Below are 72,089 nucleotides of genomic sequence, written 5' to 3' on the forward strand. Positions count from 1 at the left end.
AGTCCACAAACAGCACAGGGTCTTCTATGCTTAGAAAGCTTGCCTGCTGCCATCGCCCTGCTTCCATACAATGTGGGAATTGGTTACGCAAGTGCTGCGTATGGTCTTGGAGGAGGCCCAAGCCCTAGCCAGGCTATTGCTGATGGGAGAGATGCAGCTAAGTTCACCATAAGGTATGGGCTTGACACAACCGACATGCTTGGCAGAACAATTTCATCATCGGTGGCCTTGTGGCACCGTGCCTGGTTGCAAATGCCTGGATTTTAAGAGCATGTCCAGGCTTTATTCATGGACATGCTCTTTGATGGCTCTTGCCTTTTAGAACAGAAGGCGGACTCAGCACTTGAGCACCTAAAGGACAGCAGAGCTATGGCCAGGTGCTTGGGTTTGTCTGTGGACCCTCGCCAACCCCAGTCCTCCTGCCCCTTTCGTTGCCACAGAAGGGGCCTACAACCACGTCCATTCTCTCTCAGCAACTAAAGCCAACAAGCTTTCCAACCTTTTGTGGCCAGTGGTGCGGATCCAATAGACAACATGGGACAGGCTGCCAACAGTTGGGTCAATCCACCACTGTTGTGAAGATCTCTTGGGCCTACGTTGGTCACCTCTGTTTTAGCTTTATTTTATATTTCATATTTTAGTTGTTTCAGTAAGGCTGCTTTTAGCAATGACTTTTTACATATTTTTAATAGTGTGCTTTCATTCCAGGGATATAAGGAACAAGCTGCTTGTTTAGTTAGCCTTTGCATGGCATGTGATCAGTATTTTCTGTTCAAGGTGAAGAACCTTTCAGGAGACAGCTTTTAACACCTAGCCACAGCGTTGCGTCACAACTGTACTTCCGACAAAGTATGGTTTATTATAAAAATGGTGCACTGACCCAGAAGGGACAGAGATCATTCCGGCCATGGCCATCCTGGGACACATGCTGTGTGACATGCAGCTTGCTAGCGCTAATCGCCCAGCCTTCTGAGAGGTGTGCCATCTACATCACAGACCGACTCCTCATACTGTCTTCTGGTATGGGGTTGAGACAAATCCCTTAGATCGGACCAGGCAGAAGGATACACCCGCTATGCTGTCAGTGTAGACTTAGGGTTAGGTAGGAACCTGCAGAAATTCTAGAAGATCTAGAAGCACATTTACCACTGTGGTTCTTTTTTATCTTGTTTGTAATGCTGATTACTTTGCTTTGTTTCATCTGCCTAATTATCGCAACTTACACTTTATATGCCAGATTACGATTGTTTCAATCAATGTGTTGAAAACTTATCTTGCATCTCCTTGTGTCTTGCCTTGGCATGCATGTGTAATACCACGAAAGGGTATGATCTATTTCCACAACTTCTGGTAAGTCAGAGTGTCATGGGAAGGTTGCCATAATCACCTTCCACCACTGCAGGGTTTGGGGGTTCAGGTGAGGCACTGTGGGCTAGCCAGGAATTGGCCCGCCAGATACTGATGGTGTGGATGGACACAGTCTCCCACATTCTAAAGTTCTGCTGTCCTAAATACGCACTCCTATTATCGGCATAGGAACCGTATAACACCACCCCCCTGTAGCTGCTACTACTAAACTTCTTCAGTTTACCCTCTGACCATTATGGGCAACCAGTAGGAGGCAGGATACACCATCATCCTCCCCACCGGTGGCCAGTAACATCAGACTGCTGGGTCCTACAGGTCGTCCCAAAGGGCTACTCCCTCACCTTTGCGACTACCCCACCACCCATGACACCCACTTATAATCGACTGTCAGAGGACTATCTCTCCTTGCTCTATCAAGAAGTGGATGCTCTCTTTACCAAGTGAGCCATAGAGAGGGTGCCCTCATCAGAAGTGTGCTGTATTTGTTCTTCCGGCTGCTTTCTGATGCCAAAGAAGGACAGAGGACTGCTTCCTGTCCTTGACCTGTGCCTTCTCAACCTTTTCGTGCAAAAGGAGAAGTTCGAAATGCTCACACTCGCCAAGGTTCTGTCTGCCCTAACCCCGAGAGAATGGATCACAGAGTTGGACTTGCATGATGCATTTTTCCACATCCCCGTCCTGCCTGCCCACAAATATTACCTGTCTTTCATGGAGGACCGAGAGCACTTTCAGTTTCCTGTGCTCACCTTTGGGTTTAGCAGCACCCCATAGGTGTTCACAAAAGAGATGGTGGTGGTTGCAGCACATCTGCAGAGGTCAGGGGTTCTAGCCATACCCTACCTCGATGATTGGCTGTTTAAGGTAGGCTCACTCTAGACAGTCGCCTCCCACCTTCAGACCATGGCGAACATCCTGCATTTGCTCGGGTTCACTATCAATGTGCCAAAGTCACATGGCTGTTGAAGGCTGGTTCACATCAGGGAAATCTCTCCAACAAATCGGAAGTTCTGATCCTTGGTAACGGCCCCCTCGCTCTCCCTCTTCCATCTCTCTCAGATGCCTTTAAATCTCTTCCTCCTCCTAAACTCCAAGTTAAGACTTTAGGTGTGATACTTGATCCCCGGCTCACTATGGATTCTCAAGCCAGTAAAATCTCTTCTACCTGTTTTGGCCTCTTGAGGATGTTTAGAAAGATCCTTACCCTTCTTCCTCCCACAGCCAGAAGAATCCTTATTCAATCCCTAATTCTCTCTCGCTTGGACTACGGAAACTCTCTGTTCCTTAGTTCCCCGCTCTATGTTTTAAAGAAGCTGCAAAGAGTACAAAATGCAGCGGCCAGACTTCTTACCCACTCTTCAAAATTTGCCTCCGCTAAACTGGCTATCTCCACCCTCCACTGGCTTCCTGTCAGAGAAAGGATCCAGTTCAAATCTCTCTGCATTGTTCATAGGGCCTTACAGGACAAAGGTCCCATCTCTCTGAGGAAACATATTTTCCTGCACATCCCTTCCAGGAGCCTTCGCTCCTCTTCTCTTAGGTATGCACATGTCTCTCGCTTCAAGAGAGCCTGGGGTAATAACTCCTTCTCTACTAGAGCCTCCCACCTTTGGAACACCCTTCCTACGGAGCTCCGTTTGGAACCTTCCGAGCACCTCTTTAGGAAAAAGCTTAAAACCTTTTTATTCTGTAACTAATACCGGCTCTCTCTCCTTCTTGTGTTTCGTTACTTTTAGCGCTGGGATGCCTCCGGGCCGCCATGCGCTTTACAAATTCTGAAAACTAAACTAAACTAAACTTGGTTCAGCTCTCAGAGGGAGCTGCAAAATATCTGCATTGGTGTTTAACCAACTGCAATTGAGTCAGTGGCAGTCCTCTCTCTCTTTCTCAATCAGATCTGACTGTAGTAAAAGACGTGTCACTCCTGGGCTGGGGCAGCAATCTGGGAGAGGTGGACATCGGAGGACTCTGGTCTCCAGTGGAGTCTGAGCTCCACATCAACCTGCTGGAGCTTTGGATGATTTGGTTGGCATTAAAAGACTATCTTCCTTTGATCAGGGGAAGACTGGTGGAGGTGTTCACTGAACAAATCCACAACCATGTGCTACTACAACAAACAGAGCAGGGTAGGGTTGTGGATCCCCTGTCAAGAGCCTTGCGTTTCTTGACATGGCTGGAACATTACCTTGGTATTTCAACACTCGTCAGGCTCTTTGAATGCCAGAGCGGACTAACTTAGCCAAAGATTCCTAGCAGTTCACGAAGGGTGTCTCCATTCAGAGGTGGTGCAAGGTCTCTTTCAGCAATGAGGAGAGCCTTGATTAGATCTGTTTGCCAACACTGAGAATGCACAATGTCAGCAGTTTTGTGCACTGGATTTTCCATGGTGTGCTTCCCATAACGTTGCAGCCTTTCTGCAAATTCATCCAAGGTTCTTTTGTTTGCTTTATCCTTGCCCAGCATGGGTCTGCTCTGGGCACAATTGAAGGTTATCTTGCTGCCTTTTCACATTTTTGTGATTCCTGGACCAACCTTCTCTGTTTAAGTCACCTTGTTGTGCCTAGGTTCTTTACAGGCCTGCAGCAAATGTTTTCCCCCATGATATTCATCGTGCCTCAGTGGGATCTCAACCTTGCCCTAACCTTTCTTATGTGTGCGCCATTTGAGCCACTGCACAATTGCCCTTCTAGGCTACTGACCATCCAAACTACCTTTTTAGTCACCATACCATCGGCCAGGAAAGTTAGCAATTGCAGGCACTTTCTGTGCACCCTCCTTATACCACATTGTACCCGAGCAAACTGGTTCTCCAGACACGTGCCTGCTTCCTTACAAAGGTTGTGACTCCTTTATATGTAGGACAGAGCATACCCTGTCTACCTTCTTTGTTCCGCATCATCCCTCCTAAAAGGAGGAGAGACTCTATGGTCTAGAACCAAAAAGAGCATTGTTGTTCTATCTTGACCACACAAAAGAGTGGACGATCAACTCTTTGTGGGCTATGTAGGAGCTAAAAAAGGGAAGGCTGAGAAGAAATGGGCCATCTCAAGATGTATCGTTCCATGCATTAAAATCTGCTAAGCATTGGCCAAGCGCAACCCACTACGTGCTTGCAGGATCACTGAGTGCTTGCAGGATCACTCCACAAGAGCCAAGGCTGCGACCACTGCATTAGCGGGTGGCGTCCCTCTCCTTGGCATCTGTCAGTTGGCAACATTGACATCCCTGTACACGTTCAGCAAGCACTACTGCCTGGACAGTCAGGTCCGTTGTGATGGGAATTCCACCTGTTTAATCCTGAAGGACTTTCTGATTTAATTGGCTTTGTAGACCCACGTCCTTGGAGGTACTGCTTGGGTATCTGTTCTAAGGTAAAGGATCTGCGACTAGAAGTTTTTATCAGATGAACAAAGTACTTACCTTCAGTAATGCCTTATCTGGCAAAGACTCTATCTAGCTGCAGATTCCTTACCAGCCCTCCCATCATCCCTACTCTGTGAACCGATTATGGTGTAAGATACACCCTTCTTAGGGCCTTAGCATATCACACCACTGGTCAGTTACCATCGTAGCTCTGCGGTCGTGTTGTGGAAAGTTGCAACAGCATGCAGAGTTGGCACCAAATAGGTACCATGCACATCACTTATGGCGTGGATGACGCAGATGGAGAGCAGAACAACACCACCTACTGACGCGCGGGGGTACTCATCAAAAATCTTCCGGATCCAGTCTGATGTTTGGGGAATATTCTAACATAAGGAATCTGCGGCTAGATGGAGTCTCTACCAGATAAGGCACTACCAAAGGTAAGTAACTTGTTCTTTAGCCTCTGGCAGTTGACCCTCTGCAAATAGTTCTGACTTCAGTGGACTGGGCTAGGAGCCAGACTAGCCACACCAGGGATATTCTGATGTAACTGAAATTAGATTTCCTCCTCTGCCCAGATGTCTGCAAACAGATGTGTAGTGTTGAAATTACTGATTTCCTTGGATTCGATGAGGCTTTTGACCCAGTGGCCCATTCTTGGAGGCTACTATGCTTAAATGTGAATCAATCCCTTTTATTTTTTATATTACTTCTTGTACATAATACTTTTGATGTAGACAGTATTCAATTACATTGAATAACATGTAAACATGGTCATGTTATCACAGATAAATATTAAACAGTTAATTGCATTAAATTCCAAAACCTAAGGCACTTTGGGGGTCATTCTGACCCTGGCAGTCTTGGACTGCCAGGGCAAGAATGACGGAAGCACCGCCAACAGGCTGGCGGTGCTTCATTTCCCATTCTGGCCGCGGCGGTAAAGCCGCGGTCGCACCGCCGGGGACGGCGGTGTCCCGCCGATTTTCCCCCAGCGGTGATAATCCACCAGGGCAGCGCTGCAAGCAGCGCTGCCCTGGGGATTATGACCCCCTTACCGCCAGCCTGTTTCTGGCGGTTTACACCGCCAGGAAGAGGCTGGCGGTAAGGGGTGTCCTGGGGCCCCCTGGCATGGGCAGTGCAGGGGCCCCCTAACAGGGCCCCGGCCTGCTTTTCACTGTCTGCATGGCAGACAGTGAAAAGCGCGACGGGTGCAACTGCACCCGTCGCACCGCCGCAACACCGCCGGCTCCATTAGGAGCCGGCTCCTGTGTTGCGGCCTCATTCCTGCTGGGCCGGCGGGCGCTAACATCGTTAGCGCCCGTCGGCCCAGCGGGAATGTTGGAATGGGGGCCGCGTTATTGCGGCCGCATGGCGGCCACTTGGCGGTTCCCGTCTGGCGGGCGGCAGTAGCCGCCCGCCAATGTTAGAATGACCCCCTTTGTGTTTGTCCATTCACACCCCTTCAGAAAAAAGTTGTGTGACTTAGAAGAAGCCCATGCAGTAGTCAATATTTGTGAGCAAAGTCATTATATTGTAAAAGGTAATAAGGACCCAGGGTATTTTATGGTAACTGGGTGTTTGTTTCCAGGAATGATATATAGTGAAATGGCCTGGTTCATGGAGGACAGCCCATCAAGGGGACACAAAACATACAACACAGTAGCCTAATTACAGGGATCTAAAGTATTTCAGTGTTGTTGCAGTCAGTGGAAACTGATGTACTATTCTTCTTTGTTGAAATGTTGATGTCTTATGACCCATAGGGCCTGGTTTTAGAATCATTATTAGGACAGGGGTTCCATTAAATCTGCAAAAAGGTAATTAGGAATATAATGACTAAGGAGACTGAGAGAGAGAAGCTAAATTGTGAAAACAAAGTGGTACTTAAATAGTTGTAGAGCAATGCCTGTTTCCCGTAGTGTTGTAAAAATTGAGGTGATGGCTAGGGTAAATTAGCACCAAAGTGGAATTATGATGAGAATAGAATGGACGCACGAGCTGCAAAACTATTCTTACCAGTGGGATGAGATGGTGTGAAGGTTGTTAATCCTGGTAAACTGCTAAAAGGTATAATCAAATAGTTTACATTAATTCAACAGCACACACACAAGAGGGTAAAGAATATAGCCTCCCTTATGTGAAAAATGTATCTTTTGATAGAGACTTCTAACAGCAGATTCCTCACCTTAGAATATTAGCCAAGTGTCAGACTGGATTCAGAAAATCTTGAGCAGTACCTCTGCATGATGGTAGGTAGCGTAGTTCTGCTCAGCATTGCCTGCATCAGAAGTAATGTTGCAGTGCCTTTATAGGTGCCACCTCAGCACAATGACATCAGTTATTTTCATTCTGCACCAACAGTGCAGTTCTGGAGTGCTACAGCTGTCACTTTATGAGCAACTTTTTGTTGACATTTTTGAGTTTTGCTTCTAGTGTGCATAGTGTTTTATGATCCATGCAAAACCCTAGGAGTTCAGGCCTTGTGGGGATTGTCACAGTCAAATGGAGCTCATTGGGCCCCACTCCCCAGGATTATAGGACGGGATTTCAATGTTGTGCTGATTGTCCTCCTACATAGGTCATATCCTTCATTGCCCCCATGCCAATGATCAGCACCGCTGTCTACTTCACACAGTGGTTGTCACACTGGTCCCTAGCAGACACCTGGAGGGCCCTTTCCCCTACTGGGAAAGAATTCTCTTTTTACTTCTCTCTGCATGATTTCCACGTTCAAATCAACCACGTCTTCTGCTCGCCATCCATCCAACTCTCAACGCACAGTATAGAATACCTTTGAAAGACTGTCTAGGACCACAAACCCTTATTGCTACACTTTACATGGGGAGAACACACCTCTCCAATCCCAAACTGGCCACTCCAGCCCTCCACACTAGAGGATCAGACATTTTGCAAGACTATCCGAGAAACCATAGTTCAATACTTTGCTGAAAATATAGGCACTTCTTCTATCCGCCTTGTTGAATGAGATGCTTTTCTGACTGAATTGGGAGAAACATGTATGCGCTCGGTGGTTGGGGTGTGTAACACTGTGGAAAGTGAGCTGGGGAGAGTCAAGGACTGTCTTGGTGGACTGGAGCAGTCTGCACTGACACGTAAAGGAGCCAAACAGGAGCTTATCACCAGCACGGAAAAGCATGCACAGCTAATCGACACACTATGGCTTGGCAAAAATGCATGTAGACTCCTAGTCTGGATTATCAAACTGAACACTGTCAATGCCATCACCACCATCCAGTTATCCCCAAATAACACAGTATATTCCCAAGCAGCCATGCATGTGCCTTCTGCACCCACTGCCAGGCTCTGTATGGCCCTGAGAGCTCCCTTTCTCAGTCTCATATTACTGAATTCCGAGATAGGGCGGCCATACTTATGTAACCTGCTGATCGAATTGAGGCCCTGGTAAATCCGATCACGGAGCAGGAGATTTGTGATGCTGTGCGTGACTCTACCATTGGAAAACCACCTGGAGTTGGTGGCTTGCCAATTGAGTTCTATAAAGCATAGCTAGACCTACTGGCAACAAGATTAACTGAGCTGCACAATGCGGCATTCGGTGAAGGAGCGCTGCCCATGCGGTAGTCTCTTTTGTTCTCCCTACCCACGTGAGGAGTGACCAATTGGATGTCACATTCTGTAGACCACTGGTTATGCTGGTAGCAGCTACTAAATACTGAGTAAGCTCCTTGCACTGTGACTAAGACGTTATGCCTGAACTGGTTCACCCAGAGCAAAACAACTTTGTACCTTGCAGGTCCACATCCATAAACATACATTGACTGCACCGACATCGAGGAGTCACCGCCTTAATGGCCATACTCAGCTTGTCTGGTACTGGACATAGAGAAAGCTTTCTATATGATTGACTGGGACAATATGTTTGTTGTCCTTGTTAAGGTAGGGATAGGCAGCAAGATGCTTTGATTGATTAAATTGCTGTATGCAGAGCCAACAACAAATGGCAGAATCAACAAACATACCTCCATATGAAGGGGGACACATGACAGGGGTGCCCAGTTTCGCCCCTTCTTGTCGCTCTGGCAATTGAGCCCCTAGCCACCCGCCTGCACCAGTTTGGAGGGGACTGGGACAAACCAATTAGCAACAAGTCACATGTATGGTCCATTTATGCAGACGATGATCTGATTTATTTTATTGACATTCACACAGGGGTTGATATAGCAGCACACATCCTGTGTATTATCAAACTAGTGCCAGGGTTGGGAGTTAACTGAACAACAGTGTGCCTGTTCCTCCTAAGCCTCACATGCCCCATGCAAAACATAATGGTGGGTGACCGCTTAGTGACATGCAGTGCTTTCACCTTCTCTTACCTTGGTATCCACATATATCATTCTAGTGTAGAATTTCTTGAATCCCTGACGGGAATCCAATGAGGACCATATCCTGCCTTCGAGCATAGATCATGTTCTGGCATTCTCTTTCACTGACAGTGCATGGCTGCTTTTCATTGCTCAAAATGGTGATGAAGCTGAGTTTACTCTACCGTTTGTCTAATTTGCTAATCTCTATGCTGAAGAGTCTCTTCCTCATCCTGGACGCCATGCTATGGGGCTTAAGGCCTGATTTATGTATTGGTGGAGAGGGTACTCCTTCACAAAGATAACAGAGTTCCCCTCCCGCCAATATAGTGGACCACCCACCGAATGTAATTTCGGGTGGACCTTAAGTTTGTACACAGTGGAGACTACGCTGTCTCTGCTGTGGCCAAACTTCTCAAACGGCCCGGACGAGTAAGGGCCGTAGGAGAATTGACTATATGTCTGCCTACCCAATATAGATCGGCGGACATGTTATTATTTTTTACTGTCCTTTACAACCAGATAAAACTTGGTTGCAAGGAACATTAAATGCATTGTAATGCTCCCCTTGACAAGGGGGAGGCCTCCCATGGTGACGGGAGCATTACTTTTTTCCTTTTCAAAAAGAAAACCCAGTTTTTGGATTTTTTAGTTTGAAAAGAATAAAAGAATTCCGTTTGCTGCAGCGAAGCGTGCTTATGACGCAGCCCCGTAGCAAACAGTAAAATTCATTGACAGGAACCACAGTGAAGGCGACTCCTGCCCATGCCTTTATAAATGACTGCCTGCTAGGCAGTCATTTATAAATTTGGCGGTCGGAGCAGTCTCTGCCTGGCTGACAGAAAGTCCTCCTCTAGGCCAAGGTCAAGGTACAATAGAGAGCAAGGAGGCCTAGGGGGTCCCTTACTTTGAGCACTAATATTTAACAGCACTCCAATGGCCTCTGTGCTGTTTTGGGCCCACACTTCATCAAAGTGGGGCATGCTGATACGCGGACCACTCGGGATGCCATCTGAGAATTTTTTACCCCAACATTGATCTTGCCAGCAACTTCTAACAAATTGGCGTTCATTGTCTATGACACCTACCTTAGGGCTCTAAAGGTTACTCCAAAAATAATACAGTATTCACCAGAAATTCCCCTGGCAAGCATACGCAGTTTCCGACAGGCCACAAAGGGAGATACAGCAGTGGCATAGGATAACGCTGGGAAGACATCTCATTGCAAAGCTGGAGCACATTTGTGTGAATTACTAACACAGAACCACTATTGCCATCCCCCTACCTGGACATTATACATGATCAGGGAGAGCAGGAGACTGATCTCCTGTCTCGTTAGGGCCATTCCATATAAGAGGCAACCCTCCCCCCTTGGCTAAGCTCCATACTAAGTGGTAGTAGGATGGTGGACGCCCCTTCATGCAGAAGGAGTGGGAAAGATCTCTCTCTCTTCCATCTGATGCCTTTTGGCATGATCTTCTGTTTTGGTGTTTCATCACCCAGTTTATGATTAGGCTGAAGAGCAATGCTGACATCACGCATTCCCCGTTTCACACCAGCCTTGACTTCAAAGCTGTATTCACTGCCTCCCACCTTGCAGGTAAAATTATAATAGAAACTCTTAATGAGGAGAACTATCTGCTGTGGTGTGCCGTAGGCTCTCAGTATATTCCAAAGACTGTAATGATGGATAGATACTGACAAAATGATGATGTTGATGTAAATTTGTCCCTGCCATTCTGTTCACTTCTCTGTGATGTTGTGTAGAGTAAAAGTCTGATCAACATACCCTTTGCGGAACCCAGCCTGTTAGTTTCTTAACTGTTCTTCCACAGCATGAGAAATGTGCTGTATAATGATTTTTGCCGGGAGTGACGGAAAGGTGATTCCACGCCAGTTGTTACATTTGGTTAATGTGCCCTTCTTTGGAATCTTGATGATGATGCCTTGGTTTCTTTCCCTCCCAAATCAATGTAAGCAGTAGTTGGATGATCTTGTCTAATGTTTCAGGGTCTGCCTTGAACATTTCTGCATTCAGTTTGTCTTTGCCAGGAGCTTTTCCGTTATTGAGAGATTTGATAGCAGTGATGATTTCTTCCTTTAGTGATGGGACGGTGTTCACACCCAAGCCTGTTTCTGCTTCGTGAGACCTACTTTGCACATTGATACAGTTGTTTTCAAGACTTCTTTGAAGAGCTCAGCCCAGCATGCTTTCTGCTCTGTTGTGAATAGTCTGCCTTGCTTGTCGATGGTAGGGGTGATGTATGTTGCACAAGATTTACCACTGAGTATGTTCGTTATCTTGAAGATCTTCCCCTTTTTTCCTCTACTGACTACCTCCTTTGCTTGGCTGGCAAGGTTATCCCAGAACGTCTGCTTGTTTGCTTTTGTCATTCTTTTTACTGCTCAGTTTGCATCTATAGACTGTTGCTTGTACTTTTCCTGGAGCCTCTCAGATTTGGCCTCCATACGTTTCTTTTTTTTTCAGCTCTCTTGCCTTCAATAGCTTGCTACGTGTCTGGTCTTATCTATTCTTCCCTCGTATGTATCTTTGTCTCCGTGTATGTTTCGATGCTCTTAACACATATTGAAAACACATTTCCATTCCTTGTTGACTGCGCTCAGACTGATCTTTCATGTCTGCTAGGAGTTGGAACCTGTTTTTGATTGGTAAGATGAATGCCTTCTCAGTCTTGGAGTCCTGTAATATTGTCACATCGAAGTGCCGTCATCTTGATGTTTTGTTTTCTGTTTTTCTGAGCTTCAACTTCATAAGAGCGGTCACTCCTTACTCTGACATAGTTCAGTGAGCGTCTCCAGGTGCCACTTATTATCAGGTGGTCAATCTGGTTTCTGTCTCTGCCAGTGAGTGAGGACTAAGTTACTTTGTGAATATCACATTAGGGAAAGAGTCCCACCTATGACCAGATCATTTGTGGTGCAAAATTCCTACAGTCCTGCTCCATGGTTGTTCATTGTTCCACAACCTTCCTTTCCCATGACTCTGTCATGGTTCGTGTTGTCGTTTTCCACTTTAGCATTGCAGTCTTCTGTGACAATCTTCAGGTCGTGGTTCAGCACGGCGTAAAACTCAGCTTGCATCTGTTGATAGAATATGTACTTGACTGTTTCCGCTGCATTATTTGTTGGTGCATTGCACTGAATAATGTTAGTATTCATGTGTCTGCCTTTTAACCTGGCCGTCATGAGTCTGCTTTTGACTGGATTCCACTCAATAAGGTTTTACTCTGTCCCCCTGCTCAGGATGATTGCTACTCCTTTGTGATGTTTGTCATGATCTCTTCCCTCCTATTGTTCTGCCAGATCCAGTGCACCTACTTTCACTGACCCCCAGGATGTGTAGGTTGTAGAGCGTTACCTCTGATGTTGTTGGAGCCATCTTTCCTGTATCATACATAATCAGCATGTTCCAGAGTCCAATTCTGGTCTTCACGTGGCACTCAGAGCTTTAGTCACCCTGTCAGTAGTTTCCTTGTGGCTTTGACTGCTGTCAATCATTCATGTTTCATGCAGAGACTCTGGACATCCCTCATGCATAGAAAAAACAGTGGTTCCATCTGCTGTTTCTGTAACAAATGTTTTTTGTGGGGCAATGTTGTTAGCCTTGTGCCCAACCTGGAGGAACCAGTGGATTGTGCGTTGTCTTGTCTCTAGCCTTTGATCCGTCTGGCTTCAGCGACTTGCCAGGAGACTAAGCTCCCGCAAGAATAGCTCTCGTCACTGAAACACACAACCCTCAAAAGCACTTCATGGTGGTGATCCTCCAAGGAGTGTTACAAAGGATGTTGATGTTTTTTCTGGGTGGATTTTAGGTCTTTCGCAAGTCGTTTTTGTAGGTTTTGTTTCCCGCTTGGAAGAAACATTGGACTTTCTAATTTGTGGCCCAGACTGTTGAGAATGTGCCAATTTTTGTATTAATTATTTTCTTAATGATGTTCATGTATTCGCAAAAGGTAGTGGCAAAAGTTATACTGCCCGCTTTGTCTTCTCTTCCTTGTCTTCAATGTACATTTATGGGGAGTGAAACAGGCTCTTTTTTGGTTTCTGTGAGTAGTGTCTTGGGATATCCTCTATTAAATCTTGTGATAAGTTTGCCAGCATGCCTTTGATAATCCCTTATTTGTGCAGTTGTGCCAGATCCTAAGGAATAAACCCAAAAGGGTCTTCTCTTTCTGAGTTGTTGGAAGAAGACTTTTAAAATTAAGTAACGTGTGTCTAACCAATAGCTTCCCATACAATTCAGTATAAATTTCATGATCTGAATGTATTACCCATAAATCCAAACACATTTTGTCTGCCTTTTCAGTAGTTTATTATGAATTGTGTGTCCGGAATTCTGCTGTCGAGCCAATCATGTAATTCTGGACGTTCTTTAAGTGGGCCTTTCTAAATTAGTTGGATACCATCAATATACTGTTTCTATTTCACAATACCATTATGAAACTTTTGTTAGAAAAAGATCCATTTATCCTCCATATCCATTTATCCCCCTATTTATCCTTGAATTCTGAAATCCCAAGGTTTGCTATTTCAAGCACAAATATTTGCACACAGTGATTGAATGAATAGTGCAACTAGAATGTCTGTTTTTTTGCTGAAAGGTTGGTTTTTGAACTCATTTATACTGTTCATCGTGTCCCTGAGGATAGCTCGACCTGCTGATATAAAGAGTTCAACATTATTGTTGATATATATATAGAGGATGGGTCAAAGACTGAGCCACAGCCTGGAACAATCAGTCTTCCTGGTGGGTGTAGAGGAAATCATATTCCTTGTTAGCAATCCATCATCTGTGTATCCCTTTGTTAGTGTATGTTCAACATGATGGGTGTGTAATGCTCCTGGTTATGCATTTGGAGGAAGACCTCTTTCTCATAGTACACTTTGTTTTGGAGAACTATGGGGGTCATTCTGACCCTGGCGGTCATCGACTGCCAGGGCCAACGACCGCGGAAGCACCGCCAACATGCTGGTGGTGCTTCCTGGCCAATTCTGACCGCGGCGGTAAAGCCGCGGTCGGAAAAGGGAAACCGGCGGTTTCCCGACGGTTTTCCCCTGGCCATAGGAATCCTCCATGGCGGCGCTGCGACCCCTTCCCGCCATCCTGTTCCTGGCGGTTCTTGCCGCCAGGAACAGGATGGCGGGAACGGGTGTCGTGGGGCCCCTGGGGGCCCCTGCACTGCCCATGCCACTGGCATGGGCAGTGCAGGGGCCCCCTAACAGGGCCCCATAAAGATTTTCAGTGTCTGCTTTGCAGACACTGAAAATCACGACGGGTGCCACTGCACCCGTCGCACCCCTTCAACTCCGCCGGCTCCATTCGGAGCCGGCTTCATTGTTGAAGGGGCTTTCCCGCTGGGCCGGCGGGCGGCCTTCTGGCGGTCGCCCGCCGGCCCAGCGGGAAAGTCAGAATGACCGCCGCGGTCATTTGACCGCGGTACAGTCTTCTGGCGGTTCCCGCCAGGCGGGCGGCTTCTGCTGCCCACCGGGGTCGGAATGACCACCTATGTCACAGACTTTGTCAGTCAGTTTTATGATAAAACTATCATCTTCCTTCAGTCTTTTAATAACAGTTTTTGCTTAATATGCTAGGTTGAAGCCAATGCTTGCTTCTCTGATGACCTCTCTACCCCCTGTAGTATTTTGTCTCACATATTGATATTTACAGTGGAATTGAGTGTGCTATAAGACTGAGGGGGTTATTCCAACTTTGGAGGAGGTGTTAATCCGTCCCAAAAGTGACGGATATACCACCAGCCGTATTACGAGTTCCATAGGATATAATGGACTCGTAATACGGCTGGTGGTATATCCGTCACTTTATCGTCACTTTTGGGACGGATTAACACCTCCTCCAAAGTTGTAATAACCCCCTGAATTTGGTTTGGGTTAATAGCGTAAAGTTTAGTTCCAGTAAGATCTATGTGTGTCAATTTAAGGCAAAATTTACCACCTTTGAGAAGGAGTGAAATTTGAGCATTGTTCAGTTGTTTGGATGATAGGTTGTATAACAGTAGGAGTTCTTCCTCAATATGTCCTGTGAGCTGGGGCGTTTCTGTTTCCCGTAGGTCTGTTGATTGATCTGTAAATCGCCTTGGCCAGGGTGACTTTTTGGCGGCCCCTGCCTTCGCCCCGTCTTTGTTCTCTATCTCATTTGCCACTATGTCACCTAATTGATGAGTTCTAGTTTCAGTAGAGGAGGTTTCTGAAAAGGTAATAAATCTCTTTTTGGATTTTCCTTGGAATTTGAGGAGTACATATATGTTCGTTCCTTTGTTGTAGAATTCCCTTCTTAAGCGGTGATATTCCTTCTCCCTCGACAAGTTGGCAGTAATTTTTGCAGTTTTTGATCTGTTTGATCCTTCGAGTCTGTGTGTTTGTTAGTAGTAAACACCTCAGTTTGTTTGCTAATCCGTTCTAGAAGTCTTTTGCTGTCATGCAGTGTTGCAATTACTTTTGATTTCCTTAATTGAATCCTCAGTCTCTTCAAGTTCCTTTTTACTGATGTGCTCTGCTTTTTCGATTAAAAGTTCTAGCCAACCACAGTAACATTACAAGGAGAGTTAACTGAAATGGGTTCTAAACCGATGTTTTTCTATAAACATAATGGGTACATTTTTTACTCCTCGGCAATCTCGTTGGGATGTTTTATGCCCTGAGATGTTATCTAATTCCATCTTGTCCATATCAAACGCGTTATCTACATAAAGCAATCAATCTAGATAAAGAAAAAGGATTGATTCATATTTATGGACATGCATGTTTTTGTTGTGTTTTTATATGGAATTAAGAGCAAACATGTATGGCCTGTGGGGTATACTGTTCTTCAGTGGCTCGGGCAGATGAGGCATGTGAAGCTATGTATTCACAAATAGTAGTAGACATGCCCTGCCTTGGCACGGAGTCCCACCATCCCTGTTTATTATGGTCTCTAACCTCATGGAACATGCTATTCCACCTTGAAAATACAAGGCGGGGGGACGTGATCAGCTCTGGAGGAGGATGACTTATTATAGACATACCCCTTTTAAGTGCCACATTTATCCCAACACCCCTGTGTGCTCCTCATAAACAGTACGCCCAGCATATCATACGCCAAAGCGCCCAAATTGCCATTTACTGTTTATTTGATTGAATGTTGACGAGGTAGTTAGGGGTGTGCCATTTATTGCTTCCTCTACAAGTGTCACGAATGTGGAATCCCCTCTTAATTCTGCTGCAGTGGAATTCTGATGTGGGTTCTACTACTGAAAAAAAGAGTTTTGGGTGAAATACTTGAATTAATACCAGGCATGTGGAATTACTCGGGCTGCATCGTAGCCCAACTTTATTTTGACGGCATTCCACACCAGATTAGAGTCAGTCATATACAAATCAGTCCTGGTTCGTGCTCCAATAGGAACAGTCACGGCCCAAACTGTCAAGCCAGATCCTCTCTGAACCAGAACGTAAACAACCCAAGACCTAACAATGTCTTTTCAATTGGGTGTGGCTTGGTTCCAATGGCATAGTGAGTATGGGACCCAAGTCTCGACATACCGGTAGCACTTCGGATGTTGCTCTGAAGCAACAAAAAAGTGATAGGTATAATACTTTAATTAATTTCAGCCTCTGGTAATTACTTAGGTCCACATCTCAGTACATCATTATTTTATCCACCGTGCCACCTCACATTCGACCCAGGCACATGCAAATTTGTCTTGGCCTGCTCCAATAGAAAGAGGCCAGCTCGATCTGCCAAACCAGTTCCTCTCTTAACTGGAGTGCAGCAAACTAAGGCTCTTTTCAGCCTATATGGGCCTCTTCAGTCATGGTGACTATGACACAGTCCAGAGCACGCTGTCCCTGCAACCTTTGAAGCTAGGGGTCCAAAGGGTCAAGACCTGGGTAGCAACTGCAACTCCTGATGACTTTAAATGACGTTCATACCAGTCAGTTTGTAAATGAACACATATACTGGAGTAAAAAATATAAAGTACACCAGAGAATGCCCAAGTAGTGTGCTGTACTTTTTCCAAGCCTTGCAGAGGTCTTGTCCCAAAATAATAATCTTAATAACACTGAGTTTTATCCCATAATTCTGGCAAAATGGTTTGCTGAAGCAAACTTTAGAATAGATGACTGGCTTAACAGAACTCCAAATGAATATATAACATATTTGAAGTTTGCACTTGTAGGAGGCTGGCCTGGTTTGTAGTGGTTACCTTGGGTACTTACACCTTATACCAGGTCCAGTTATCCCTTATTAGTGAAATGTAGTAGTGTTTTAGCAGCGTAGGCTGATAGAGGTAGCTATAGCAGAGCAGCTTAGGCTGAACTAGGAGACATGCAAAGCTCCTGCAATTCCACTTATAGTTACACAGTACTTATACACAAGTAAAGACAATACTAAGGCCCTCATTATGAACGTGGCAGTGTCGCCCGCCATGCCGGCGTTGGCGGGTGAAACCACCAGCCGGCATGGCGGGCCACACCGTCACATAAAGAACCCCGTGAGGGCCGCCATCGGCAGCCCTCACTCACCCCCAGGCTGCCTCCGTCAGGCAGCCTGGCGACGGGCGGAAACATTATCTGACAGGGCAGTGGTGCTGCCCCTCGGATAATGTTTCCTCAAACTCCAGCCTTTCCCTGACAGGTTTCCCTGCCAGGGAAAGGCTGGTGGAAGGGGTGCATCCCTGGGGGCCCCTGCACTGCCCATGCACTTGGCATGGCAGTGCAGGGGCCCCGGTGCAGTGCCCCATCGCGCAGGTCACTGCCTGATTTTCGGGCAGTGATCTGGGCGATGGGTGCAGCTGCACCCGCCGCACAGAGGCATTGGTGGCGGCTCCATGTGGAGGTGCTGTCAATGTCCCGGCCAGGCCTTCCTGTGGGCCAGCAGGCGGAAACAATGTTTCCGCCTGCCGGCCCACAGGAATTTTCTTTATGTGGCCGGCAGGGATCTGGGGACGCTGACGGTCAGTGTTTTGACCGCCAGCATGAACACATCGGTTTTTACCGCCGTGTTCATAATGAGGGCCTAAATGTTACCAAAAATAACGGTGCTTTATTTGGGTGACACAGTACCAAAAATATCTTAGAGACAATACTCCTTCTGGAGGTACGTATTATACATAATATATACACTAGACACCAAAATTAGACAAGTAAATAGTTATAGAACAATGCAAACAGTAGGAAATCCTCTAGAATGCAATGGGAGAAAATAGGTCTAGGGGCAACACAAACCATATACTAAGAAAGTGGAATGCAAATCACGAATTCCCCCCTAGACAAGTGTAGTGTGTGCAGAATCGTTGGGAGAGTAAGAATACAGTAAAGGTAAGTAAATGACCCCACCCCAGAGCACAGAAAAGCAGGAGTAAAGTACGGCAAGTTTCCTTACGACACACTACACCTCCTTTTTGGGATTTTGCAGCAGCCAACCAAGTCTGCAAAGAACAACTGCTGGATTATTAGACCTGAAGACCTGCAAAGGAAGGGGACCAAGTCGAAAGAAGTTCCAGGAAGGATAGAAGCCCCTGCCAACCCAGAAGAGGGTGCTAAAGAAGAGTCCCCGGTTCGTCGAAGACTGTAGAAATGCACCCTAGGAAGATGCCAGCGGGTTCCTGCATGATGCAAAAGATGTCACATGGCGTGAAGATTGTTTCAGACAAGATTTTGTGTTGGAAGGTGCCAACAAGCCTTGGCTATGACAAAAGTGTGTTTTGTGTCAAAATGGCACTGGATGGACCCAGGAGGGACCTGGGGGCCTCAACTCTATATGAGGATGAAGAGAGGGCTCTCAGCACTTTATAAAGCCCTCAGGATACCAGCCAGCACCCCAGGAGTAGCAGGGTCTGGGTTCAAAGGAGGTACAAAATGCGGTTAATGCAGCACAACAAAAGAAGGTCACACGCCGCTGGAGAACAACTCAGCGAGTTGTGCATCACAGGATGTAGTGCTGGGGACCTGGACCAGGCTGTGCACGAAGGAATTTTGCAGTGCACAGAGGCCTCAGGAGGCAAAGAAGACACAGTACACAGGGGTACCATCGCTCTCGGGGAAGGCAAGGTCTTAGCTCCTCCAAATTGTGTCAGCAGGACCTCAGGACAGTCTATGTCAATTATGTCCACCCTCTGTGTCCTTAGGAGCACGCTCGTTGCTGTGAGAGGAGTCCCAGGGTACTGATCGTCACCTTGGAAGGTGCCTGCTTGGAGCAGGGGAGTGACTCCGTCACTGCACAGGAGATTTCTTCGGTCTTTCTGGTGCAGGATGAAGACAGGGAGTCCCCAGAGCATGCACACAGTGGAAACTGTTGCAGTTGCTGACTTGAAGTTGAGGTTGCTGAAGAAAAGTGTCTAAGGTAGACACTTTGTTGCAGTTACAGCATTTCTTTGAGCAGGCTGCGGTGATCCGAGGTCAGAAGAGTCTGAAGTTGTTGCAGAGGATTCCTGAAGGAAACTTGCAAGCAGAATCTGAAGAGAACCCACAAGAGAGACCCTAAATAGCCCTGAGAGGGGGATTGGCTACCTTATCAGGTATGGACCTATCAGGAGAAGTCTCTGATGTCACCTGCTGGCACTGGCCACTCAGAGCCTTCCAGAGTGCCCACACACCTTGCAAAGCAAGATGGCTGAAGTCTGGGACACACCGGAAGAGCTCTGGGCACCACCCCTGGGGTGGGGATGGACAGGGGAGTGGTAACTCCCCTTTCCTTTGTCCAGTTTCCCACCAGAGCAGGGGGGAAGGGGTCCCTGGACTGGTGTAGACTGGTTTATGCAAGGAGGTCACCATCTGTGCCCTTCAAAGCATTTCCAGAGGCTGGGGGAGGCTACCCCTCCCCAGTCTGTAATACCTATTTCCAAAGGGAGATGGTGTAACACCCTGCTCTCAGAGGAAATGCTTTGGTCTGCCTTCCAGGGACTGGGCTGCCAAGAACCCAGGAGGGCAGAACCCTGTCTGTGAGGTGGCAGCGGCGGTAGCTGCAGTGCAAGCCTCAGAGAGCTGGTTTGGCAGTACTGGGGGTCTATGGTGGAGCCCCCAGTATGCACGGAATTGGCTCCCCAATACCAGATTTGGAATGGGGGGGGGACAATTTCATGATCTTAGACATGTTACATGGCCATATTCAGAGTTACCATTGTGAAGCTACATGTAGGTATTGGCCTATATGTAGTGCACGTGTGTAATGGCGTCCCCGCACTCACAAAGTCTGGTGAAATGGCCCTGAACTATGTGGGGGCACCTTTGCTATTGCAAGGGTGCCCTCACACTTAGTAACCTTGCACCTAACCTTCAGCAAGTGAAGGTTAGACATATGGGTGACTTATAAGTTACTTAAGTGTAGTGAAAATGGCTGTGAAATAGTGTGTGCACTATTCCACGCAGGCTCCAATGGCAGTCCTGTGTAAGGGTTCGTCTGAGCTCCCTATGGGTGGCAAAAGAAATGCTGCAGCCCATAAGGATCTCCTGGAACCCCAATGCCCTGGGTACCTAGGTACCATATACTAGGGACTTATAAGGGGAGTCCAGTATGCCAATTGAAATTGGTAAATGAAGTCACTGGCATACAGTGACAACTTTAAAAGCAGAGAGAGCATAAGCACTGAGGTTCTGGTTAGCAGAGCCTCAGTAACACAGTTAGGCACTACACAGGCATACACATTAGGCCACAAACTATGAGCACTGGGGTCCTGGCTAGCAGGATCCCAGTGAGACAGGCAAAGCATACTGACATATAGGTTTTTATCTATGAGCACTGTGGTCCTGGCTAGCAGGATCCCAGTGACACAGTAAAAACACACTGACACACACTCACAAACAGGCCAAAAGTGGGTGTAACCATGCTAGAAAGAGGCTACATTCTCACAGCACTGCTGGGTAATTTGTGCTGCAGGCTTTTGTCATCCTAGCTGGGATGCAGAGGAGTAGTTTCTAAAAAATTATTTTGCAGTTCATGTCTCTAAAATATTTCTTTCACAGGATGGCTCCTGTTCAAATTTCCAATGAAGAAACAGGAGATGACATGCTTAGTTCCTCCCAAACCATCATGGTCATTTCAGCAGCATGTGACGTTATCATATCCTTTAACTATCATGGCAACACTAATTCCTGTATGCCACTTCCTTCTTCCCTTTTCACCTACTTCCTGTTTCACTCTATAATAGGAGCTGGAACTCTTATTACTATACATTGTAAATGCTCCAGTGACCGTAGTCGTGGGTTTTCCATCTTAGTTACTTGCTCTTGGTTTCCTGGAAATTCTGTTTCACCTTCTGGAATCTGACTCCTGCTGGATTCATTCCTCGAGAACTCTGTTCTGGGTCTTGCAATGCCAGGTTATACAACAATTCTCTACTTTAGATATCCTTGGCTTTTTCCTCCAATCAGTATCCTTCAAGGAAACTACTGATTCCGCTTGATGTTTCTAGGTGTTAAGCCACAGAGTGGCTACACAGGGTCGCCCTTATTTCTGGCAGCTTTGACGAGCGAGGAAGATGTATCTATCTAATCTAGCTATTAACAAATGGCTGGAAAAATGAGTAAATGATAAGCTCTCTTGCCATAATCTGCAAAAGCTAATGTGGGTTAGTTTTAGTTATTTCTTGTGTGGGTCAAATGACCTCCATGTCCCATGACAAACAGCAAAAATATTTCTATAGACTGATACTGCAGTGCAGGTGATTAATCTGTTCTCAGCAGCGATCAAAAGTATGTCCAAAAACATTGGTGAGGTTCAGGCAAAACGTTTATATAACCTGACATACAGAATACAGGTTATATTGTTTCTCTAACCAACATAGGGGGTTATTCCAACTTTGGAGGAAGTGGTAATCCGTCCCAAAAGTGACGGTAAAGTGACGGATATACCACCAGCCGTATTACAAGTCCATTATATCCTATGGAACTCGTAATACGGCTGGTGGTAAATCCGTCACATTTGGGAACGGATTACCACCTCCTCCAAAGTTGGAATAACCCCCATAGTTCATTCAGTACATTAAGAGGTTGAGGTAAAGTAATATATTAATTACTAACCCTCCTCCATTTACTCTTCAACTTCAATTGTTAATGATTTGGGGCCTAATTACGAGTGTGACACGAGAGCTGACAATTTTTCAGACTGCTCCTTTATTCCTTTCAACCATTCATACAAAAGACATAAAGGGATACAAACACCTCATAATCTGATTAGGCTGGAAATAATTCATTCTTATACCCATAACAATGCAGCTCTTTCATGTTAGCCTGTTTGTGGTTCTGATGGACCTTAGTTGCTTTGAACTTGCCTTATTTTCAACATGGGGAACTGCCAAGTGCAGAGTTGCCACATGTGTAAATATCACTGAAATGCCTATCATATTTACAATTTTAATGTTGCATCCTGTTCTGTGCGAGCCACTCACCTGAATTCCAGGTGTTCCGATGGGGCAATGACAATTCCGCAATCCCAGGGAGTACCAAAGTGACTGCGATGAAGAGTACATTGCCCTCTCGCAAGTCCTCAAGGGGAAGGGCGTTTTGGGGAGAAAAAAAAAGAGAAAATACCAGCTTCTGCCTCATGGACTGCAGAATTGGACTGCTGGACCCTGGGCTGTGTGTCGTGTTGGACATCAAGACTTCTGATTTCTCAAAACACTAACAGCCTCATTACGAGGCTGGCGGTCGGACCTCCACAGACAGGGCGGTCCGACAGCACCATTTTGACCCTGGCAGAGCCGCCACGGTCATACTGCCGACATGGCCAGGCTGCAGCCAGCCTGCAGCCTGGCGGTCCCAGCGGTTGTAATCCACCAGGGCAGCACTGCAAGCAGCACTGGCCAGGTGATTACGAGTCCCCGTCTGCCAGCCTTTCCCTGGTGGTAAACACCGACATGGAAAGGCTGGCAAAATAGGGGCTTTGGGGGCCCCTGCAGTGCCCATGCATTTGGCATGGGCAGTGCAGGGGCCCCCATGCAGATCCCCATCGCGCATTTCAGTGCACAAATTACAGGCAGTGAAATGTGCAACGGGCGCTGCTGCACCCGACGCACAACAACATTACCTCCGGCTCAAATAAAAGCAGGCGTCAGTGTTGTGGTGAGTGTTTCATTGGGCCAACGGAAGACTCCTAATATGGTGGCAAAAGACCTCCATTACTGACGGTCTTTTGCCTGCAGTGGCCTCGTAATGAGGCCCTCAGTTCTTGGTTTTTAGGATTCTGGGCTGCAAAAGAATTACTTCAATAATACATTGAACTTGCATAAACTATTGTACATTGCATAATGTAAGTTATTTTTGACACATTGTGCATACGTTTCCATAAGGCTGAACAAGTTGCTTCCTCTTTTTACAATATTTTCAGAGTCTCTGAAGCAATGTCCAAACTCAAAAACAATCAATTTGACGAAAGGGCTTCCTTGTGTTCTGGCGTAATCTCTTGCCAATAATAGTTTTGATAAACTTGCTCTGTTTCCAATCTCCTAATTATAAGGGTTGTGGAAATATGTTTTCCCTTAATGTCTGTTTAGCTGTATCTTGGATTTCCACTCAAACGATAAATCACACTCATTCTTATTGTCACAAATTATTTAAAAAACAGAGCTCTGTTTTGTTTCATTTAAGCAAATAATCTTTCTTTACTTTGAAATGAAGATACTTCCTTGAAAATGTCAGAAGAACCCAAACTGGGTTTTTTCACCTTTCTTATTTTCTCCCTTTTACAGGAAAAGTGGAATAGTAGGCAAAAGATGGAAGAGGAGAGCTGGGACTCTGCAGGAAGCCGAGCAAATGGCGAGGATCGCCAAAACTCGCCTGGAGGCTGCCTGGAGGACGAGAAATGCTGGAACTCAACTGGAAGCTGGTCGGAGAACGAGGAACACTGGATCTTGACTGGAGGCACGCTGGAGAAGAAGGAACTTGACTTGCACTGGAACTCGACTGGAGGCAGGCACGAGGACATGGAACTTGACTCACAAGCATCCTTAAATAATCAAATGTGTACATGTGCCTTTTGGCAGTTGATTTCTTGATAAGGAAATGAACAATTATCCTCCTGATTGTGGCACATGTTCAATACAGATCACATTGTGACAAGCACATGTTTTGGCAGTTACAGTTGGAGCAAGTGGAAAGGCAATTGGTTGTTTGTTAACGAAATGAGCAACTCTCCTTCTGATTGTGGCACATGTTCAATACAGATCACATTGTATAGAGCACCTGTTTTAGCAGTTACAGTTGGAGCAAGTAAAGTACAATGTGCATAATCAAGAAGCATTGGTGATAATAAATTAGATATTTAATAAGCATTCATTATTAAAAACATGATTTTCAAGGATGTAATGAATGTACTCAAATAAGTCTGAATGTTGCAAGCAACAGCATCTTACAGCAATCAAGCTCTTTGATATGATAGTGTACCCACAACACTGCCACAGTTTAAAGAAGGAACTTAGTGGAAACTCTTGAATGTTTAAACTTTTATGAGATTGTATTATCTTAGAAGTGCTGTATTTTAATCACTGTGTCTCCTCTCTCATTGTTATGCTCCCCTCCAAGTGCCAGACAGGTTTTTTATCCCACCGGGCATTCTGTGGTGGGAGCCATTTCTGGTGCCCCTGTCACTTTCCCCAGCTCCCTTAGGTTAATTGCAGCAGGCATAGGAGGGACATTTTAAGAAGGAGTGAGAGGGAGAGAGAAGATAGATAGGTTCAGAGAGAGAGAAGACAGACTAAAGAAGGAGAGAGGGAGAATGAATGGATGGAAGCAGATTGCATGAGGAGATGAAGGAAGCAGGGCTGCTTTGAGCTTTTTTTTTCAGGGCTGCTTTTCGTTCCCCTGTCTGGCCTTGACATCTCCCTTCTTCCACATCTCATTCCTCAGATCTTTCATCTCCCACCCTTCTAGAATAAATCTCCTACAACTGGCAGTCAAACAAATAAAATCTGTGGAGCTTCAAGCCTGTTGTCTTGACCAAGACTTCTGGAATTTACTTTCTCTTAGTAGTTATCTATGTTCAAAAGGCCTGTGTCAAGTGCCTTCTCCACTTCTTTTTATCCCTATTGCCTGGTGTCAAACCAGGTTTCTGGCCTTTCATTCCTTGGTACTGAGTTGTTCTTGTGCAAATTGACCTCTTCTTCTCTCTTTTGGACAGTGACGGCCCGTCCTTTACCCCATGAAGAGTGTCTGTCAGGCTGAACAAAGGTCAGCCTGACAGACACTCTTCATGTTCAGGTCAGGCAGCCAGGAGTGAGCCATGTGCGATTTGCGCAGACTCCTGGCTGCCTGAGCTGAACTTTGCTGGGCTGAGGAGATCACAGCTCCTATGGGCGTGACCTCCTCGGCCCAGCAAAGGTGCCTCGAGGCCCTCCCCTGGGTGACGAGGAAAGCGTCACCCATTGACACTCACCCTGGGCGCTTCAGTTTTAGCCCTGAAGCGCCCAGGGCGAGTGTCAATCAGTGACACTTCGTCACAGAGTCGGGTGGGGTCAGCAGTCTCACTGACCCCATCCCACTCTGTGACGAGGCTGGGACTGCTGCCTTCCCTAGGTCAGCCAATGAGGGAAAGCAGCAATCCCAACCCTCCTGGGACCTGGAGGCTAAAGGTAAGTGTGTGTGTGTGTGTGTGTGTATGTAAGTGTGTTATGTTTTACATTGAATGTTTGGTGCGCGCGTGCATGTTTGAGTGTTATGAGTGTTGTTAATGGATGTGCGCGCATGCGTGTGTGTGTGAAAGAATGAATATGTGTGATCTTGTAAAATGAATGTTTGGTGCGTGCGTGCATGTTTGAATGGAATGAGTGTTGTTAATGGATGAGCGTGCGTGCGTGCGTGTCTGTGTGTGAAAGAATGAGTCTGTGTGTGTGTGTGTGTGTGTGTGTGTGCCCCGCCCGCTCCCCTCCCAAAGCTGCCGGCCGCCACTGCTTTTGGAGTTGTTTATGCTGTTTTTTTACTACTAGATGACTATTAAACCTATACGTATCACTTGGCCCTTCTTAAGTATGTTATGATCAAACCTTGGTTGTCTTCAACACTGCTGTGCCTTGTGTTGAGTGATAGCTTTTGTGGTTTCTTCTGATGCACTGTGATTTGCCAGGAACGCACTGGTCCCTCAAGCTATTCCAAGTGCCTTGTGTCTCCTCTGGGGAATGTTCTCTAGAGAAAACATTCTCTAGTATTTCAGATGGCACGCACAGTGAAGCAGACATTGCCAGTTGGTGTTCCATCCAAACATCGACTCAAAAACTACTGTATGGCAATAATATTGTGGTTGCTATATTGTGACTACAAAATTATCCTGTACAAAAATATTGAGGATAAGTGCATTTTTTAAACTTTTTAATTAAAATATTAAAGTTCAAACTATAGTTTACTATTATATTTTGTTTGTATTAAGTGTTTTACTGTATAGTATTTTTATTTTGGCATGTATGTCATAGTAAATTTTAGTTTCATTTTTAATAGTATTATAGTGATGTATATTTTATTGGGGGTGGTAGGACCTTTTACATGATACATGAATGTTAATGGATAAACTTGTTATTTTTTATTTGTTATTAATTAGTTTACATTTTTGGTAGAGCTTTATATTGTTTTTTAAATTGTAATTTAGGGTTGTGGGTTTTTGGGGGTTTGGATGTGGTGTTTTTAAATATATAATAATGTTAATTGAAGTACATGTTAATGTGATTATTAGGTTACTATTTAATTGCTATTTATTTGTTACGTTTTATAACTGTTAAATTATAGATTTAGATTTTATTTTTGTTGTGTAGTTTATTAGGTGATTCAGTGATTAGTGTTTGAATAAAATATATGTGAATTTATAATACTTTATTAGTATATTAATTATGCATTTTCTATTTGAAAATGTTCCTTATAAGTGTCATTATTTTTACTTTTTATGAAGGTTTTTTATACGTTCTTAACTATTATTTGTTGTGGCTTGTGATGTGTATTGGGTCTTGGTTAGATATTGTTATTTTTAATGTATATTTTATTTTTTGTTGAATATTTTATATGTAAACTTTTTAATGTCATATTTTATTTGACATTTTTTAGATATATAATAATTTTCTATTTTTTGGATGTGGGGTATGTTGGTGGTGGAATTTGTTTTATAAAATAGTCAAATCATAATTGAATTCAATTTTTTTATGATAGAGTTTATTATTACTTTTCTTTCATTTTTGTGTCATATGGTCTATTGAGGGCTACTGTTTATTTTAATTATTATTTAATGAATCAAATAAAAGAATGTGTAATTATGATTTCTTTGGTAATGTTCACCAATTATTCATGATTTTTAGAGTTTCTATTTACATTCATGGAATATTTTATTGGTTACTTTTACACTTCTAGTGTTTGTTACACTTGAGATTGAATAGTAAATCTTCCCCCCCTGTCTGCACTTTTCCAAAGTTTGGTAGCTTGGAGTTATAATAGTAGTTCTCTCATAGGGGATTTCCATGTATAGTCACAAGCACTGAATAGTCCCACCCACACGCGGGGACACCAGAGCACTTCTTTAAAATATCTTCTTAAGTGGAAGTTTTCAAGGAAGGCCTGTAAAGTCACTTAAGAAATGGAGAGATAATGCAGCCTGTGTACATAGGCTATGCTGGCTAAACTCTTCATCCTAAATCAAAGAGAGGGCCAGCACAATATAATTTGAGAGTAATTTGTGAATAGAATGCATCTCCCTCACAACCCCTTTTTGCATGTTAGAGATGAAGGAGAAGGACAGAGTAGCCCCGTAGGCTGCCATTACATGGCTGAAAAAGAGACTGTGCCTTTGAGAAGTCAGTGACCACCGGTATCCCATCATGCACAGCTGGTAGCAGTTGCGATATGATCCAGCCCTAGGGGGCGCTTATTAGGACAGACGCAGTCCCGCTGCACGGGAGACATGATCCAGCCTTAGGACGGGCCATGTACAAACCAGATGTCATTCCCTGTGCCCGGAGACACTTATTAGGAGAGACACAGTCCCGTCTTCGCCCATCATCACCCAGAAGAGGCTGGGCTGGGCCATTCCCCTTTTCATGTAAGTCTCTGTATTTCTGGCTGTGTTTAGCTGCGTGTTGTCCCTCTTTGGATACACTTGTTTGCACTTTGGAACCTATTTGTGCTTAGATGTACTAGCAGCAATGGGCAAGCGAAAAGCTATAGCTGTTCCTTCTCACAATAGCGGTGCCAAAAAGTCCAAGAGGCCCTCTATCAAAAGTCTTCCTTTGGAGTGCAGTGAGAGTAACACCCTAGAAGATATTGATAACCTGATTAAAGAAGTAGAGGCATTTTGGGTAATTATGTGACTGCAACTACTCTTAGTAGTAGCCCTCGATCAAATAAAACAACTGAAATGTTTAAAAAAGATCTGTGTTGGTTGAGAAAAAGGGCAAATCTAGCAACAAGCAAGAGGCCCAATTTATTAGCAAAATTGCAATCCTGTGATGGCGGGGAGTCTATGCGAAGGGCCTCTCACACAGGCTGCAATAATAAAACCACTGCTACTGACAATGAGATATCTTGTTTCCCTATTTGCCCTGAGGTTATAGGGGTATCAAATGTTTTATGCTCTAATAGGTTTGGGCCGTTGGCGGAGAGCGAGGGCACCCATGTAACTGCTGTCTCGAAACCCGAGGGGCTGCCTGTTGTAGACAAGAGCTTGGCTACTAAGTCTCCGGGAGAAGGAAGCCTGACCAAGGTCTCATCCAGTTCTGATTTGACGTCTGTACATCAGAAGCTGGACGACGTTAAAAGATTATTGCTTATATTGCTGGAGGAAGTAGCGAGGGAGCCAGGTCATACATGAGCAGGCCAGTGACTACTTCAGGATCAAATGTGGGAGGGCTAGCCTGCACTGCCTCTTTGGAAGACCGGATTTTGCCCATGGATTCGCTCCATGAGTGTGCCACTAATACCCTAGCTAATATTTCAGCTATATATGAGATTGCTGCATGCACTGGGGATGGTGGGGGCAACTAGGGGGTAAAGAAACAGCGGTTTAGGCATGAAGCAACTGGATGTAATCTTTTGGATGGTGGCCAACTTGTCGTTGGTAGATCTGACCCTCAATACAAGTTCAAGCAAGTGGGTGCACACTGCCAGGACTTTGCTTATAATTTGGCACCGGGATTGCGAAAGAGCTCTGATAGGGCTCCAGAACACCATCAGGGGTTACATGTTAAAAGGTCATTAGTCTCTAAGCACCGGTTTTTGGGTGTAGAGAAGCCATTTATATGGCGTGCGTCCCTAAGTTGTCACTAGGGTCCTGTGAAAATCATTGTTCTTTGATAAATACGATTATTTATTGGCTCAGAGCCCAGCGTAATTGTTTCTCAATTATAAGAGCAGACATTCTAGAGGCAAGAAATCATAGTTCCCCAGAGTCAGACTATGATTTTATTTCTGTGCTTCTGAATGATAAATTACTAGTGAGTAACCTAACTGATTTCGAATTGCACAATTGCTATCTTAGAGACACCCTAAGTACTGATATCAGATTGAAGTTAGATTGAAGTTATCTCTACCGGAAGCTGCCATTTCCGTAACTTGCAGGAGAGAAGGTGGACCTTGGCAGGTCCTAGTCAAACTCATGTCCCTGGGACAAATAGTGAATTATATAATTTCAACGCAAGTTATTCCCTTAATGAAAATGACTGACTACTCAATGCTGATAGTTTAGCATCTATTGAAGAGGTCACAGAATGTGGGGGTCACTTACCAGTTACATCTATGGCTAAGGGAGGTGATTTTGAGCACTGGGTTGCTTACATTAATTAATAAAATATTTGTATATTCCAGGAGACTTGGGAAATTGACCTGGTGTTTCTGGATGGGTATTTAACATATAATGTGGGGGCCCAGTCTGCTGGGGGAAGTGGTCAGGCTAAGGGAGGCCTTCTAATACTGTTAAGCGTGAAACTGCAATGCACTCATTCGATTTTAAACATAAACTCGCCGGAGTTATTTGGTGTACAGCTTAATTTTTTGAAGGGCTGTAAGCTTGAAATAATTAATATTTATGCTAGATCAGTGACACCCAGAACTGAGATTCAGACCCTGACACAGCTGAACGAATTTGTAGAATCATTGCATCAATGCTTTAAAATAGTGGTTGCAGGTCATGTTAATTGTTAATTTGAGCCGTCATCATATAGTAGTGATTTAACTGATTCAGAAAATGAATTCTGGGATATTCCTCAGTTGCACAGGGAGACAACGGTGCGTACGCTCTTGTGCTGCTCTCCCACTGACAGCGCTGTGTCTTAGGCGAGGGCTCAGGGCTTGTTAGGCACGCACGTGCTTTGATTCTGCAATGCTCCAACTTTTAAACATGGTCAGTACACTACTGTCATCGATTACATATTACTAGATGCCAGGCTGTGGCCGTTTTTAGAAGATATGAGGGTTGATAGTGATGACGCAGAAATGAAGGTTTTACATTTATTAGCGCATAAACGTAGTACTGCAATAATCAAGTGTGGCTTTAACCGAAATAATAAAGATTGTACGGGGACAAATGTGCCCTCAGAGTAGTTTGCCAACATTTATAAGCGTGCTTTATATAATGTGATGTATTAGAATTGTACGAATTTGACATAATCGTAAACGTGTGCCATGATTTGCTTGTTAGAAATGTTTTAGCTTAGCATTACTTTAGTGGAGGCTTTGGCCTAGTTGCCTTGTCTCACGGTTTAGATGCTCGTATTTTTCCAATGTGCTAGTAAAACGTGTATTCTTGCTTGAAGCTGTAGGTTCACATGCTTATCTTTAAGGTTTCGTGCCAGCCTGGCATCTTCTTCTTTGCTCCAAGGTCAATTTGCAGGTGCAGACAATGGACGCTCTGAAAGTGAGTTAATTGGTAAAATATGTTGCAACTTACGTTCCCGACTCCAAGGATAATGTATGCCTAGGTAGAAGCTTGTAAATTGTTGTTTTTGATTGGACAATTTGAAGCCAACCTATGAGCCCTCCAATGGAAGACCATATTGGATTTGAACTGTTGTCTTTTTAAACCAGGTGCGCAAGAAGAAAGCAGCCATTACCTATCGGACATTGCCCATTACCCATTGCATTGCAGACATTATGGCCCATCTTGCTGCGACGCCATTTTGAAAGAAACTTTGATGTTTTCTCTAATCGAGAGAAAAAGACTTTAAGTAATTCTCGCCCTAGAGACTTTAACTTTGATTCGTCCCTTTGCAAAGTAGTAGTTTTGTCCTTTATCTTGCCGCTGTGAGGCAATTGCCCCGTCCACGCTGCCCCTTTGCCCCGTCCCATGCTGATCGAAACCGGTGCCCATGCTGATCGAAACCGGTACCTGTGAGACGAAGACTTCCTTGAATGCTGATTGAATTTGGTAAATATGAAAGGAAAATGTACAATTGCATTGTGTTTCTTTTTAGGTAACCAACTGCTGATTTTGATAAGAGCCCTAGTTAGGAGTTTTCCAAATTAATGTTGCTAAATTGTTTTTGCATGAAGTCCCACATGCAGATGCTAATTTGAGGTTAGATGAGGATTCATTTGTTGCACGATGCAATTTGAGACCTTGTTATGCTGACTAATGTATGCAATTAGCTCATTACAGATTATAGTTTTAGTGGTTTGCGTTGCTATCATCGAATGCATTGTTATTCAAATGCTGCATAGATTGCATCTTTTTCGCCGTTATGGACAGCTATTAATGTTCATTTACATATATCATTTGGTGTTGAGACACATTTATATTGTGCTAGCTTTGTTAATATAGGGAAATAAATTCATTAACTTTGAATAAACTGGTGTGGTTATTTATGGCCGAAAGGTCATAGTTCGCCGAAATGTTTTCTGGATTAATTGTGAAGTGTTATGTTGATCAGGGCATTGCTTATGTTCGTTATTGATTATTAATTTGATTAAATTGACTGATCTCAGGTGAGGAGAGCCCCACTTGGTCAAAAGATTCATCGACCTAAGAGCGTCCACATACAGGTAATTTATTAGGTCGGAACGCTCTATCAGTAGATGGTAGCAGAGGACGGTTACGCCCTTTGGGACCCCTCACTCTTAAAGTACATGGTGTCGAATTAACGGTTACGCCCTTTGGGACCCCTCACTCTTAAAGTACATGGTGTCGAATTAATGGTTTCGCCGTTTGGGACCCCACTCGAGAAGTACATGGTGTCGAATTAATGGTTTCGCCCTTTGGGATCCTGCTCGAGAGGTATATGGTGTTGAATTAGATTTTCTTGGGTAAAACAGATTGAGAGAATGATGATGGGCTAAGTCCCCCGCGACTTTCCCGGGATCTCGGAGCTTGCGAATGGAGAGAATGGAGGTGTGAGATCGGCGTTGGCGGTACTAGTGATGGTATGAGTGAAGTTAGAATTTTGCGCTTGCATAGCTTATTGCCGCAGATTGTGTGAAAAGGTTGCGAGGATTTTAGAGAATAGCGGAGGTGCGACTCCGAGTGTGAGAGTAGGGAAGTCGTCGAACTTCATGTGTATGTGGCGCTTTGTGCAGAAAAAGGTCCACGTGGTTGTTGTTGTTGAGACGGGCCCTGCGAGGTCAAGAGACTCCGGAGTATGTTGAAAAGTGTATGAGACACTTGTTTTATGTTGTGGTCTGGTCGGTTTAATAGGTTGACCGGGCGTGGTCAACGAGTCGGTACGTGTGTTAAGGGAGTGAAAGAAAACTTCGACTTCGGGCTTTGACAAATTCTAAGTGCACTAGAATAGATCACTGACAAGTTGAGAGCAGAATCTGCGGGTCAGATTTGCTTGCGAAAGTGGGGACCGAGAAAGATGGAATAACTGCCGAGGCTAGTGAAAAATCCCTAAGGTCCTGAAGCGATTGTGTTACCCTTCCTGTAGTAAACCGACAGATCTGTTTTATTATTATTTGGTCGCTCGTGATACATGCTAGAAGTTGTTACGAGAGGAGCTGAGTGAAGGAGGACTAGCCGCGAGGCTTTGTCAGCCGCAGTGTGTGAGTGTGACGTCACTAGGAGCCGCGCTGGGATAGGTTGGTTGCAGAGAAGGGTCGCGCACGGATTGGACGCAGTCCGTGGGGCTCGATTGGAAGGGGAAAGGCAAGCGAAGAGTATTCCGGGAATTAAAGTCACTTATTGATTACAAATTTTGTGAAATAAAAGACGAGAAAATGAAATTTTTTAAAGCATTAAAGAGTGCGATGAAGGGGGAGTCTTACATTAAAGCGAGCGTAGGAGAGGAGACGCCACCCGAAGATACACCAGCTTACATTGTAATGGAGGAAAAGGGGGTAGCTCCGTGCCTTTGGCTAAAGCAATGGCACAAGCTGACAGAGAAACATGGGAGCGTAGCGTTCCCGATCCATGGGACATTCAATATAAGGATCCTAGAGAATTTGAGATTCGCGATGTATGACATGAAGGTACCCCCAAGGCCAGCACAGTTTGAGGCTCTAGCGATTTGGGAACTAATGGCTAGACAGCAACAGCAAAAGAAGTTCGAAACCAGGATGAGAAAGGTAGAAAAGACACTAGCGGACTCTAGATGGGATAATGCACAGAAGGTGTGGAGGTCAGATATATTGCAGGGGATAAAATTGTTTCCCGCAATTGCTAAGGAAGAAGAGGAGACAGGTAAGAAAGCTACCTGTAAGACGAACAGGAGGTGTTCCAAAGATAGAGAGGAAGACGAGTCAGAGGATGAGGAGTTCATCATGCAATTGCTGAACGACCGTCCACCACCTTATGCAGAGAGTGGACAAGGTCCAAGTACCAGTTCTGCCCCTCCGGCACCGGTACAGAATAATGAAACTCCGAATTCAGAAACGCCATCGGGATCTAAGGACCCGAGTTTACTGTTCACCCCGCAGATACCGCAGGTTAGGAGAATATATCCAGATGTGCCTATGTTGAAAGCAGCAGAAAATTATCAGCCTCAGGTCCCAAGGTACTACAGCAGTGACAACGGTACGGGAATGGTTCTAGATCCAACCGTAATGGGAGTACAGAATGGTCGCAACCCAGCATTGGCACAAGCTGAATCAACCCAGTTTTTGATGCCTCAAAAGCAGATGCAGGGGGGAACGGCACATGCTCAGATGACGGGGAGTCAGACGGGCGTGCCGGCAATGATGACCCATAGTGTGGGAATGAACATGCCTCAGAACCTGGGGAATGGACAGAACCCAGATGCGATATCCCTACCCATTACTGTAGGTCCACCGGTACCTTTGTACAGTCAGCCTAACTCAGGTATGAGCGGTCAAGGATTAATGGTGCAGAATGGGACGGAAAGGAGGTACACAGAAAACGCTCTAGAGACGACTCCGATAGCGGCTCAGCCAACTGGATCTGGGTCCTTGATGGAGTTTAGTCCCATATGTGCTCAGTCAACAATGGTGAGGTCGAGTCCCCCACTGATGATACCGCTGTCATCGAACACTGAAAAGTTGCCGCAACCATCAATGGCAGTCGATGTGAATGCTACACTGATGGGGTTGAATGCGCAACAGTTAACACAGTGGTTCAACAGTCTGAATTCCACACAAAGCTCAGCCAGTGGGAAGGGAGAAGACTATCTGAATAGGGTAAGGTTGAACATGGAAGCAGAAGAGTTGGTGGAAGGGACTATGGGTTTGAATAGGTTAGAGTCCTACTCGGAAGAAGAGCTGAGGTATCTATGTCCCAGGGTTACGAGAGAAGTGAACAAGGTACATAGAAGGTTGCAAGAAATAGCTGACAAAAACGGGGTTGAGATAGACAAGACAAAACACTTGAGCAGGAGCTATAGATTGGATTTCGGGACCACAGACTTTGAACACATGAGGTCAGCAGGCATGAAAACGCACCTTAGAGAATTGCTGCAGAGTGCACAAGTGTGGAGGTGCTTAGACAAATGGGAAAGCAGGTGGGCAAAGAAAAAGGAAAAGAGGAAAGACAGTGTCTCAGAGCACAAGGAGAAAAGACCACAGAGTAGTGATGCAATAGCCATGTTACCAATGAGGGAGACAGCAGGGGGAAAGTTAATACATGTACCGTGGCACAGAAGCGACATTCAGTCTTTTATGGATGATTTTCCCAAATTGAGAGAGAAACCGATTGAATGGTATCAACAGACTGATAGGTTTGTGAAGCTTGCAAAATGTCTTTGGGAAGATCTGAACACCCTCTTTGAGATTGTGGTTCCGGCAGATTTGTGGGAGGACTGCAAAAGGGCTGTAGGTTGACCCGACAAGTGAACCAGAGAGAGACAGGGATACGGGTGCACCGTCACCTATGGTAATGAGCTTGTACTATAAGGTGATTGAGCACTTGAAGACGAAGGTTGCCGTGAAAAATGTGGATTGGCAGAAGATTGATCGAACTGCCCAAGAGGCTAAAGAGTCGATTCATGGTTACTATGAGAGGTTGTTGAAGGCGTTCAAGAACTACAGTGGCACGGAAACAATAGAGGCGAAGGACATGCTTCATTTCGTGTTTAGAATCGTGGAAGGGCTGAGACCAGAGATAAGTCAGATGATAAAGACGCATTTGATTTGTTGGCAGTCGAAACCTATTGATGAGGTGTTGAATTATGCGAAATACTGTAGTGATGAAATTGAAGTGAAACAGAAAAGGTTGAAAGAGAAAGTGATGGTGATGCAACTTAAAGCAGCTCAGACAGGTTTGCAAGGGTTGCAAGGGTTCCAACAGCAGATACCGCAGCCGCAGCCGCAGGGAAACATGGTGTTTCAGCCACAGGCCAGAGGCAGAGGAGGTTTTGGGAGTAATGGTCCGGATTTGAACACTGTTGTGATACCGAATGGTGTGCAGGCAATGAAAAGGGTGATGCCGTGTCACGCGTGCGGAATAGTCGGACATTGGAAACGCGAGTGCCCGATGGTGGTGCAGGAAGGTGCAGGTGTTGGTCAGCAAAACAATGATGTCAATGCATTTCAGACAATGAGGGGACCGAAAATGAGAGGTCCAAACCCAAATTTTCAGACCATAAATCAGCTGCAGGGATTACAGCCCATGCAGCCGCAGCAGATGCAGATGCAGATGCCCCGTATGCAGATGACGCAAATGCAGCCAATGCAACAGCAGTTACCCATGGTACCTAATCAGCAAATGCAAATACCTTTGGCACCAATGAGTCAGCAGCAAGTGATGGTTCCTCCACAGGTCTCGGGTCAGGTGATGAGTACAAATGACACAGTACAACAGTTCCCATTACACAGTGAGAATGGAATAAACGATGGATGGGAGAATGAAAGTTCAGATGAGGAGGGAAATTGTGTGCTTGCAGCATCCTTGGAAGTTGATCAAAAGGGTCCATATGTGGAGGGAAGAGTTATGGGTCATCGAGTTTCATTCTTGGTTGATACAGGAGCCACACGTTCAACTGTTAGGAGCATTGAAGTACCAAATTTGCCCCTCTCAGGGAGAACAGTTCAAGTGGTGGGAGTAGCAAACAGGTACCTGACGAACCCAATCACAGATCCAGTACCAGTCAGCATTGGTAACTATCAAGGGTCACATAATTTTGTGGTATGTGACTCAAGCCCGATAGCACTGTTAGGGAGAGACCTCTTGTGCAAATTGGGATGTTCGATTATGTGTTCGAACGAGGGAATTAGGATTCAGACGAACAGTGATGGGGAAGAAGAGGACAGTGTAGAATGGGATGAGATGGAAACTGTCGATGAAGAATATCCTCTGATTAACCTTTGTCCGATGTTAACTGAAGCAGATATTCCAGCTGAATTACGGGAAACAGTTGGAAAGGAAGTGTGGGATATGACAGGAAAAGAGGTGGGATTGGTGAAAGGAGTGGAACCAGTGAAAGTGACCGTAAAACCCAATGTTACCTTTCCCCAGACCCCACAATACCACATGGCACAAGACACCCTCATGAAAGTCGCACAACTCATTGACGAGTTTGTAAAACAGGGAGTACTGAAAGAAGTGTTAAGCAGTCCATGTAATTCACCAATCATGGGACTAATAAAGCCGAGTGGAAAGGTCCGAATAGTGCAGGACTTGAGGAAAATAAATGACATCATAGTTAAATGCTGCCCTGTAGTACCGAATCCAGCTGTGATAATGTTTCAAATCCCTTGTGATGCCGAGTGGTTCTCAGTCATCGATTTGTCACAAGCATTCTTTTCGGTGCCTCTTCATGAGGACAGCCAATTTCTCTTTTGTTTCAAATTCTTAGACAGAGTTTACAGTTGGTGTCGAATTCCTCAAGGGTTTTCTGAGTCACCGCCAATTTTCAATCAGATTTTAAAGAAAGACTTGGAAGAGTTAGAATTGCCATTCGAGTCAACCCTAGTACAGTACATTGATGACTTACTGATTGCATCCAAGACAGAAGGTGGCTGCACAGCCGACACCATTGCTCTATTGAACCATTTGGGAAGGAATGGACACAAGGTGTCTCCTTCAAAGTTGCAGTTCTGTCAGAAGAAAGTGAAATACTTGGGTCATCAAATAGAGAAAGGGTCACGGAGAATAATGAAGGAAAGAATAACAAGTGTACTTCAAATGAGTCCACCAAAGACGAGGAGGGAGGTGAGGAAATTTTTGGGGATGGTGAGCTACTGTCGCCAGTGGATTCCCAACTTCTCAACTCTAGCAAAGCCTTTACTGAAACTGACCCAGAAGGATGCCTTGGATGAAATTGAGCTGAAAGGAGATGAGATGGATGCTTTTATTGAATTGAAAGAATGCATGTGCAGGGCTCCAGCTTTAGGTATGCCTGATTACACAAAGCCTTTCACATTGTTTTGTCATGAACGTGATGCATGTTCTTTGTCTGTCTTGACCCAAGCCCATGGTGGCATAAACAGACCAGTAGCGTATTTTTCAGCTACTTTGGATCCGGTCGCAGCAGCACTCCCAGGGTGTTTGCGCGCCGTAGCAGCAGTTGGTATTAGCCTCACTCAGAGTGAAGGAATAGTGATGGGACACCCATTAACAGTCATGGTCCCTCACTCAGTTGAGATACTTTTGACCCACTCCCGAACGCAACACATGACTGGAGCAAGACTCACAAGGTATGAGACAATAATTCTGGGCTCACCGAATGTGCAGCTGAAAAGGTGCACTACGTTGAATCCAGCAACCTTGCTTCCCGGTGAAAATGCTGAAATTGAGAACGTTGAAGACGTCGAGCACGATTGTCTTCAGGTGACTGAATTTTGCACAAAACCCCGACCTGACATTAAGGATACTAAGCTTGATGAAAATGACCAAATTGTTTTTGTTGATGGGTCATGTTTAAGAGATGCATTGGGAGTATTGAAAGCAGGATATGCTGTATGTACTGTAACAGGTGTCTTGGAAGCGTCCTGGCTTCAAGGAGTTTATTCCGCACAAGTAGCAGAGCTCGTAGCCCTTACAAGAGCATGCCAACTGTCTACATTGATGAAGGTTACCATTTACACTGATAGTCAGTACGGGTTTGGAATTGTGCATGACTTTGGGCAACTATGGTCACAGAGAGGTTTCCTGACCTCATCAGGGTCCCCAGTGAAAAACGGGGAGAGAATAAGGGAATTGTTACACGCCATTCAAATGCCAGCCGAAATTGCAGTGGTAAAGTGTAGTGCTCATACAAAAGGACAGGACTATGTTTCCCTGGGGAATGCATATGCGGATCAGGTCGCAAGATTTTGTGCCTTGAACTGTATATTGCTCAGGGATGAATGGAATTTGATAAGTGAGCCAGAGCTCGAACCAGCCGAAGCATTTGCCTTGAAGGTTGTGGATACAATGGATGAACTAAAAGCATTACAGAATGGCGTCAGGGAGGAGGAAAGAGCTTCCTGGATTAAGTCACAATGTACAAAGAGACCAGATGAGTTATGGGTTTCAAATGAGGGAAAATTTGTTTTACCAAATTGTCTCTTATCGCAGCTAGCGCGGTTCTATCATGGGCAGGCTCACCTAGGGAGAGATGCCATGATAAGATTGTTCAAAACTGATTGGTTTAACCCCAAATTCCGTCAAGTTGCAGAAGCAGTTTGCCATCGTTGTGTCATTTGTCAGCAGATGAACCCAGGAAAGGGAACGGTTGTGAACGTGAGCCACATAGGCAGGGCAGGTGGCCCGTTCAGTAGAATGCAGATGGACTTTATTGAGATGCCTGTGCATGGAGGTCTAAAGTATGTGTTGGTGATTGTGTGTATTTTTAGTCACTGGATTGAAGCATACCCCACACGTAGAAATGACAGCCTTACAGTTGCAAAACTATTGTTGAGGGAGTTGATACCACGTTTCGGATTCCCGATCTCTTTAGAATCAGATAGGGGAAGTCACTTCAATAACGAGGTGATAAAGTTACTTTGAGCAGCGCTGAACATTGAGCAAAAACTGCATTGTAGCTATCGCCCTGAAGCATCAGGACTGGTGGAGCAAATGAATGGCACACTGAAATCAAGAATGGCGAAAATATGTGCATCGACAAATTTGAAATGGCCTGATGCATTGCCTTTGGTGTTAATGTCAATGAGAAACACCCCTGACAGAAAGACTGGATTGTCCCCGCACAAAATTCTCATGGGCAGGGCCATGAGACTTCCTGCAGTTCCCGCAAACGTGCTTTTGAATATTACAGATGATATGGTGTTAGACTACTGCAAAGGTCTGGCTGACGTGGTTCGCTCTTTCTCTCACCAGGTGGAAGCAACCACCTTGCCACCGATCCAAGGTCCAGGACACACACTGAAAGCAGGTGACTGGGTCGTGGTAAAGAAGCACGTGAGGAAGTCGTGTCTGGAACCCCGTTGGAAAGGCCCTTTCCAAGTGATCCTGACGACCACTACCGCTGTGAAGTGTGCGGGAGTTCCCAACTGGATCCACGCCAGTCATACAAAGAAAGTGTTGTGTCCCACAGATGAGGAAGTTGAAGCGCTGAAACTGCCAGTTCCTGATAACAAAGTGCCAAGCGCTGAGACAGAGCAAAACAGAACTAGAAGCGAACAGACAGAAATAGAGGAGAGAGAAATATTCTCTGAGGACGAAGCAACTGATTCACTTGGGGAAGACCAAGGAGAAACCTCAGACAGCGACGAAGCAGCTGAAGGTAACAAAGAGCCTGAAGCAGCTGAAAGTGACAAAGAGCCTGAAGAAAGTAACGGTGACAAAGGGCTCGAAAGAGGTGAAGAAGCAGGAGAGCCTGATCAGAGGAGGGCTTTCCCAGAAGCAGACGGTACAGAAAAAGAAAGGGAGAACCTGATTGACTCCCCAGAAGGAGGGGACAAGGCAGAACAGAACGAAACTGTTCAAATTTCTTCAGAATAGATCGCAGGTCCATCAAATGGACACAGTGCAAAGAAAAGACCAAGTATATCACCAGTAAAAGTAAAGACTAGAGAAACGTTGAACGACAGTGAAGGGCCAAGAGTGAAAGAGAAAAGAAAGGAAGTGTCTGTCGTGATACCAACATCCAGTGCAGAAAAAGACTTGGCCAAAAAGGAAAGTACCAGTGAGGCAGAATCAAAGAGAGATGCAAAATTGAAAAGGAAAAGAATACCAAACAGGAGGTATTCCGGTCCAGAATGGGCATATGTGGTCAATGACGATTGGACTGACGAATTTGTATCTCTTAGCATCGAGAACGAAGAAGAAGAGATACCAATAGAAAAGAAAAGTTTTATGGACACTGTTGATTGAAAAGCTGATAAATGACATTGCTTGCTATAATCTAACGTGATACAACCAGTTGAGACATTGCTAAACCGGATGAGACATTTGCTAACTTGATAAGACTTTGATAACCTGATTGACTCTTAAACACGATTTGACACAACGTTGCTAACTGGTAAAAGACTGAGTTATTGCCGAATAGAAACAAATGCTGCTAACCGATAAGTGACTTGGCTCCTGAAGAAGACTGTGTGAACATTGCGCTCGTTCAGCTTTGTAACTGAATTGCTAAATAGTTTCTTTTATAGGTGCTTCTAGCTCTCTGATTCTATACAGATCATGACACAAAACAGCAGAGTGAAATATTGTAAATATGTGTGTATAGGCTTGATAGCTGCATGTGTACTAATAATAATGGCAATAGTGCTTGCAACGCGTGGTAAGGGTGAGAATGAGAAAATTGATGCTTCTACTCCTGTTCCTATTGCTGTCACTGAACTAACCGCATTGAAAAGACTAGAATCAGATGAGAGACACTTGCATGAAAAGAAGGAACTTTCGTATAACGTTTTCTATCGCTTGCTAACAGAATATGTTGAGACTATGGATGCGAAAGATTGTTATGTGTGTACACAGATACCGACATCGGTAAAGGAAGGGGTGACTTATCACCACATGCCTCTTACATATGGGATTACATGTAGTATAGTAACTTCTAGATTTTATGGTCAAACAAACATACAGTATTTTTACTCAAATTATGATGTTACCTTTGCATATGTTCCTATAATCACACAGCTAAGCCAGATTGCTAACGATTGGGATGCTAAAATAATGAGGGAATTTTTCGAGCCAATGCAACCTTTTGAAACAGCTCACGCTCATAGGGAAAATCTAACTTGCTCGCTCACTGCAGTAGAAATAAGCTTTTTAGATCGCACAGATGATAGAAGGGCACAAATGAATGCGAAATTAGAAAAAGAGCTAAGTAAGAGGACTTCAGTAGATAATTATGCTTTTGCCGCAATAAAAACACAAGGGAGAATAGCTTTAGATGCTTGGCATGTAGGGAAATTTTGTATATATCGTGGTGAATCTTATTATGACAACATTTTCGTGGGAGCGAGTGAATGTATGCATACGTTTATCTTTAAAGCCAAATGGACATTCATGCTGAACGGACTTGACCCTGTCATACCTGGTGTATATTACATTTGCGGGCATAATGCCTATTATCGTCTTCCAAAGGGATGGTGGGGAAGATGTTATTTGGGTATAGTGTTCCCAAAGGTTTATCAGCTGGATGACCCATCGGTGATTTCAAAGACGCCTGGATCTCATCGTATCCAGAAAAGAGAGACCGCAGCTGCTGTGGTAGGAGATATATTTGGAGCCATGATTCCTTCATTGGGAGTTGTGTTGAATTCCATCAAAATAAGAAAGTTGTCTACTATAGTGGATAACATGTTGACAAAGTTTTCAGGTGCTATAATCCTGATGGATGCTGAACTTGCAGCAGAAAGAGCTATGACTCTTCAAAACAGGCTTGCCCTAGACATTCTTTTAGCAAAGGATGGCGGCGTTTGCAAAATGCTTGGTGCGCGCCACTGTTGCACTTATATACCAGACAACAGTGTGAAAATTAAAACAATGCTTGCTAATCTAACGAAAGAAAGTGCAGACTTGAAGGAATTGAAAGAACCAGGAATTTGGGAGAAGGTTGGAAAGGGAATTGCTTCAGTGGGAAATTGGCTTGGTGGCATTTGGAATGGAATATTATTAAAGATAATACAGGGAATATTAATAGTACTGATCTGCATCTTTGGAATTTGGGGAATAAAGAGGGGAATATTAATGATCATGGCAAGAATTAAGAGAAGGAAGGAAGAGAAAATGATTAAAAGAATGGCAGAAGAATACAAAATAAGAACAAGGGGAACTAAAAGGCAAAGAGAACTGACAGAATTTTAATGGAATAAAATTTGTGGGAATGGGTTTGTGTGATGACAAGTAGTCATCAGAGGAGGGATTGATGACGCAGAAATGAAGGTTTTACATTTATTAGCGCATAAACGTAGTACTGCAATAATCAAGTGTGGCTTTAACCGAAATAATAAAGATTGTACTGGGACAAATGTGCCCTCAGAGTAGTTTGCCAACATTTATAAGCGTGCTTTATATAATGTGATGTATTAGAATTGTACGAATTTGACATAATCGTAAACGTGTGCCATGATTTGCTTGTTAGAAATGTTTTAGCTTAGCATTACTTTAGTGGAGGCTTTGGCCTAGTTGCCTTGTCTCACGGTTTAGATGCTCGTATTTTTCCAATGTGCTAGTAAAACGTGTATTCTTGCTTGAAGCTGTATTTTTCCAGTGAGATCGGTTCACATGCTTATCTTTAAGGTTTCGTGCCAGCCTGGCATCTTCTTCTTTGCTCCAAGGTCAATTTGCAGGTGCAGACAATGGACGCTCTGAAAGTGAGTTAATTGGTAAAATATGTTGCAACTTACGTTCCCGACTCCAAGGATAATGTATGCCTAGGTAGAAGCTTGTAAATTGTTGTTTTTGATTGGACAATTTGAAGCCAACCTATGAGCCCTCCAATGGAAGACCATATTGGATTTGAACTGTTGTCTTTTTAAACCAGGTGCGCAAGAAGAAAGCAGCCATTACCTATCGGACATTGCCCATTACCCATTGCATTGCAGACATTATGGCCCATCTTGCTGCGACGCCATTTTGAAAGAAACTTTGATGTTTTCTCTAATCGAGAGAAAAAGACTTTAAGTAATTCTCGCCCTAGAGACTTTAACTTTGATTCGTCCCTTTGCAAAGTAGTAGTTTTGTCCTTTATCTTGCCGCTGTGAGGCAATTGCCCCGTCCACGCTGCCCCTTTGCCCCGTCCCATGCTGATCGAAACCGGTGCCCATGCTGATCGAAACCGGTACCTGTGAGACGAAGACTTCCTTGAATGCTGATTGAATTTGGTAAATATGAAAGGAAAATGTACAATTGCATTGTGTTTCTTTTTAGGTAACCAACTGCTGATTTTGATAAGAGCCCTAGTTAGGAGTTTTCCAAATTAATGTTGCTAAATTGTTTTTGCATGAAGTCCCACATGCAGATGCTAATTTGAGGTTAGATGAGGATTCATTTGTTGCACGATGCAATTTGAGACCTTGTTATGCTGACTAATGTATGCAATTAGCTCATTACAGATTATAGTTTTAGTGGTTTGCGTTGCTATCATCGAATGCATTGTTATTCAAATGCTGCATAGATTGCATCTTTTTCGCCGTTATGGACAGCTATTAATGTTCATTTACATATATCATTTGGTGTTGAGACACATTTATATTGTGCTAGCTTTGTTAATATAGGGAAATAAATTCATTAACTTTGAATAAACTGGTGTGGTTATTTATGGCCGAAAGGTCATAGTTCGCCGAAATGTTTTCTGGATTAATTGTGAAGTGTTATGTTGATCAGGGCATTGCTTATGTTCGTTATTGATTATTGATTTGATTAAATTGACTGATCTCAGGTGAGGAGAGCCCCACTTGGTCAAAAGATTCATCGACCTAAGAGCGTCCACATACAGGTAATTTATTAGGTCGGAACGCTCTATCAGTAGATGGTAGCAGAGGACGGTTACGCCCTTTGGGACCCCTCACTCTTAAAGTACATGGTGTCGAATTAACGGTTACGCCCTTTGGGACCCCTCACTCTTAAAGTACATGGTGTCGAATTAATGGTTTCGCCGTTTGGGACCCCACTCGAGAAGTACATGGTGTCGAATTAATGGTTTCGCCCTTTGGGATCCTGCTCGAGAGGTATATGGTGTTGAATTAGATTTTCTTGGGTAAAACAGATTGAGAGAATGATGATGGGCTAAGTCCCCCGCGACTTTCCCGGGATCTCGGAGCTTGCGAATGGAGAGAATGGAGGTGTGAGATCGGCGTTGGCGGTACTAGTGATGGTATGAGTGAAGTTAGAATTTTGCGCTTGCATAGCTTATTGCCGCAGATTGTGTGAAAAGGTTGCGAGGATTTTAGAGAATAGCGGAGGTGCGACTCCGAGTGTGAGAGTAGGGAAGTCGTTGAACTTCATGTGTATGTGGCGCTTTGTGCAGAAAAAGGTCCACGTGGTTGTTGTTGTTGAGACGGGCCCTGCGAGGTCAAGAGACTCCGGAGTATGTTGAAAAGTGTATGAGACACTTGTTTTATGTTGTGGTCTGGTCGGTTTAATAGGTTGACCGGGCGTGGTCAACGAGTCGGTACGTGTGTTAAGGGAGTGAAAGAAAACTTCGACTTCGGGCTTTGACAAATTCTAAGTGCACTAGAATAGATCACTGACAAGTTGAGAGCAGAATCTGCGGGTCAGATTTGCTTGCGAAAGTGGGGACCGAGAAAGATGGAATAACTGCCGAGGCTAGTGAAAAATCCCTAAGGTCCTGAAGCGATTGTGTTACCCTTCCTGTAGTAAACCGACAGATCTGTTTTATTATTATTTGGTCGCTCGTGATACATGCTAGAAGTTGTTACGAGAGGAGCTGAGTGAAGGAGGACTAGCCGCGAGGCTTTGTCAGCCGCAGTGTGTGAGTGTGACGTCACTAGGAGCCGCGCTGGGATAGGTTGGTTGCAGAGAAGGGTCGCGCACGGATTGAACGCAGTCCGTGGGGCTCGATTGGAAGGGGAAAGGCAAGCGAAGAGTATTCCGGGAATTAAAGTCACTTATTGATTACAAATTTTGTGAAATAAAAGACGAGAAAATGAAATTTTTTAAAGCATTAAAGAGTGCGATGAAGGGGGAGTCTTACATTAAAGCGAGCGTAGGAGAGGAGACGCCACCCGAAGATACACCAGCTTACATTGTAATGGAGGAAAAGGGGGTAGCTCCGTGCCTTTGGCTAAAGCAATGGCACAAGCTGACAGAGAAACATGGGAGCGTAGCGTTCCCGATCCATGGGACATTCAATATAAGGATCCTAGAGAATTTGAGATTCGCGATGTATGACATGAAGGTACCCCCAAGGCCAGCACAGTTTGAGGCTCTAGCGATTTGGGAACTAATGGCTAGACAGCAACAGCAAAAGAAGTTCGAAACCAGGATGAGAAAGGTAGAAAAGACACTAGCGGACTCTAGATGGGATAATGCACAGAAGGTGTGGAGGTCAGATATATTGCAGGGGATAAAATTGTTTCCCGCAATTGCTAAGGAAGAAGAGGAGACAGGTAAGAAAGCTACCTGTAAGACGAACAGGAGGTGTTCCAAAGATAGAGAGGAAGACGAGTCAGAGGATGAGGAGTTCATCATGCAATTGCTGAACGACCGTCCACCACCTTATGCAGAGAGTGGACAAGGTCCAAGTACCAGTTCTGCCCCTCCGGCACCGGTACAGAATAATGAAACTCCGAATTCAGAAACGCCATCGGGATCTAAGGACCCGAGTTTACTGTTCACCCCGCAGATACCGCAGGTTAGGAGAATATATCCAGATGTGCCTATGTTGAAAGCAGCAGAAAATTATCAGCCGCAGGTCCCAAGGTACTACAGCAGTGACAACGGTACGGGAATGGTTCTAGATCCAACCGTAATGGGAGTACAGAATGGTCGCAACCCAGCATTGGCACAAGCTGAATCAACCCAGTTTTTGATGCCTCAAAAGCAGATGCAGGGGGGAACGGCACATGCTCAGATGACGGGGAGTCAGACGGGCGTGCCGGCAATGATGACCCATAGTGTGGGAATGAACATGCCTCAGAACCTGGGGAATGGACAGAACCCAGATGCGATATCCCTACCCATTACTGTAGGTCCACCGGTACCTTTGTACAGTCAGCCTAACTCAGGTATGAGCGGTCAAGGATTAATGGTGCAGAATGGGACGGAAAGGAGGTACACAGAAAATGCTCTAGAGACGACTCCGATAGCGGCTCAGCCAACTGGATCTGGGTCCTTGATGGAGTTTAGTCCCATATGTGCTCAGTCAACAATGGTGAGGTCGAGTCCCCCACTGATGATACCGCTGTCATCGAACACTGAAAAGTTGCCGCAACCATCAATGGCAGTCGATGTGAATGCTACACTGATGGGGTTGAATGCGCAACAGTTAACACAGTGGTTCAACAGTCTGAATTCCACACAAAGCTCAGCCAGTGGGAAGGGAGAAGACTATCTGAATAGGGTAAGGTTGAACATGGAAGCAGAAGAGTTGGTGGAAGGGACTATGGGTTTGAATAGGTTAGAGTCCTACTCGGAAGAAGAGCTGAGGTATCTATGTCCCAGGGTTACGAGAGAAGTGAACAAGGTACATAGAAGGTTGCAAGAAATAGCTGACAAAAACGGGGTTGAGATAGACAAGACAAAACACTTGAGCAGGAGCTATAGATTGGATTTCGGGACCACAGACTTTGAACACATGAGGTCAGCAGGCATGAAAACGCACCTTAGAGAATTGCTGCAGAGTGCACAAGTGTGGAGGTGCTTAGACAAATGGGAAAGCAGGTGGGCAAAGAAAAAGGAAAAGAGGAAAGACAGTGTCTCAGAGCACAAGGAGAAAAGACCACAGAGTAGTGATGCAATAGCCATGTTACCAATGAGGGAGACAGCAGGGGGAAAGTTAATACATGTACCGTGGCACAGAAGCGACATTCAGTCTTTTACGGATGATTTTCCCAAATTGAGAGAGAAACCGATTGAATGGTATCAACAGACTGATAGGTTTGTGAAGCTTGCAAAATGTCTTTGGGAAGATCTGAACACCCTCTTTGAGATTGTGGTTCCGGCAGATTTGTGGGAGGACTGCAAAAGGGCTGTAGGTTGGCCGACAAGTGAACCAGAGAGAGACAGGGATACGGGTGCACCGTCACCTATGGTAATGAGCTTGTACTATAAGGTGATTGAGCACTTGAAGACGAAGGTTGCCGCAAAAAATGTGGATTGGCAGAAGATTGATCGAACTGCCCAAGAGGCTAAAGAGTCGATTCATGGTTACTATGAGAGGTTGTTGAAGGCGTTCAAGAACTACAGTGGCACGGAAACAATAGAGGCGAAGGACATGCTTCATTTCGTGTTTAGAATCGTGGAAGGGCTGAGACCAGAGATAAGTCAGATGATAAAGACGCATTTGATTTGTTGGCAGTCGAAACCTATTGATGAGGTGTTGAATTATGCGAAATACTGTAGTGATGAAATTGAAGTGAAACAGAAAAGGTTGAAAGAGAAAGTGATGGTGATGCAACTTAAAGCAGCTCAGACAGGTTTGCAAGGGTTGCAAGGGTTCCAACAGCAGATACCGCAGCCGCAGCCGCAGGGAAACATGGTGTTTCAGCCACAGGCCAGAGGCAGAGGCAGAGGAGGTTTTGGGAGTAATGGTCCGGATTTGAACACTGTTGTGATACCGAATGGTGTGCAGGCAATGAAAAGGGTGATGCCGTGTCACGCGTGCGGAATAGTCGGACATTGGAAACGCGAGTGCCCGATGGTGGTGCAGGAAGGTGCAGGTGTTGGTCAGCAAAACAATGATGTCAATGCATTTCAGACAATGAGGGGACCGAAAATGAGAGGTCCAAACCCAAATTTTCAGACCATAAATCAGCTGCAGGGATTACAGCCCATGCAGCCGCAGCAGATGCAGATGCAGATGCCCCGTATGCAGATGACGCAAATGCAGCCAATGCAACAGCAGTTACCCATGGTACCTAATCAGCAAATGCAAATACCTTTGGCACCAATGAGTCAGCAGCAAGTGATGGTTCCTCCACAGGTCTCGGGTCAGGTGATGAGTACAAATGACACAGTACAACAGTTCCCATTACACAGTGAGAATGGAATAAACGATGGATGGGAGAATGAAAGTTCAGATGAGGAGGGAAATTGTGTGCTTGCAGCATCCTTGGAAGTTGATCAAAAGGGTCCATATGTGGAGGGAAGAGTTATGGGTCATCGAGTTTCATTCTTGGTTGATACAGGAGCCACACGTTCAACTGTTAGGAGCATTGAAGTACCAAATTTGCCCCTCTCAGGGAGAACAGTTCAAGTGGTGGGAGTAGCAAACAGGTACCTGACGAACCCAATCACAGATCCAGTACCAGTCAGCATTGGTAACTATCAAGGGTCACATAATTTTGTGGTATGTGACTCAAGCCCGATAGCACTGTTAGGGAGAGACCTCTTGTGCAAATTGGGATGTTCGATTATGTGTTCGAACGAGGGAATTAGGATTCAGACGAACAGTGATGGGGAAGAAGAGGACAGTGTAGAATGGGATGAGATGGAAACTGTCGATGAAGAATATCCTCTGATTAACCTTTGTCCGATGTTAACTGAAGCAGATATTCCAGCTGAATTACGGGAAACAGTTGGAAAGGAAGTGTGGGATATGACAGGAAAAGAGGTGGGATTGGTGAAAGGAGTGGAACCAGTGAAAGTGACCGTAAAACCCAATGTTACCTTTCCCCAGACCCCACAATACCACATGGCACAAGACACCCTCATGAAAGTCGCACAACTCATTGACGAGTTTGTAAAACAGGGAGTACTGAAAGAAGTGTTAAGCAGTCCATGTAATTCACCAATCATGGGACTAATAAAGCCGAGTGGAAAGGTCCGAATAGTGCAGGACTTGAGGAAAATAAATGACATCATAGTTAAATGCTGCCCTGTAGTACCGAATCCAGCTGTGATAATGTTTCAAATCCCTTGTGATGCCGAGTGGTTCTCAGTCATCGATTTGTCACAAGCATTCTTTTCGGTGCCTCTTCATGAGGACAGCCAATTTCTCTTTTGTTTCAAATTCTTAGACAGAGTTTACAGTTGGTGTCGAATTCCTCAAGGGTTTTCTGAGTCACCGCCAATTTTCAATCAGATTTTAAAGAAAGACTTGGAAGAGTTAGAATTGCCATTCGAGTCAACCCTAGTACAGTACATTGATGACTTACTGATTGCATCCAAGACAGAAGGTGGCTGCACAGCCGACACCATTGCTCTATTGAATCATTTCATTTGGGAAGGAATGGACACAAGGTGTCTCCTTCAAAGTTGCAGTTCTGTCAGAAGAAAGTGAAATACTTGGGTCATCAAATAGAGAAAGGGTCACGGAGAATAATGAAGGAAAGAATAACAAGTGTACTTCAAATGAGTCCACCAAAGACGAGGAGGGAGGTGAGGAAATTTTTGGGGATGGTGAGCTACTGTCGCCAGTGGATTCCCAACTTCTCAACTCTAGCAAAGCCTTTACTGAAACTGACCCAGAAGGATGCCTTGGATGAAATTGAGCTGAAAGGAGATGAGATGGATGCTTTTATTGAATTGAAAGAATGCATGTGCAGGGCTCCAGCTTTAGGTATGCCTGATTACACAAAGCCTTTCACATTGTTTTGTCATGAACGTGATGCATGTTCTTTGTCTGTCTTGACCCAAGCCCATGGTGGCATAAACAGACCAGTAGCGTATTTTTCAGCTACTTTGGATCCGGTCGCAGCAGCACTCCCAGGGTGTTTGCGCGCCGTAGCAGCAGTTGGTATTAGCCTCACTCAGAGTGAAGGAATAGTGATGGGACACCCATTAACAGTCATGGTCCCTCACTCAGTTGAGATACTTTTGACCCGCTCCCGAACGCAACACATGACTGGAGCAAGACTCACAAGGTATGAGACAATAATTCTGGGCTCACCGAATGTGCAGCTGAAAAGGTGCACTACGTTGAATCCAGCAACCTTGCTTCCCGGTGAAAATGCTGAAATTGAGAACGTTGAAGACGTCGAGCACGATTGTCTTCAGGTGACTGAATTTTGCACAAAACCCCGACCTGACATTAAGGATACTAAGCTTGATGAAAATGACCAAATTGTTTTTGTTGATGGGTCATGTTTAAGAGATGCATTGGGAGTATTGAAAGCAGGATATGCTGTATGTACTGTAACAGGTGTCTTGGAAGCGTCCTGGCTTCAAGGAGTTTATTCCGCACAAGTAGCAGAGCTCGTAGCCCTTACAAGAGCATGCCAACTGTCTACATTGATGAAGGTTACCATTTACACTGATAGTCAGTACGGGTTTGGAATTGTGCATGACTTTGGGCAACTATGGTCACAGAGAGGTTTCCTGACCTCATCAGGGTCCCCAGTGAAAAACGGGGAGAGAATAAGGGAATTGTTACACGCCATTCAAATGCCAGCCGAAATTGCAGTGGTAAAGTGTAGTGCTCATACAAAAGGACAGGACTATGTTTCCCTGGGGAATGCATATGCGGATCAGGTCGCAAGATTTTGTGCCTTGAACTGTATATTGCTCAGGGATGAATGGAATTTGATAAGTGAGCCAGAGCTCGAACCAGCCGAAGCATTTGCCTTGAAGGTTGTGGATACAATGGATGAACTAAAAGCATTACAGAATGGCGTCAGGGAGGAGGAAAGAGCTTCCTGGATTAAGTCACAATGTACAAAGAGACCAGATGAGTTATGGGTTTCAAATGAGGGAAAATTTGTTTTACCAAATTGTCTCTTATCGCAGCTAGCGCGGTTCTATCATGGGCAGGCTCACCTAGGGAGAGATGCCATGATAAGATTGTTCAAAACTGATTGGTTTAACCCCAAATTCCGTCAAGTTGCAGAAGCAGTTTGCCATCGTTGTGTCATTTGTCAGCAGATGAACCCAGGAAAGGGAACGGTTGTGAACGTGAGCCACATAGGCAGGGCAGGTGGCCCGTTCAGTAGAATGCAGATGGACTTTATTGAGATGCCTGTGCATGGAGGTCTAAAGTATGTGTTGGTGATTGTGTGTATTTTTAGTCACTGGATTGAAGCATACCCCACACGTAGAAATGACAGCCTTACAGTTGCAAAACTATTGTTGAGGGAGTTGATACCACGTTTCGGATTCCCGATCTCTTTAGAATCAGATAGGGGAAGTCACTTCAATAACGAGGTGATAAAGTTACTTTGAGCAGCGCTGAACATTGAGCAAAAACTGCATTGTAGCTATCGCCCTGAAGCATCAGGACTGGTGGAGCAAATGAATGGCACACTGAAATCAAGAATGGCGAAAATATGTGCATCGACAAATTTGAAATGGCCTGATGCATTGCCTTTGGTGTTAATGTCAATGAGAAACACCCCTGACAGAAAGACTGGATTGTCCCCGCACGAAATTCTCATGGGCAGGGCCATGAGACTTCTTGCAGTTCCCGCAAACGCGCTTTTGAATATTACAGATGATATGGTGTTAGACTACTGCAAAGGTCTGGCTGACGTGGTTCGCTCTTTCTCTCACCAGGTGGAAGCAACCACCTTGCCACTGATCCAAGGTCCAGGACACACACTGAAAGCAGGTGACTGGGTCGTGGTAAAGAAGCACGTGAGGAAGTCGTGTCTGGAACCCCGTTGGAAAGGCCCTTTCCAAGTGATCCTGACGACCACTACCGCTGTGAAGTGTGCAGGAGTTCCCAACTGGATCCACGCCAGTCATACAAAGAAAGTGTTGTGTCCCACAGATGAGGAAGTTGAAGCGCTGAAACTGCCAGTTCCTGATAACAAAGTGCCAAGCGCTGAGACAGAGCAAAACAGAACTAGAAGCGAACAGACAGAAATAGAGGAGAGAGAAATATTCTCTGAGGACGAAGCAACTGATTCACTTGGGGAAGACCAAGGAGAAACCTCAGACAGCGACGAAGCAGCTGAAGGTAACAAAGAGCCTGAAGCAGCTGAAAGTGACAAAGAGCCTGAAGAAAGTAACGGTGACAAAGGGCTCGAAAGAGGTGAAGAAGCAGGAGAGCCTGATCAGAGGAGGGCTTTCCCAGAAGCAGACGGTACAGAAAAAGAAAGGGAGAACCTGATTGACTCCCCAGAAGGAGGGGACAAGGCAGAACAGAACGAAACTGTTCAAATTTCTTCAGAATAGATCGCAGGTCCATCAAATGGACACAGTGCAAAGAAAAGACCAAGTATATCACCAGTAAAAGTAAAGACTAGAGAAACGTTGAACGACAGTGAAGGGCCAAGAGTGAAAGAGAAAAGAAAGGAAGTGTCTGTCGTGATACCAACATCCAGTGCAGAAAAAGACTTGGCCAAAAAGGAAAGTACCAGTGAGGCAGAATCAAAGAGAGATGCAAAATTGAAAAGGAAAAGAATACCAAACAGGAGGTATTCCGGTCCAGAATGGGCATATGTGGTCAATGACGATTGGACTGACGAATTTGTATCTCTTAGCATCGAGAACGAAGAAGAAGAGATACCAATAGAAAAGAAAAGTTTTATGGACACTGTTGATTGAAAAGCTGATAAATGACATTGCTTGCTATAATCTAACGTGATACAACCAGTTGAGACATTGCTAAACCGGATGAGACATTTGCTAACTTGATAAGACTTTGATAACCTGATTGACTCTTAAACACGATTTGACACAACGTTGCTAACTGGTAAAAGACTGAGTTATTGCCGAATAGAAACAAATGCTGCTAACCGATAAGTGACTTGGCTCCTGAAGAAGACTGTGTGAACATTGCGCTCGTTCAGCTTTGTAACTGAATTGCTAAATAGTTTCTTTTATAGGTGCTTCTAGCTCTCTGATTCTATACAGATCATGACACAAAACAGCAGAGTGAAATATTGTAAATATGTGTGTATAGGCTTGATAGCTGCATGTGTACTAATAATAATGGCAATAGTGCTTGCAACGCGTGGTAAGGGTGAGAATGAGAAAATTGATGCTTCTACTCCTGTTCCTATTGCTGTCACTGAACTAACCGCATTGAAAAGACTAGAATCAGATGAGAGACACTTGCATGAAAAGAAGGAACTTTCGTATAACGTTTTCTATCGCTTGCTAACAGAATATGTTGAGACTATGGATGCGAAAGATTGTTATGTGTGTACACAGATACCGACATCGGTAAAGGAAGGGGTGACTTATCACCACATGCCTCTTACATATGGGATTACATGTAGTATAGTAACTTCTAGATTTTATGGTCAAACAAACATACAGTATTTTTACTCAAATTATGATGTTACCTTTGCATATGTTCCTATAATCACACAGCTAAGCCAGATTGCTAACGATTGGGATGCTAAAATAATGAGGGAATTTTTCGAGCCAATGCAACCTTTTGAAACAGCTCACGCTCATAGGGAAAATCTAACTTGCTCGCTCACTGCAGTAGAAATAAGCTTTTTAGATCGCACAGATGATAGAAGGGCACAAATGAATGCGAAATTAGAAAAAGAGCTAAGTAAGAGGACTTCAGTAGATAATTATGCTTTTGCCGCAATAAAAACACAAGGGAGAATAGCTTTAGATGCTTGGCATGTAGGGAAATTTTGTATATATCGTGGTGAATCTTATTATGACAACATTTTCGTGGGAGCGAGTGAATGTATGCATACGTTTATCTTTAAAGCCAAATGGACATTCATGCTGAACGGACTTGACCCTGTCATACCTGGTGTATATTACATTTGCGGGCATAATGCCTATTATCGTCTTCCAAAGGGATGGTGGGGAAGATGTTATTTGGGTATAGTGTTCCCAAAGGTTTATCAGCTGGATGACCCATCGGTGATTTCAAAGACGCCTGGATCTCATCGTATCCAGAAAAGAGAGACCGCAGCTGCTGTGGTAGGAGATATATTTGGAGCCATGATTCCTTCATTGGGAGTTGTGTTGAATTCCATCAAAATAAGAAAGTTGTCTACTATAGTGGATAACATGTTGACAAAGTTTTCAGGTGCTATAATCCTGATGGATGCTGAACTTGCAGCAGAAAGAGCTATGACTCTTCAAAACAGGCTTGCCCTAGACATTCTTTTAGCAAAGGATGGCGGCGTTTGCAAAATGCTTGGTGCGCGCCACTGTTGCACTTATATACCAGACAACAGTGTGAAAATTAAAACAATGCTTGCTAATCTAACGAAAGAAAGTGCAGACTTGAAGGAATTGAAAGAACCAGGAATTTGGGAGAAGGTTGGAAAGGGAATTGCTTCAGTGGGAAATTGGCTTGGTGGCATTTGGAATGGAATATTATTAAAGATAATACAGGGAATATTAATAGTACTGATTTGCATCTCTGGAATTTGGGGAATAAAGAGGGGAATATTAATGATCATGGCAAGAATTAAGAGAAGGAAGGAAGAGAAAATGATGAAAAGAATGGCAGAAGAATACAAAATAAGAACAAGGGGAACTAAAAGGCAAAGAGAACTGACAGAATTTTAATGGAATAAAATTTGTGGGAATGGGTTTGTGTGATGACAAGTAGTCATCAGAGGAGGGATTGATGACGCAGAAATGAAGGTTTTACATTTATTAGCGCATAAACGTAGTACTGCAATAATCAAGTGTGGCTTTAACCGAAATAATAAAGATTGTACTGGGACAAATGTGCCCTCAGAGTAGTTTGCCAACATTTATAAGCGTGCTTTATATAATGTGATGTATTAGAATTGTACGAATTTGACATAATCGTAAACGTGTGCCATGATTTGCTTGTTAGAAATGTTTTAGCTTAGCATTACTTTAGTGGAGGCTTTGGCCTAGTTGCCTTGTCTCACGGTTTAGATGCTCGTATTTTTCCAATGTGCTAGTAAAACGTGTATTCTTGCTTGAAGCTGTATTTTTCCAGTGAGATCGGTTCACATGCTTATCTTTAAGGTTTCGTGCCAGCCTGGCATCTTCTTCTTTGCTCCAAGGTCAATTTGCAGGTGCAGACAATGGACGCTCTGAAAGTGAGTTAATTGGTAAAATATGTTGCAACTTACGTTCCCGACTCCAAGGATAATGTATGCCTAGGTAGAAGCTTGTAAATTGTTGTTTTTGATTGGACAATTTGAAGCCAACCTATGAGCCCTCCAATGGAAGACCATATTGGATTTGAACTGTTGTCTTTTTAAACCAGGTGCGCAAGAAGAAAGCAGCCATTACCTATCGGACATTGCCCATTACCCATTGCATTGCAGACATTATGGCCCATCTTGCTGCGACACCATTTTGAAAGAAACTTTGATGTTTTCTCTAATCGAGAGAAAAAGACTTTAAGTAATTTTCGCCCTAGAGACTTTAACTTTGATTCGTCCCTTTGCAAAGTAGTAGTTTTGTCCTTTATCTTGCCGCTGTGAGGCAATTGCCCCGTCCACCCTGCCCCTTTGCCCCGTCCCATGCTGATCGAAACCGGTGCCCATGCTGATCGAAACCGGTACCTGTGAGACGAAGACTTCCTTGAATGCTGATTGAATTTGGTAAATATGAAAGGAAAATGTACAATTGCATTGTGTTTCTTTTTAGGTAACCAACTGCTGATTTTGATAAGAGCCCTAGTTAGGAGTTTTCCAAATTAATGTTGCTAAATTGTTTTTGCATGGAGTCCCACATGCAGATGCTAATTTGAGGTTAGATGAGGATTCATTTGTTGCACGATGCAATTTGAGACCTTGTTATGCTGACTAATGTATGCAATTAGCTCATTACAGATTATAGTTTTAGTGGTTTGCGTTGCTATCATCGAATGCATTGTTATTCAAATGCTGCATAGATTGCATCTTTTTCGCCGTTATGGACAGCTATTAATGTTCATTTACATATATCATTTGGTGTTGAGACACATTTATATTGTGCTAGCTTTGTTAATATAGGGAAATAAATTCATTAACTTTGAATAAACTGGTGTGGTTATTTATGGCCGAAAGGTCATAGTTCGCCTAAATGTTTTCTGGATTAATTGTGAAGTGTTATGTTGATCAGGGCATTGCTTATGTTCGTTATTGATTATTGATTTGATTAAATTGACTGATCTCAGGTGAGGAGAGCCCCACTTGGTCAAAAGATTCATCGACCTAAGAGCGTCCACATACAGGTAATTTATTAGGTCGGAACGCTCTATCAATAGTCTTCAAGATAGTGACCACAGTTCCCTAATTCTCACTCTTTCGTGTGATGAATTTTTGAGGACTGGAAAAAAATGCCACACTGTGGTATCAGAGCCAATTTTGGCTAATACATGGCCGAAAGTAATGACTAATCCATACTTGTACAAGGAGACTTACAGTCTGTTTGTTGAAGCTCTAATCAACTATGAAAAGTGTGAGGTAGAAAGTATTCCGATTCTTGCTCTTCATGAAACCTTTGTTTCCAAACTACAGGATATGTTTTACAGAAAGGTGACTTCTAAGCTGGATGACATTCCGAATACTAAGAAGTGGTACAATGCTGATTGTTCTAAGGCTAAAACAGTCCTAAAGTTGGCAGTTTTGAGTCACTTGCAGGGGGTGATTACAGAGGCCAGAATGGGGTATAAAAAGACTAGCTCAGGCCAAGAGATGCTGGGAGGACACTATCTGTCAGAATTTTCTGGAGGCATCTAGATTAAATGTTAACAGGATTTTCTGGAAGATACTATCTCATGGCGCCTGTGACAGTGGGAGATCCTTCCAAAGTCACATTCAGCTGGGGAGCTGGGTCAGCTATTTTACCAACTTGTATGCCTCAACTACTGACACTCCTGGGTCTGACTTTTCTTCACTTAGGCTGATCAAATCTAATCCTCTGACAGGAGACTCTGGGGCTGGCAGCAGCAACCCAGACGTTCCAATTTTTTCTCTCTTGGAGAAACTAATGTAGCAATAGCATAGTTGAAATCTTCAAAAGCCTCTGGCACTGATAAAATACCAGGAGACTTATATAAATCTGAGCCGATAATCTTGGTCAGTCAAATCAATATAATATCTAATGCTATTGCAGCATGTGGACCCATTCCTGATACTTGGAAGGTGGACGAAATAATGCCAGTTTTTAAGAAAGGTGATGCGAGTATCCCCTTTAAATTATAGACCAATCAGATTTATCAAAGATTTTTTGCAAGACAGGTTCTCTATAGGCTGTTGGACTGGGCTGATACTAACGATGTGCTGTCCTCCCTTCAAGATGGGTTTTGGCCCAATTCAGCACCTCATTTCAAGTTTTTCAGTTGGTACGTTTGTACTGGAAATATGTGCTTCCTTGCCAAGCAGAAATTATATGTGGCCTTTGTGAACCTTAAGTATTCGTATGGGTATACATAGGAACTTGGTACATCTTATAGCGCAGCTACATGAGGTAACCTACACCAGGGTCAGATGGGGCAACCAGGGTGAACTTACTGACCGTATCCCCATAAAGCGTGGTGTTCGTCAGGGCTGTGCTTTGGTAACCACATTGTTTACATTATATATAAATGAGATGGTTCAGGTTTTATCTTCTTGCCAGAATGATGACCCATCTTGAATGCCCAAAAGGTTCCTATACTACTTTTTGCAGACGACTCACTCTTAATTTCCAAGACTCCGATAGGACTCCAGACTGTTATTGACAGATTTTTAGCTTTTTGCACAGCTCGTGATTTGGAATTGAATGTTAATAACACATAGCTGATGGTATTTAGCCCTGGGATGGCCAAGAGTTGCACAACTCTAGAAGATGGTATCCCTTTGGAAAGGGTAGGCTCCATAGACTATCTTGGTGTAAGAGTGTCAGATAACCTAGGTTGGGAAGATCAGATCTCCAAGAGTTCTCTTCTGACTCAGACCAGGTCAAGTGCCATCCTGCACTTTTACGAGAGCACTAGTTCGTGGGTGGTATCTCCAGCTCTTAAAGTATACCAGGCAAAAGCGCAGAATGCAGCCATTTATGGAGCAGAGGTGTGGGGCAATTGGAAAGCCATAACTTGACTGTGGCTAAAAATGTTTTTGTTAGTTCACTACTTGTGTAACCAGTTAATGCTCCTTTGACTCGTATTTATTATGACTAAGGTCTAAATATAATTTCTGACCTGATAGCACTAAAACCCTTGACCTAGTGGGTTAGGCTCTGGACTACTCCTGAACTTCATACACATAGGGACTCGCTTTTTGATCTTTGGGAAGGCCTCCATTCCTTGAGTTAAGCATGTGTTTACTTGGTTTTGCAAGTTAGGCCTACGTAGGTTTTGCAAGTTAGGCCTATGTAGCTATTGGTAGAATCCCACTGGCCTAAGAAAGGCACAGTTACATTCTTTAAAATAGTGTTATTGGGCATTTGTTAGAAAGAGTTATGTTCTTGATATTACTCATGGACTCCTGACCAATCAATTTTTTGAAGTAAAGTGGTATCCTTACTTTCAGCTTTTTTTTAAATATTATTTCTGAACCTCTTGCAAGAAAGTCTTTCTATCCGCTTCCAATATGGATGTTTGCCATTGAAGCTTTTTACCAGTAGCCAGAAGAAAGCATTAGCTTCCAACTTGTGCCCGGCTTGTGGTTTAGTCCCTGAGTCGGTTGAGCACATACTGTTCTTCTGCTCAGCTTATGCCGCTACTTGGCGAAAGTGGATTCGTCCTATCTGTTTCAATATGGGCATTAGACAGTATGCCACTGCCTCTAGAACCTTAAAATGTGATACTTCCTATGTAATAGTTCAGGCAGTTAGCACGTTTTTAGTTGCTGTATGGCATACGTGTAATCGATTTTTAATGGATGGCTGAAGTCATTATGCTCAGAAGATAGTATTCAATAGGCTGCTTATAAATGAAGATGATTTGAACAAATATTTATTAATTCAAGAATGGGATCTTATGGGTTAGTTTTCATTGTGTTTTTATTGTAGTATTAATATGATACTGAATAGAAAATTTTAGGGTAACAATATTATCAAAGGTATGTGATTGTTTTTATTCTATGATATTTATTAGGACTGTTTTAGTTTTGCATGTCTCTATGTTTGTTTTAATTAATTATGCATGCTTTGATGGTTTTATGACCAAATAAAGATCTGTTTTGATGACGATGCTTCAGTTCTTAATTTCCAACCAATTTATTAGTTTTTTTTCAGGGAAATTCACTTCTGAATTTCATTGACAACTATTTCACTTGACATCTTTGGTCTTTCTCCACCTTTTTCTGATATTTTCTGACAGAACTCTGTGTTTTTTACTACCAAAATGCCATCTCTTTTTCATAAGTGTCCAGACTGTGGGAGTTAAAAGGCCAAGACTGATCCTTATCGAGTTTGTATTCTATGTCTTCTAGATTCCCACATACAATACTTGTGCAAAATTTGCAAGACATTTTCCAAGTGCACCCCGCGTGATAGGGAGAAGAGTCACCTTCAAGGTTTGGAGGAGTGGCGAAAGCGAAAGACCCAATCTACAGGTGGGACCTCAGGGTGAGGAGAGACTCTTTCCTCTATCAGGGCTCTATCTTTAGCCTCTGGAGGGAGCTCCAGCCAAAGAAGACTTGAAAAACGACTTTGGTCCCGGTTGACGTCGAGAGTGTCAACGTCGAGGAGAGGTGCAGAGCTGATCTGTTCACCATTGATCCATGGGCCAACGTCGAAGAAACGCCGTACATCGAAGGTGAATGACAATGACACTGTCATCACACCGAAGACCTTCAACGTCTAGGACTCCGACGTCGAGGCACTTTCACCGGTCGCTGTCAAGGTCCTTATTGATGTCAACTCATCATTTTCTTTCGCTGGAAAGTCAATGTCGACACCAGCAAGGCAGACTCCAGCGTCGAGACGGCAAGGTCGTACGACAGCAACAAGTGGATCGATGTTGAGGGAGAGAGGGAGATCAAAGTCAATCACCATTTCAGATTCTTCACCTCTAGAAGGGTGCAGAAAGCAGTGGCGAATCTATGATTCTCGTGATTCGGATTATTTGCACACCTATTCTCCATCAAGAGCAGCCCCAATTGATCCTGCACCTATACCTGCAACGCTTCCTTCATTTCTACCAACACCACCACCAGCAGCCTCTACTGTGAGAACTAGGTTTAAGGCAACTTTCTAGACAGTGCTCCAGACACTGTCAACGTATGTAACACTCGCCTACAGTACCAAGACGCTGACATCATCAACGCCGTTACACCAGCTCTTGTTCCAGGCATACTACAGATACTTCCTCCTCAAGTACAGGGAGATATTCCCCACCTTTCTCCGTCTCTCCTCCACTGCGTATCTCGCCGGTAGATGACGTTTCTACATTTCATGAAGTACTAGTCAGAATTGCAAACAAGTTAAATTTACCTCTGTCCTCAGCTACCCTGACAACATCTGTCATCTTTGAAACCTTACAGCAGAGGTCAGCCTCACATCTGTTACTACCTTTGGTTCTACGGCTCTTGGAACTGGCCAAGGACCTACTCTTGAGTCCATCATCCATCAAAGCTGCAACTTCAAGACTTCAGAAAAAATCTCGACCTCCCAAACAAGATCCGGCCTTCCTACGTTATGACCCAACTCCAGACTCAGTGGTAGTGGTAGCAGTGATAAAACAACATGCCAGAGCTCCCACTTCTAAGGTACCAACAGACAAAGACAGTCGTAAATTAGACTTAGTAGGTCATAAAGTCTCCAATACTGCATCAACTACAATGAAGGCAGCAAGTGCTACGGACTTGTTAAGCTGTGATGACAGAGCCCTGTGGGAATTGTTACAACAATTTATTGAACATCTTCCTAGAGATAAAAGAGAGGACTTTAATGAAATTCTCAACAAAGGCCTAATGGTATGGAATCAGATCATCAGCGCAGCAGCAGACTCCTCTTTGCTGGCAGCACACGAACACTGCCACAGAGTCTCCCTACAACGACACTGATGGCGTCGCCTCACCTCTCGCAAACCAGAATCTCAACAAAGGATTCTTAACTTGCCATTCTCTGGAACCACCCTCTACGGCCCTCACACAGATGACAAAATGGCAATGATGAAGGGAGAGCTAGAGACATTGAAAGCTGTTGGTTCAGAGAAGCCTAAGGACTCAAGAAAATCTTTCAGGCCTTTCCAAAGCCGCTTCTTGTCACAGAGGGTTCAAGTCCCTCACTGGTATCAGGGGCGCCAACAGACTGGGGCTCAGTCTCAACGCTATCAAAGGTCCTACCAGCCTTATGAAAGAAAGTAGGCTAGAGGAAGTTTGAGTCAATGACCTGCTCAGGGAGTAAAGCAGCCAACAAGAACAAAACCCTGAATCATCTCTTCCCCCTCTTCTGTTAGCCACTCCGGTAGGGGGAAGCTTCAAAATTACTTGGAAGAGTGGCATACCATCACACAAGACGCATGGGTTCTGAATATTGTTCGCAATGGTTGCTGTCTCAGATTTTCCGCTCCTCCACCGTCTATTCCACCAAAAATTCCAATTTCCACAATCCACAATTACAAGCTGAGGTAGACATCCTATTACAGAAGCAGGGACTGGGATTTACACCAGATACTTTCTTGTCAAGAAAAAAGACAGGAACAAATTCAGACCCATTCTCGGCCTCAAGCTGGCCAACAAATCGATTCGGTGAGAAAAATTCTGCATGCTGGCATTACAATAGATATATCCCCAGCAACACCAACGAGCCTGGCTCTGCTCGATCAACCAACAAGACACATTTTATCATAAACCAGTGGGCAGAAAACATCGAACATTCATGAGGTTCGTAGTGAGACACAATCATTGCCAGTACCAAATGCTTCCAAGTCAGCAGACAGGACTTTTTCCAAATGCATGGCAGTAGTTACGGCCCACGTTCAGAGACACAAAGTATTCGTCTATCCTTTCCAGAACGACTGGCTAATGAAAGTGTCCACATTTCAAAAGGCCCAACTTCACTACAATTAGACTCGCAATCTCATGCAATGGTTGGGACTTCAGGTCAACCATGCAAAATCAATCTCTGTCCCAGTGCAAACGATACACTACCTGGGAGCCCCCATTAATACCCTGTGAGCAAATATGTATCCTTTGGAGGAGAGACGCTTATCGATCCTTTGGCAGTCTCAAGCGCTCATCAGAATTTCTCGTCCAACCGCGAGAGCAGTGTCCTCTCTCTTTGGCTCAATGATGTCCTGCATATTTCTCACATCGAATGCCCATTTCCATATGAGACCCTTACAGGAATGCCTCGAGGATCAATGAGACCAACTGACAGGCAACTGAAACAACACGGTTCAGCTGTCTCCTCAGTGATGCCTTTCTTCTGGCATGGGGAACCCACATGGACCATCTTCAAATTCAGCGCAAGTGGTCTCAGAGAGAATCTACATATCACATCAACCTCCTCGAACTGCGAGCAGTTCATTTGGCGCTGAAAGTGCTCCGTTCATCGCTCAGATTCAACTCCCTGCTTATTAAGATGGACAATACGACAACCATGTACTACCTCAACAACCAGGGAGGAATGAGGACCAGGCCATTGTCACACAAAGCCCAGCCAATCTGGAGATAGCTTTTGACCAGGAACTTATCGATGACTGCTACTCACTTTCCAGGAGTGCAAAATACCCAAGTTGATTCTCTCAGCAGACACCTTCAAGAAAATCACGAATGGGTTTTAAACGACAAAGTAGTTCAAGACGTATTTCAACGGTGCGGAGCTCAAGACGTCAACTCATTCGCGAACGAAGAAAACGCCAAATGCCGAAGCTTCACATCGAGGTACTTCCAACCAGGGACCCTGCGAAATGCCCTATGGATCAATTGGTCAGGCAGATTGCTCCACGCTTTCCTGCCAATCCCCCTAATTCCAGCAGTCCTCTTCAAGCTATCCCAGTCGAGAGCCAAGATGATACTCATAGCTCTGGAGTGGGCATGTCAGTGGTGGTTCAGGGACCTCCTTCACCAATCCATCCATCCACAACTCAAGCTTCCATGCAGACCGGATCTATAAATGAAATTTGGAGGCCAGATGGTGCATCCCAGTCTCTCCTCTTTGAGTTTGGCAGCATGGCTTCTGAGCTAGTACAATATGGTCACCTGAATCTTCACAAGACTTCATGGACATTTTTAAAGAAGAAAAGCAGTCTTCCACACGACCTGTGTATGCCTTCAAATGGAAGAGATTATGCATATGGTGTTCATCTAAAGACAAAGACCATACCATCTGCCAGGAAGATGTCATTCTTCCATACTTACTCCATTTGGCACAATCTGGCTTGCAGTTCTCTTCCATAAAAGTCCACCTGGCAGCTCTTACTGCATACAGAAAATGTCCTTCACAAACCTCTTTTTTCAGAATCCCTGTCATCAAAGGTTTCATAGAGGGTTTGAAGAAAGTTTTTCTTCCCAATAGATGCCCTTCTTCTCCATGGGAACTAAATATAGGTCTTTCACGCCATATGCATGACCCTTTTGAGCCCATACATAAGGCTTCTCTCCAACACTTATCTTGGAAAACCGCTTTCCTAGTGGCCATTACATCTGCCCGCAGAGTTAGTGAAATTCAGGCACTGTGATAAATGATTCATACACAGTATTTAATTCCAACAAAGTAGTCATGAGAACTCACCCGAAATCCCTCCCGAAGGTGGTTTTGTATTTCCACGTCAACCAAGAAATCCATCTCCTTGCCTACATTTTTTCAAAATCCATATACCCCAGCGGAATGATCGCTCCATTCCCTGGATGTAAAGCGCGATCTCAAATTCTCCCTTGACAATACACGAAGCATATGCATATATCAATTATGGTCCTCTACGCACAAGCTTAGCCACCTCAAAGCAATTCATCTTGCGAAGTATAGACTCATGTATTTTAGTCTGCTATCAAAACAATACCAAAACACTCCCTAGTAGACAAAAAGCACACTCTACTAGAGAGAAAGCAGCTACTGCTGCTTTGCTGCACAACATTCCTATTCCAGAAATTTGTAAAGCAGCAACCTGGAAATCTGTTCACACATTCACTAAACAGTACTGCCTAGACTCCGACGCTAGAGCAGACGTTTGAGTGGGACAGGCTTCCCTCAGGAACCTATGTGCTTAAAACATTTTCCAGCTTATCATCTGCCTATACATGGAAATCCCATATGAGAGAAGGAATGGTTTCTTACCTCTAACTCTAGTTCTCTCGTAGGGGAATTTCTATGATGTCAACCCTTCCTTCTCTCCGGGAGAATAGTCAGAGGTATTGATACACACTATATAAGTCTAATGTCACCTTCAAATAACTAAAGCAACTGCCTCCAGCTGTGCATGATGGGATATCAGTGGTCTGTGACTTCTTAAAGGCACAGTCTCTATTTTAGCCATACAATTTCAGCCTATGGGGTGCTCTCTCCCTCTCCTTCATCTCTATCATGCAAAAGGGTTTTTTGAGGGAGATTCATTCTGTTGGCCAATTACTCTCAAATTATATTGTGCTGGCCCTTTCTTTGATTTTAGATGAAGAGTTCAGCCAGCGTAGCCTATGTACATAGGCTGCATTATCTGTCCATTTCTTAAGTAACTTTACAGGCCTTCCTGAAGAAAGGTGAAAACTTCCACTTAAGAAGATATTTTAAAGAAGTACTCCAGGGTCCCCGCATGTGGGCAGGACTATTCAGTGCCTTTGACTTATCATGGATATTCCCCTATGAGAGAACTGGAGTTGCAGGTAAGAAACCTTTCTTTCTGACTTCCCAACCATGTATTTAATTTTCCAGTTGTTTGCTAGAACAATACATTTTGCCCCCAATGCGTACACTCTCCCCAAGGTTTTTAGACCGGAGTTAGAATAGTCAATCAATCAATCATGGAGTCTTATATACCACAAACTAGTCAACTCGACGGGTCACTAGAAGCTGGGGGGGGGGGGTGCTGCGGGCCTTGTCTGGCTGGTGCTGGCAGTCAAAGAGCCCGGTCTTAAGTTGTTTTCTGAAGTCCTTCATGGAAGGGGAGGTGCGCATGTAGAGGAGGGGGTCGTTCCAGGATCTGGTAGCGTGGTAGGAGAAGGAGCGACCTCTGTATTGTTTGTTGTGGATGCGAGGGATGTGGGCCAGGGCAAGGGAGGCTAAGCGGAGGCCTCTGGTTGGTTGGTGGAGAGTGAGACAGTTGTTGATGTAGGTGGGTCCGGCATTGTGGCTGGCCTTGTACGCATGTATGAGGAGCTTGAAGAGGCATCTTAACTGGATGGGGAGCCAGTGGAAGGCCCTGAGGTGAGGGGTGATGCTGGTTATTCTGGGGAGGTCAAGAATGAGTCTTCTGGATGGTCTGGAGGGGGTTCGTGAGCTGTTTTGTGGTTCCAGCATAGATCGCATTGCCGTAGTCGAGTTGGCTGGAGATGAGGGCCTCGCTGATCGTTTTCCTGGTAGAGATAGGGATTTATTTGAAGATCTTGTGGAGCATGCGGAGGATGTGGAAGCAGGCAGAAAAGACGGTGTTGATCTGTTTCTTTATGGTCAGATGGGTGTCTAGGAAGATCCGGAGGTTGCATGCGTGTTCACAGGGTGTGAGTGGGAGACCGAGGGCGGCGTGCCATCCCAGGGGAAGGGCTTGTTCCCGAAGATGAGGATCTCTGTTTTGTCTGAGTTTAGCTTGAGGCAGTTGGTCCTCATCCAGGCAGCAATGTCGGTCATCGTGTTTTGGAAGTTAGTTTGTGTGGTGGCGAGTCGTCTGTGAGGGATAGGACGAGCTGTGTGTCGTCAGTGTTGGAGACGATGTTGAGTCCGGTGCGTGCAATGTCTGCCAGTGAGGTCATGTAGATATTGAAGAGAGTAGGGCTGAGGGAGGAGCCCAGGTGGGATCCACAGATTATGTGTTTGGGTGCAGAGACATAGGGAGGGAGGACGATCCTCTGTGTTCAGCCAGAGAGGAAATTTGGAGATCCAGTTGAGTGCATTGTCTTGGGTGCCAATGCTTTGGAGCCTGGTGATGAGAGTGTGGTGTGACTTGGTGTCAAAGGCTGCCAAGAAGCCGAGGAGGATGAGGGCTGCTGTTGCCCCTAGGTCAAGGAGGCGCCTGATGCAGTTGGTACCAGGGATCAAGGCAGTTTCTGTGGTTTGATTGGGCCAGAAGTCAGATTGGGATGGGTTGAGCATGTTGTGTTCAAAGTAGTCCGTGAGCTGGTGGTTGATGGTCTTAGACTTTGGCAGGGAAAGGGAGGAGCGAAATGGGGCAGTAATTATTGAGCTCACTGGGGTCAGCTGAGGGTTTCTTCGGGAGGTGCTTGACCTCGGCTTGACCTGGGCATCCTTTCAGGTGCCCGGAACGGATGCTGTGGAGATGGAGGTGTCAAGGAGTTCTGTAAGGGAGGCTCCAATAGTTTCCCCTCCTAGGTTGTAGAAGCGGTGCGGGCAGGCATCCGCGAGGGACCCACAGTGGATGGAAGCCATGATGGAGATGGTGTCTTCGGTAGATAGGCGCTTCCATCCGGTGATCCTATGGGGGGAGGTGTGGTGGGATCGACTGCAAACCAAAGGTACAGTTTGTGGGTCAGTATCCAGTTTTTGAGCCACGGCTTCAGAAACTTCGCGGGCTGGATCTTCTCCTCTCCCTCCTGGAATCCTATGAAGCGCAAATGGTTGCGCCTGGAGTGATTTTCAGTGTCTTCGGCCCTGTGATGAAGTTCACCTGTGTGGGTCAGCAGCTCGGCTACTTAAGTTCTGGAACATCGTCCTCTACCATGGAAACACGGTCTTCCACCTTTTTGATTCGGCCCACCGTTGTCCACAAGTCTTGACATAATAGACTCCTGTCCTCACGTACTTCTCCAATCTTGGTCTCAACAGCCTGTTGTGAGGATTGGATAGCCTGCAGGATTGTGTCCAGACCCTCTATCGCAGGAGCCCCATGCGCCGAGGTGCCGGGTCCATGAGGGGTCATTTGGGTAGTAAACTAGTCAATATGCTGCTGTGATGCGGTCGGCTGCTTACTCAGTTTCTCCTTCCCTATTGTGTGCCTGAATGGACCCAGGAGCTTTAGATGCTGATTCGCTGCCCCTCCATCTTGATGTGACCAGCAGGCAAATCCAACTCCAATTACTAGGGAGGATTCAAGTCGCCCCATTGCTGGGTCCAGCCCTTCACTTGTCTCTGTCTGCAGGTGCTCTCTCCAGAGGAAGGCTTCACTCTCGGGGGATCACACCCTCAACCGAGATCCTGTGCCTTTGTGCACTAGTCAGAGGATACAGAGAGGGGTAGGATTTCTCCATGCCATTCAACTCCTCATGGCCTCCCACTCTCATGCAAGCAGCCCCTTTAGGGTTCTTAGTAGGCAGACAAGCTGGTGCAGGAGACCCCTTTGGATTCCTCCATCTGGTGTCCCTAGGCTCCACTCTGCCCAGTACATGTGCTCTGGCCCTGGGCTGGCCACTGTCACTCACCGGGGGATTGGATGGGTGTCTTTCCTATAGGCCCTCCACTCGGTACTGTTTCAGCCACACCTCAGCAACCCCCAAATCAGGCTGCAGCTTTAGGAGGCGACGCGCATTCTCTGCTGTAAGCCGCCCTGTGGCACCCTATTCTCTACAATGCGGGGCACTACTTCGGCCTCGCTCCGGTCCCGCGTCAGTGTAGCCGGTCTTCTTCCTCTGCACGATTGCCTGAGTGCTTAGGTCATGCAATGCCCCACAGCCCTGCTCAGATCCTGGCTTGCGGGCCAGGTGAAGGACAAATATTCTCCCATCCGGAGGGGTCGGCAGAGGATGCGCCCAGGGCCTCGGGTGGTTGTCCCATCAGCTGCCCCCATGGTCACACCTCCCTCCTTCTCTGGCCCCCGTCTAGGGGATGGAGACAGCAGCAAGCACATGGAGGGTGGGCGGCTAATCCCCCCCGGCTGCCTCCCAAGCAGCCGGGCCCACAGTGCAGGCTGCATCGTTTCACTTCCCAGCCAAGTCCACCTTACCAGGTGCGGGCTCCCGGGTGGGCTCCTCCGCCAGGGTTCCAGACTCCCCCGGCGTACCAGTCCCCAGCTGGAGCAATCAGAGGGGAGCTGCCTCAACTTCAGATGCAATGGGTGCAGGGCACTGGTGCTGATGGCGGCGGTTGATGGAGGGGTCTGGAGCATTCTTAAAGTGAGACCGCCATCTTGACGCCCTAAGCCACTCCCCCAATAATTGTATGCTTAACGTAGGAAGCTGGCTCTATATATACTATATCAAAATGAGATATAGTTGGTCATTACAACCCTGGCGGTCAGTGTTAAAGCGACGGTAAAAAAAATTGAATTACGACCGTGGCGGAAACTGCCAACATAGACAGCCACTTTAACACTCCGACCGCCACGGAGGTACAAACAAACAGCTTGGCGGTCACCGCCAACAGACAGGAGGAGGACAATGTACCGCCCACAGAATTACCCCCACCAATCCGCCACCTTTTCCGGGGCGGATTCACAGCGAACAAAAACACAGCGGAAACAGGACTTCGAAGGGAAAACGCTCACCTATACACACCCCACGAGGAACCAGGACGCCATGGAACCAGAGCTCCAGATTTTCCCAGCCTTTATCTTCCTGCTCCTCTACCAGGAGCACGAATGCCGGCAACGAAGACCACGGTGAGTACTGCACCTACGACAAAGGGGAGGGGGGGAGGGAAAAAACTGTGACACACACACGCAATACGCAACACCCCCACCCCCACCCTCACCCACGACAACACACACACACCAATACATCATGATACATCACAGTTACACCCCCCAGGCCTCCTGGAAGAATGCAACGACAAAAGGAAATGAGTCAAATTATTGTGATGTATTCAAAAACATGATTCAAAAATATTTACAAATATATACATTTATACTATATACAATTAAATACACCAAGAACACAAGTCCAAGGTATTCCACCATCATAGTCCGTGGATCACTGGGCCCAAAAGGCATGGGCGAGGGCCACACAAGATACCCGAACAAGACGGACAGAACACTGCAGGGGCATCAGATAGAAACAAAACAGGCACCTCAGGGGGAAGGGAAAAGGTGCACCTCAGCCGGTTGAGTGCACGGCGCAAAATCCACGAGGGGGCCCCATGCCCACTGTTCAATCCTGGGGAGTGCAAAGCCACAGTCTCTTAAGTCTCTACAGTGGGTGGTTTGCCCACTGCTATATCCTGGGGAGTGCAAAGCCACAGTCTCTCAAGTCTCTACAGTGGGTGGTTTGCCCACTGTTCAATCCTGGGGAGTGCAAAGCCACAGTCTCACAAGTCTCTACAGTGGATGGTTTGCCCACTGCTATATCCTGGGGAGTGCAAAGCCACAGTCTCTCAAGTTTCTACAGTGGGTGGTTTGCCCACTGTTCAATCCTGGGGAGTGCAAAGCCACAGTCTCACAAGTCTCTACAGTGGATGGTTTGCCCACTGCTATATCCTGGGGAGTGCAAAGCCACAGTCTCTCAAGTCTCTACAGTGGGTGGTTTGCCCACTGTTCAATCCTGGGGAGTGCATAGCCACAGTCTCTCAAGTGGATAACAGTCTCCACTGGTTCTGGAGGGGGCTTTGTGCCCAGAGTGCTTCATCCTGCCAAGGACTGAGGTAGTGGATAACAGTCTCCACTGGTTCTGGAGGGGGCTTTGTGCCTAGAGTGCTTCATCCTGCTCGTGCCGGGCTCAGTAGCGTCAGAGCTTTTGGCTCTCATGGTCCTGCGATGCTTGTGGCGGCGGTGTCCTTGGCAGCAGTGCTTGTGGCGGCAGTGTCCTTGGCAGCGGTGCTTGTGGCGGCGGTGTCCTTGGCAGCGGTGCTTGTGGCGGCGGTGTCCTTGGTAGCGCTGCTTGTGGCAGCGGTGTCTTTGGCAACGGTGCTTGTGGCGGCGGTGTCCTTGGCAGCGGTGTTCTTGGCAGCGGTGCTTGTGGCGGCGGTGCCCTTGGCAGCAGTGCTTGTGGCGGCGGTGTCCTTGGCAGCGGTGTTTGTGGTGGCGGTGTCTTTTGCAGCAGTGCTTGTGGCGGCGGTGTCTTTGGCAGCGTTGCTTGTGGCGGCGGTGTCGTTGCCAGCGGTGCTTGTGGTGGTGTCCTTGGCAGCGGTGCTTGTGGCGGCGGTGTCTTTGGCAGCGGTTCAGCTGCTGGTGGTCCTGTCTGTGGCAGCGGGGCTGCTGCTGGCGGTCATGTCTGGGGCAGCGGGGCTGCTGGCGGTCGCCTCCTGGGCAGCGGGACTGCTGCTGGCGGTCCTGTCTGGGGCAGCGGGGCTGGTGGTGGTCGCCTCCTGGGCAGCTGGGCTGCTGAAGGCGGTCCTGTCTGGGGCAGCGGGGCTGCTGGCGGTCGCCTCCTGGGCAGCTATTGCTATCGGGGAGAAATGTAAGGGGGAAAAAAGCGCTCACAACCGTACCAAGCAAGAGTAAGAGAAGTACTAAGTATTATAAAAAGTTGGATGCTCCCGGCCTCGGAGGAATCTCCCCTACCCCCACACCTGTGATAACACAGATAAGCAAACTAAATATTGGAGACCTAGGCACTCATATTATATATCAATATAGTATTAAATAAAGCTCTAACATGCAGTGTAGTATAATTCACTAATTAATGGAGCATTCATTGGAAAAATGACATTTAACACAATCCAATAGACTTCAAGTTGATTGGCCAATCCATCCTTTATTGTGACAATGAACCAGCCAACATGTGTTTCGTCATGGGAGTAAGTACTCCCCGTGACTTTATCAAGGCTCAATCAATAATAATGCGAGAAGACTTTGTGCTGCTATCATCGTAATAAGCATATATCTCATCAAATGCCGCTTAAGGCCATCCAGCCATATCAACGTTAAGATGAAAAAGAATGTCCACAACGTCTTACAAATCTTCTTACAAAATACATATGAAAGACCGGAACCGAAAATTGCAGTTCCGATCGCACCGGCCGTAGGAGCGGTGCTTGTGGCGGCGGTGTCTTTGGCAGCGGTTCAGCTGCTGGTGGTCCTGTCTGTGGCAGCGGGGCTGCTGCTGGCGGTCATGTCTGGGGCAGCGGGGCTGCTGGCGGTCGCCTCCTGGGCAGCGGGGCTGCTGCTGGCGATCCTGTCTGGGGCAGCGGGGCTGCTGGCGGTCGCCTCCTGGGCAGCGGGGCTGCTGCTGGCGGTCCTGTCTGGGGCAGTGTGGCTGCTGGCGGTCGCCTCCTGGGCAGCGGGGCTGCTGCTGGCGGTCCTGTCTGGGGCAGTGGGGCTGCTGGCGGTCACATCCTGGGCAGCGGGGCTGATGGCGGTCTTCTCCGCCGTGCTGATCTTCCCAGACTTGCCGGTTTTCTTGTGCCCCTTCCCCACCTTGGAAGGTGTCGCAGCTGACTCCACAATCTCAACTGTACCCCTGGGAGCGGCTTTGGTGGCTAGTGTCTTCCCCCTCTCCTGCTGGGCACTTGCCAACTTTTGATGCTTGACAGGTGGGGGACTGTCCATGCTGTGGCTCCTTGCCACACTGGCTGCCCTGCTGCCTGGTGCACTCCAGAATCCGGTGACTACTATTTGTCTGGCCGATGTTGTGGCTGAGGTGCTAGGTTGGGACCTGGAGAGTCGGGCCCTAGGCGACTGACAGGGTGGGGGAGGTGAGGGAAAGAGGTCAAGGGTGGACAGGAAAAGTTTCTTAGGAACACTGGGACAGGTAGATGGAGGGGGTTTGGGAGTGAAGGAAGAGGTAGTGGTCGTAGGAGGTGTACGTTTGGCGACTTTGGGTGAAGGTGCATGGGCTGGAGGCTATCGTGAGGTGGATGGCTGTTGGGTGGGTGTGTGGCTGCGTTTGTGTACCTTGGGC

This window comes from Pleurodeles waltl, chromosome 9, assembly GCF_031143425.1.
Source record: "Pleurodeles waltl isolate 20211129_DDA chromosome 9, aPleWal1.hap1.20221129, whole genome shotgun sequence".
NCBI classification, from domain to species: domain Eukaryota; kingdom Metazoa; phylum Chordata; class Amphibia; order Caudata; family Salamandridae; genus Pleurodeles; species Pleurodeles waltl.